This window comes from Oncorhynchus kisutch, linkage group LG13, assembly GCF_002021735.2.
Source record: "Oncorhynchus kisutch isolate 150728-3 linkage group LG13, Okis_V2, whole genome shotgun sequence".
In the NCBI taxonomy this organism is placed as follows: Eukaryota; Metazoa; Chordata; class Actinopteri; order Salmoniformes; family Salmonidae; genus Oncorhynchus; species Oncorhynchus kisutch.
In genome coordinates this window covers 20416443-20487766 of record NC_034186.2, presented here as the reverse complement: position 1 = coordinate 20487766, position 71324 = coordinate 20416443, and the positions used below count along the sequence as shown (strand labels likewise).

Sequence of the window (71324 nt, the reverse complement as noted above, 5' to 3'; positions counted from 1 at the left end):
ACGCATCAGACCTCCAGTGCGACTCCACAGTCCAGAGCTTCCGGTGACAGTTCCCAGTCCAGAGCTTCTGGCGACAGTTCCCAGTCCAGAACCTCCAACAACGTTTCACAGTCCGGAACCTCCACCGACGGTCCACAGTCCGGAACCTCCACCGACGGCCCACAGTCCGGAATCTCCCCCGACGGCCCACAGTCCGGAACCTCCACCGACGGCCCACAGTCCGGAACCTCCACCGACGGCCCACAGTCCGGAACCTCCACCGACGGCCCACAGTCCGGAACCTCCACCGACGGCCCACAGTCCGGAACCTCCACCGACGGCCCACAGTCCGGAACCTCCACCGACGGCCCACAGTCCGGAAACTCCACATAGGGTCCACAGTCCGGATCAGCGAAAAGAACCGGAGCCGCCACCGAGGGTAGATGACCGGACCCTCCCCTATAGATTCAAGTTTGCGGCCGGGAGTCCGCACCTTTGGGGTGGGGGGGGGGGGGGTGTACTGTCATGCCCTGACCTGAGAGATCTGGTTTTTAAAAAAATATTTTGGTTAAGTCAGGGTGTGATTAGGGTGGGTACGCTAGTTTTGTATTGTCTAGGGTTTTTGTATTGTCTAGGGTTTTGTAGGTCTAGGTTTTTTTTGTAATTCTATGTTGGCCTGATATGGTTCCCAATCAGACAGCAGTTTATCATTGTCTCTGATTGGGGATCATATTTAGGTAGCCATTTCCCTTTGGTGTTTGTGGGATCTTGTCTATGTGTAGTTGCCTGTCAGCACTCATTTGTATAGCTTCACAGTTCGTTTTGTTATTTTGTTTGTTCAGTGTTCATTCAGTTAATAAATAAGAATGTACGCATACCACGCTGCGCCTTGGTCCAATCCTTATAACGAACGTGACAAATACCTATTTTTTTCCTCATCTTAACCTGTAACCCTAACCTAAACCTAACTCCTAACCCTAACCACTAACCCTTACCTTAAGCCTAATTGTAACCCCAACCCTAAACCTAACCCCTAAGCTTAAAATAGCCTTTGTCCTCATGGGGATGTGTGACATGTCCCCATGTGGGAAAATGTTCCTTGTTTTACTATCCTTGTGGGGACTTTTGGGGATTTTTGGTCCCCACAAGGATAGAAGAACCAACACACACACACACCTCAAGCTACAGCACAGACACACACAACAGGCTGCAGCAGTACCTACCCTACACTGTACTCAGTGGCCCTCAACCAGCGAGACTGTGAGAAGTTCACAGATTATGGTTGCTTTACTCAGGCACCATTTTTTGGATCTACTTGCGGAGTTCACAGGTTTAGAGATATTACTTGTTTTCGGTATTATGTCACTCACCTACACCAAAATCCAAAGGGCTAGTTTCATACTCTCTCATTGACTTATATTTCCTTAAGTTCTCACACAAGAAACACTTTGTACCTATGAATGTTGTGGAAAAGGTTAGTAATTCAAACAAACACATAAAGTGCTATATAGAGAGGTCATTGCATCACCATTTCATTCACCTAGCCTCTCTTAATGTGTCTCCTTGTGTCCTGTCTCCTGTAGAGAACCCAGGTCTTGAGGGCGACGGAGAGGGCTATCCGAGCAGGTGGCAACGCTCACCTCCAGACCCAGACCCCGAACCCTCCCGTAGAGGCTCTCGCAAGAAAAGCAAAAAGCCCAAGAACAGCAGCCGGGACTGCCGCATGGAGAAGAAGGAGATGCGTGTCAGAGACCTGGGCCTGGGCTTTGACTCGGATGAGATCATCCTGTTTAAGTACTGTGTGGGGACGTGCTCGAGCTCCCGTAAGAACTACGACCTGGCCCTTAAGGCCCTGATGGAGAACGAGAGTATCCCCAGCAGGAAGGTGAGTGCCCACCCCTGCTGCCGGCCAACCCGCTACGAGACTGTCTCCTTCATGGATGCCCAGACTATATGGCAGACCATCAAGTGGCTGTCAGCGGCTAACTGTAGCTGTGTGGGGTGACGGCCAGGGAGTAAAAGGAAGTCTACCTGCAGAACACACATGCATAAAGAAACTCCAGGGTGAAGAGAGGAAGTGGCTAAGATGCCTTCACTGTGGGCGTGTTGGGCATAAATGGTGGATCAGAGCCTGGACCGAAGCCTTGGCCCAACGGCTGGGTTTCATCCTGACGTGGATCCACTTTGGATTAACCAGTCTTCTCGGGTAGGGAAAGCACGGATGCAAGATAGAGATACAGCCTATCAAATCCATATGTTTAACAGAGGAGTTACATCCTCGGTCAGAGCCCAGGATTCACGGCTCTGGAGACTGGTGAGGAATGGAGTTCCTGGGCAGGGACTGGGGTGGTTAGGACTGGTTGTCTCCCTCCCTGTGCTGACAGCAAGGTGCCTTTTGGTTATGTCAAAAAAGAGGAGATGGTGAAGCAAAAGCCTTGGACCATTGGACCTTAACTCTGAACCAGAAGAGGAGCATTTTGGGTTACATGGCACCTGACCGTAAAGAGGGCAAACAGTTTGAAGAACAAATACTTGTGAAGAAATATTAAGAAGTTAAGTTTTTTGGTTTCGAAGGCTCTCCAATAAGACCAAAATAACTATGAGATGTAATGCATTTTTATGTTTCCTTCTTCAATGGCAGCTCATCCACATAGGGATTGGTCATAGCAAGGTAGCTTTGAGCCAACCGTAGTACATCTCCCATCTCCAAGTGTTTCATCATGGCATTCAGTTGTGTGCTTAGTGATAGGAATCATCTACTCTTACTTTAGTAACTCATGCATGCTTTGAGAACAATACCAAAACGGTAACAACTGTACCTACTTAGATTAACTGTAAAGTCTAGCAGAATCTGAAGCACTTGTTTGTAGCTTGGCCCAACTTGTTTACTGTACATGTCTATAAACAGTGTGTTGTAGGATGCCATCACAGGGCCAAGGTCAGTCATGGCCCAGCCATACCTCGTGCTGCCTGACACACAGCTTTCATCACAGGGTTTATTTTCAGCTCTGAACGTGGCACTTCACCGCTGTCAATTTAACTTTTTGGATTACAAAGATAATTGAGCATATTGACAAATGTTATTCAGAATGTGCTTATCATACTTTGTACCATGATAGTATACTGTAAATATCTCATATTGCATAATTTATCTATGTTATGTTTCTTATGGACAAACAGAACTCTTCATTGACACCACTCTGTTGCATCTGTGTTGAAGGAACGTTTGAGTGGACCCCATATGTACATAATGTATTCTGATTGGCTGCCTCTCCACACCTGACCATTGAAATGGAGACATACAGCAGAGAGAATAAGACATAATGTACTGTAGATACAGTATATAAAAACAAGGGGAAAGTTTACGAACTAATGTATCCCACATATTGCATTATAGTATATTTATGTATTTATAAAGTATTGTATAAACTGTAGCTCCCTCTCTCTGTGTTCTTTAGATTGTTGATGGTTAAGCGACAGTGTAGGTGTTGAGAAACATATATTCATATCAAGTGGTGTTAAGAAAATAAAAGTGAAGCATTATTTTTGTTCAACTGTTGGAGTTTGTACAGTAGATATTCATAAAGAAATGTTCATCTGTTTGTAGTAGGCGATGTACATTGTGTACATTGTGCCTAGTTCTCAGGATCATGCTGTTATGTTTTACATTAGCTGAAAGACATATCTCCTCAATCTCTTTATAGTTAGATATCATCTGGAGAACTATTGTTTATTATAGAAATGTTATGATCAATCTTTCAAGAAGTGTTTGTATTCACAATAATCAACAATCAAGAGTCTATTGAAAGATGTATCTATACATTGTTATTATATCCATGATGTCATTCATTGTCTCAATCTGTGTTTCCTACCCAGATCCCACCACCAATGGTAGGCCTACTAACATTTAACCAAAACATGTACTGAGAGAGGTTTCTATTCCATTTTAACCATGTGCTTCAACCATAACACATAGAGATTTTGTGTTTGCTAGTTGTTCACAGAAATATGTTTAGGGACTGGCAAAGTGTGTACACAGATGATAACTGGTCTTTATTCTGCCTTCAGTATATGTACAGTTTGTGGTTATATTAAGCTGCAGCATCTGGTGTGCATTTAATCTGCAAACATGGGGCCTTCACCCATTGTTTAGGTCCAAACTTAACTTCCCTGTTAGATGCCATGCATCTCATCATCGCCGAATTGTACATTAGGGAAAGTATTTATTACATTTAAATTATTTATTTATTGTAATTTTATGTGATACACTTGTTGTTACAAATATCAGATGTTTATAATTTATGAAGTGGCCATGTATGCTTTATCTTCTTTAACTATTGTCTTCTCTGTGGAAAGAGCAAGAATGTTTCCAAGCAACAAGTCTCTGCCGACCCCCCCCCCCCCCCCCCCCCACACACACACACACACAGACAAGGAGGGATTTAACTTTCAAAACAGTGCATGTAGGTATATCCACTACATGTTTATATGAACCAGATACACTGATAGAAAACAATCTCATTTAACCTGGTGTAGACTCCTCCACTAGCTCTGTCAGTCACATTTGTTGCCAGAGAACCTTGCCAAGAGATGAGTGTCAGTCCCTGGCACCCTGGTATCAGAGACCAAACACCTCTGTTCCCTTTTTAGATGTTGCTCTAAAACCCAATTCATACCCTACACAAGTACCCATCCACAATTAGCTATGCAAAATGGCAATCCTGCATTGTTCTGTCGCAAAAATATGCAAACGTGTGCAGCCCTGCAATTTGGAACTCGACGCAAGTATGTAGGATTACCTCTTGCATAGTTAATTGCATTCTTTGATTGTTTACTTGTGTAGGTTATAAATAATGCTTAAAGGGAATCTTCACAATTTTTAAACTTCGTATTCATCATCTCCAGCATCACCCCAACATCAACATATGTGAAAATGGTGCATTTCTATGTTTTGTAGTAAAAAGATAGGGGTAGATAAGTTTTTCCAATGACCTCATCGGTGTGGATTGTGTGATTTTTGACCAATTGTGAGTAGGCATTTTCTACTAATTGTCGACGAACTGGTTGATGTCATTAGAAACACGTATCTTTCTCCATCTTTTTTTTTTTACTACAAAACATATAAACGCACCATTTTCACATATGTTGATGTTGAGGAGGTGCTGGAGATGATAAATATAAAGTAGAAAAATTTTGAATTTTCCCTTTTAAGTCAGACACAGCACTAGGCCTACTTCTGCTCATGGGACCTTGTTGTAGTTCCATACATTTACCTGTTATTAAAACAACCTTATTATCCAGTGTTTAACGAAGACAATAAATGTTGGTATTCATATTATAATGACATGGTAGTGCATTGTTATATTTGTTATTATTATTATTGTGTTACTGTCATGTCTGAAAGGTCTCATGGATGCTATTGTTGTACTTCTCTTAAAAGAATAAAGCTTCTTTACACATGAAAATGTATCTCCTGTCCTTGTTTTACATACACCCGACTTAACCATACCCCTGATACACAAAGGTCATATATGGTACATCTGCAATAGGCAGAGGTTAATCAAATAATGTTTGTGACTGTAATCATAACTATTTATAAGTAGTTGTTACTAATGGCTTTTAATTAAGGAAGAACAGTGCAGATGCAAAGTTTGGTAACAGAATGACGGCACAAACAGCACAAACCGTCATTCTGTTACCAAAATGTGCATCTGCACAGTTCTTCAAGTAAATGTTATTTTGTGAAATGTTCAGTGGAAACTGGTAAAAGTAGTCCTTGTTTGTTCAACTTTGCAATCATTGGTTTTTGTTTGACATATATTTTAAAGTGAAAAATTCAGCATCACTCTGTGACCATGGAATTGCCCAGGATTGAATGCAGATCTGAGTTCATTCATCAATAACTCTTTGGCTTCTTTGTTTCTCCCATGTATTTGTTAATGGATTGAACAGGAGGCAGGTTCTTCATTCCCAAAACACTGGACTATTTACCCCCTGCCTGAGCTCAAGTTGTTTGGCCACCTGCCCTGTGGCTGTGAGATATTGTTATTACACTGTGTTCTCTCTTCAGGGGTACAGTAACGAGATCAGAATGTAGATTTGCACCTCCTAGAGCAGGTCCTCACGCTGACTGTGTGTAATCGGTGAGTCATGCAATGTGCTGTAGCATAGACAGATGACAGCACATTGTCATACAGAGTGGGGCATTACTGGGCAACACTGGGGCCTGCCTCATGGTTTAAAAAGGCGTCTTATCTTAACAGTAAAGGTGTTCATGCAAGAGAAACGGTCTATCAAGAGTTTGATGGTGTTGGATAAGAGAACAAGACTTGCCTTGTGTGGTAGTTTACAGAGACGTGCAGAACGTGGTGTTGGCTCTGTGCTTATTGAAAAAACTCCTGTGGGAACTCCTTTTCCAATTGAGGCCCTGTCACTCAGACCATTGAAGAGCAACCATGGCAGAACGCGGGCAGTAAACTCATACACATACACGCATCAAAGGCCTTTCATATGATATAACCATTCTGATCACCATTGCATGTCTTCACAATATTGAGACTAAAATGTGTTCTAATCTCGGCCCCAGAACCAAAACAGCTACTTGATTTTGGCACTGTCACAATAGTGTGTTGTAATTAGCTACCAGGGCCAAATCTAACACATGAATTGAAATGCTGCAGACTAGCCTAGTTCAGTCCAGACTCAGTCAGTGATGCTGCAGACTAGCCTAGTTTAATCTAGACTCAGTCAGTGATGCTGCAGACTAGCCCAGTTTAGTCTAGACTCAGTCAGTGATGTTGCAGATTAGCCTAGTTTAATCTAGACTCAGTCAGTGATGCTGCAGACTAGCCTAGTTTAGACTCAGTCAGTGATGCTGCAGACTAGCCTAGTTCAGTCCTGACTCAGTCAGTGATGCTGCAGACTAGCCTAGTTTAGTTTAGACTCAGTCAGTGATGCTGCAGACTAGCCTAGTTTAATCTAGACTCAGTCAGTGATGCTGCAGATTAGCCTAGTTCAGTCTAGATTCAGTCAGTGATGCTGCAGATTAGCCTAGTTTAGTCTAGACTCAGTCAGTGATGCTGCAGATCAGCCTAGTTCAGTCAGTGATGCTGCAGATTAGCCTAGTTTAGTCTAGACTCAGTCAGTGATGTTGCAGATCAGCCTAGTTCAGTCTAGACTCAGTCAGAGATAATGATAATGACTCAGGTGTCTAAAATAGGAACCTGACCCTGGATCTTATCACCTGTTCTTTCACCTGCCCACGTCCCATATAGCCTTGCATGAGAGAAAGACAGACCACAATAAAACAGAAGCTGATTGGGAAACCCTCAACTTGTATCCCATATGGAACCCCATTCCCTACATAGTGCACTACTTTTGACCAGATCCCCATGGACCCTGGTCAAAAGTAGAGCACTAAATAGAGAATGGAGTGCCATTTGGGATGCACACACCGTGGCAGCCGGCCAGGTCAGTGGTTACCTAGACCTCACCTCACCTTACCACACCCAGCTCTGCCCTGCCCCCATGTTCCCTGATCCTGGTTTACAAGGGATAAGGGAAACCTTGCAGAGTTTATGGAAACTCTTATGTTTCTTATCAGACATGTGAATGGGAGATCTGCACTGGCTGTAGGAACATTAACTCCATGTTAACACAGGTGTGATACAGATGCCCAAACACAGAGATGAACGGTGATGATAAAGATATTTAAGCTTTTCACACTTGAAGTAGCATAATCTTTACCTAGCAATCAATTCAGTAAAAGACAGTGTTGGGGAAGCTACTCTGAAAATATAGTTTATCAAGCTACCAATCACTTCACACTGGAAGAAGTTAAGCTACACTACAGCTACCCTTAAGAAACATATTATTTACTTAAGTAAAGTTGCTCTGAAAAAGTAGTTCACTACATCCAAACTATTTAGTGAAAAATTGTCAATGACTGCAAATTGCAAGGGCAGATCACGTTTGGGTCATACGTTAACATAGTGTGTAATTTAGCCTATTAAACACCCAAAAACATGTTTCAAGTGAGATTTATGCAGGTCTTATGCAAAAAAAGGAAAAGGTTGCCTACTTCACCTGTATTTTCTTTTCAGAAAAAAGTTGTGTAGTTACAGTAGTTAGCTGACCACTACATGGCAAAAAAAGTTATTAAAACTACTGAAAACACTACCTAGATTTGAATTTAGTTCAAATACCACCAAGCTACTGCACAATATAGTTAAATTACTGCAACACTGGTAAAAGGTGAATTCAGTATTTGTTAGGGTTTCCCAGCTCTGTGAATTGTGGTCTATGAGCAGATGTCAACAACATAACATAAAGAAGACACAGCTAGACACATGCTTTTAATCATGAAAAAAAATGGATACTGATATAACTACTGAATAAAACTGCCATTCAACATTATAATCTCACATGTGTAATGTGTTGTCAACTGAGTGCTGCATAGCTTGTCTCAGTAGGTCCCCTGGTGGGCAATGATGGCCTATGAGCTTTTTCCCACACTGTATTTCCAAAACGAGAATTATTTTTTGAGCCTTAACGGTCGCCATATGATTGTGCAACCTGCGCGCGGGATATTTAACAGACGTAAACAAACCACGGAGAAACATGGGAGTCTAGCTAGCTAGCTAATCAATTGTTGTAGCAACTGTCATGTATATTTTGTCAACTTAACTATTCATCTACAGCAGTTAACATATCCTAACCACCCCATTGATCACCAGAGACGAGGAAAATGGTAAGTAGTTCGTTGCTAATACGCTTGTTGTCGAAGCAGCAGTTGCTAGCTCGCTAACGTTAGCTAGTTAGCGCAGTGCATAGCCAGAATGTTGAATACAATTCAATTTGATCTCACTCTACCCGTTTCCTTGGTGGTTGGTCCTTATGCAGCGCGGAATTTGAGACACCATATCCACAAAAATCCAAGCTGCGAACAGACTGGTTTTCTGAATGGTTCTCTATTTCCTCACCTGACAAATCCCTTTTGTCTCTACTTCACCTCATGTCAACAACAAAAATCCTACATGTGCGCCATATATATGCATGAGGCTTGTGGGGGAACATTTATTTTGACATAAGGAGGAGCAGAGAGAAAATGATTTGTGACATTAAATGGTCTACTCAAATGTGTATTATGTCATGACAGAGGAGAAGCCTAGCACCAAGCCAGGTTGCCAAAAGGAAGCATGGAGGAGATTCGTCCGAGGATGAGGATTGGAATCCAGAAGAAGATGTAAGTTATGTTTGGGTTGATTAGATACTCATCCGTTTTGACTATGATGTCCTACTTATATTTCACTGTCAAGCAGATCGGATAACACATGTTGTTTCAGACCAAAATAAGGAAGGGAGGAAATGAAAGCAGAGAAAGCTATATCTCTCCCTTCAGAAAGCCTTTGTCACAGTTGACCAACCAGCCTGTATGTGTGGACAGCAATGCACATGTGAGTATGGTCATTTTGACGCATAAATGAATTTGACAAGTGTGTGGCATGTGCTTACACAAACAATCCGTATAATGCTGCTATAGACATGCCAATTATTGTGAAGTACTTTGTTCATGGATGTATTGTCTTTACAGGAAGCCTTAATTAGAAGTATTCTCTCAAAACCTTTTAAAATCCCCATCCCCAATTACACAGGTAAGTAAATATGTCAAATCAATGTTGCTACCCTAGGTCTTCTCCACATATCTCTATATGACTATCTTTAGGAACAGTCTCAGTATATTATGCTAAGTAATGGATCTATCTATTACAATGGTATTGTGTTTGTTCTATAGGCTCTCTGGGGATAAGAGCACTAGGACTGAAGCGTGCGGGGGTAAGGAAGTCTCTTCACGACCCATTTGAAAACGGTGCACTGGTCCTCTATGAGCCTCCAGTGCTGAGCGCTCATGAGCTGATAAAAGCAGAGAAGTGAGTTAATCTCAATATTTAGGGAGGGATTAGAAAATGTTGACGTGAAGTCCGTAGCACAATTATGGTAGGGAGAGATTAGGAAAAACATTGTGATGGGAAGTCAATAGCTCAGCTACTGTCTCAGATCGTTATAAAGATCAGACTTTTGGTGATAACTTTGCACAAAATGACATGTTGTAGTAGAAGTTTATTAATATGTCTCTCTGTGTGCAGAGATAAACTGCCTGTACATGTTGTCGTGGATCCAGTCCTTGGAAAGGTCCTCAGACCCCATCAGAGAGAGGTACAGTCTCTTTGTAAATCTTGATACTTTTCTGTGTCCCAAATGGCACTTTTTTCCCTATATAGTGCACTAGTTTTGACCAGGGCCCAGAGCACACTTAATTGTATTTGTGTATACATTTGTTTCTAATAACCAGATTTTGTTGTATTCTGTCAGGGAGTGAAATTCCTGTGGGACTGTGTGACCGGGAGACGTATTGCCGACTCGTATGGCTGCATCATGGCTGATGAGATGGGGCTGGGGAAAACCCTGCAGTGTATTGCCCTAATGTGGACCCTGCTGCGCCAGAGTCCTGATGCCAAGCCTGAGATAGACAAGGCCATTGTTGTTTCACCCTCCAGTTTGGTTCGTAACTGGTACAATGAGGTGGGAAAGTGGCTGGGTGGACGCATCACACCGGTGGCCATCGATGGTGGATCCAAGGAGGAGATAGACAAAAAACTAGGTAGGTTTGTTTTGACCATTAAGCATTATTCCTGTTGTGGCAATACTTTTAGCAGTGGCACGGTTGTTCCCAGGACTCCCTTGGGAAACGGTGACAATTGTTACTTAGTGGACTATTCAGGCTAAATAAATAAGAATAACGTAAACCCTGTTCAATGTTAACATTTTATGTGCTTGACAGTGAACTTCATGACCCAGCATGGCTTGAGGGTTCCTACTCCAATCCTGATAATTTCATACGAGACGTTCCGGCTTCATGCTGAAGTTCTACACAAAGGAAAAGTGGGACTTATCATCTGTGATGAGGTACCGTGACGAGGAGATGTAGGCCAATATTCACAATGTGGTGCTGATCTAGGATCAGGTCCCCACTTATTAATTACCGATCCTAGATCAGCACTCCTACTCTATGTTTTATGAACACATGTCCTGGTTCTTAGGCTTCTGCTTAGGTTTTGGATTGATGTTATCCTCAAATGGACCATATACAAGTAGTAATAGTTGTAATATATTGTGTTCATTTCCAGATTTGATTTAACGTGGTTATGCCAATAGCACCTTGTTCCTTGTGCACCCTGTAGGGTCATCGGCTGAAGAACTCGGACAACCAGACGTACCAGGCTCTGAATGCTATGAGTGCCCAGAGGAGGGTGCTTATCTCAGGCACTCCCATTCAGAATGACCTGCTGGAATACTTCAGTCTGGTGCACTTTGTCAACGCTGGCATCCTGGGTAAGCTGACACTACATGGAGGCAAATGGACAAAATTCTATAAAAAGTTGATGTGAAAATTTCTAAGGTATATATGCTTTTCTGAATAGACGGAGAGACATGTTAAATGAGGTCGGTTAGATCTCCCCTTCTCTGCCTTCTAACTGTCCTCCTGTGGTTTTTCTTTCCCTTCTCAGGAACAGCCCAGGAGTTTAAGAAGCGTTTTGAGCTCCCCATCCTGAAGGGTCGTGATGCAGACGCCAGCGACAAAGACAGGCAGTCTGGAGAGGAGAAACTCAAGGAGCTGATCAGCATTGTCAATGGGTAAACCTCACACTTTGCTGAAGACTTAATAGTTTACCTACAACACAATGGACATCTTTATGGTCATGTGTATTTTCAGACTATCTGCCTAATATATCTTAGCTTGGCTGAAGCGCAGAACCACATGGTACACAGTGAGCAAGTCGGTCGCTTTAGTCAGGCAAAACATAACTACTTAATATGTCCGGGACAATACCAGTTCGTGATACTCGTTAGTATCGTGGCAAGGAAGCAAAACATGAAACTTTAGGAAAACCAAAATCCTTATGTTGTCATCCAGACTCTCATTTGATTTATTTTCTATAGCACACTATATTTGACATACAGTAGGTTTTTAAAGGGCCAGAGAGTTTGGTCTGCTTCGTGTTTTCATTTTTACCATGGAAAAACTTCTGTGATACTGGTATCGTCACAGCCCTATACTTAATATTTTTCTCTCCTTGGTGGTTTTAGATGCTTGATTCGGAGAACCTCAGACATCCTCTCAAAGTATCTTCCTGTTAAGATCGAGCAGGTCGTCTGTTGCAGGTCACTCTTCCATTTTCATGTATTTTTACATTTTAAGATTTTATTATATGTATTGATTGCAACTGACCACTGATAATGGTATTTCTGATGGTAATTAACAGGTGTGTTTAGTGTCACAAATAATGGTGTCGTGGTTCAACTAATTGCAAATGTATACTATAAAAATAAGTTGATGTTGGATAGTAAACCAATACCAAAAAAGTCTTTGTGCAACCAAACTTCCAGAAGTAATCAAGGCACTCTCATTTAGTGGAAAGATTTAAAAGCCTGTATTGTTCACAGCTTAATATTTGCGTGTTCTCTTCAGGCTGACCCCCCTCCAGTCAGAGCTGTATAAACTGTTCCTGAGGCAGGCTAAGCCCTTACAGACACTGCAGCAGCAGGGCAAGATCAGTGTCTCCTCTCTGTCCTCCATCACCTCTCTCAAGAAGCTCTGTAACCGTAAGTGTCCAAACGACAAATCAACTGGTGCTTTCTTATATGTATTGTCTTTATTGTATTATTAGTGAAGTCCTCCCATGTACATTTCTGTCCTGACACAACTTGTTTTTGTTGTTGTGTGTGTGTGGATATCCATTTGTTAGCTGTTTGGTTTTGCGTCAGTGTTTGTTGGTCTGTTGTATTGTGACTTATTTCTCCTTTGCCTCCCAGACCCGGCTCTCATCTATGATAAGTGTGTGGAGCGAGATGAGGGCTTCGATGGGGCCCTGAATCTCTTCCCTACAGGATACTCCACCAAGGCTGTGGAGCCACAGCTTTCTGGTAAGAACACCATATTTCCATTTTGGAAGGATTAGGGACAGGTAACACTTTTAGAACTCGCAGATATAATTCATTACATTATCCCCTTATAAATAAGCAATAAGGCCTGAGGAGTGTGGTATATGGCTAATATTCCACAGCTAAGGGCTGTTCTTATGCACAATGTAACGCGGAGTGCTTGGACACAACCCTTAGCCATGGTACATTGGCCATATAAAACATACCCCAGAGGTGGCTTATTGCTATTATAAACTGGTTACAAACAAAAAAAGTGTCATACCAATGGTATACAGTCTGATACACCACAGCTTTCAGCCAATCAGCATTCAGGGCTTGAACCACCTGATTTTATAATGAATTATAATCACTCCATTGTTAATATGGGATCTATAATGACGTTGATCTTTCCTCCAGGTAAAATGCTGGTTCTGGACTATATCCTGGCCATGACCAGAAGCACCACCAGTGACAAAGTGGTGTTGGTCTCCAACTACACACAAACACTGGACCTCTTTGAGAAGCTCTGTCGAACTCGAAGGTAAGAAAGGAACTAACACAGGAGCTGTCACATCCATTGTTTTCAGTTATTCTTGAAAATGAACTTTGAGAATGGAAAGAAACCACTTTCTTCTTTTGATCAGATACCTCTACGTTCGGCTTGATGGCACAATGTCCATCAAGAAGAGAGCAAAGATAGTGGAGAGGTTCAACAGCCCATCTGTAGGTAGTGAACATGTTGTAAATGGCATCTTGCTATAAGTGTTTGTTTGATCACAAGTATTTACATGACATCTCTCTCACTCAGAGCCCAGAGTTCATATTTATGCTGAGCAGCAAAGCTGGGGGGTGTGGCCTGAATCTGATTGGTGCTAATCGCCTGGTGATGTTTGACCCTGACTGGAACCCAGCCAATGACGAGCAGGCCATGGCTCGAGTCTGGAGAGACGGACAGAAAAAGACCTGCTACATCTACAGACTGCTTTCAGTGAGTAGAACAGAGAATGACTAGAGGATCATACTGAAAAGTGGTGTCAATTCATTCATTTGATTTATATCGCTTTTCCAAGTGCTTGGGGAGGGAGGGGAGACTCGCCTCGGGAATGGAGCATGGTGGTATTTGCAATTGAACTATCAAAATGGTGTTTTGACTTAAAACACCATTTTGATAGTTCAATTGCAAATACCACCATGCTCCATTCCCGAGGAATGTGTATGACTGACAGTTGCTCTGTGTGAATGTGTGTTCCTGCAGACAGGGACAATTGAGGAGAAGATCCTTCAGAGGCAGGCCCATAAGAAGGCTCTGAGCAGCTGTGTGGTGGACGAAGAGCAGGATGTGGAGAGACACTTCTCTCTGGGGGAGCTACGAGAACTCTTTCATCTCAATGAGGAGACCACCAGTGACACGCATGACAGGTACACACACACACACGACCGGTACAAATACAGTTCGCAGCAGCCCATTGGCAGTAATTTAAAGATGGTTGCGGTCAATTCTTGGATGTCGTTACATCCTCCCTCTTTGGAAGAGTTCACTAATGTCAGCTATTCTGTCTCCTGTGCCCCTGCCAGGTTCCGCTGTCGGCGCTGTGTGAATGGGCGACAGGTGCGGCCCCCTCCTGAGGACTCTGATTGTACCTGTGACCTGTCCCAGTGGCAACACTGCTCTGACAAGAGGGGCCTGAGAGACCCCATACTGCAGGCCTCCTGGGACGCTGCCATCTCCTTTGTCTTCCACCAGCGCTCCCACGAGGACCAGAGAGGGGTCGTGTGACAGACAGGCGGTCTGAGACAACCAGGAGTCATGGTATTTGACGAGAGGACCTAGCCCTGAACCAAGGGCGGCCAACCAGCACATAGGAGCAACGTTACTGGACAAGAGGGCCCAGGAAAAAACTGTCTGTGCTGTCTGGAATCCTTGGGATGTCCGTACCCTAAACCGCTACCCCTTTTAAATTTCAATGTGGTAGGGATGTCCCAAGGACCCAGGATTGCACGGACCCTAGGAAAACAGACATGCTATCTTATGATGGGAATACTACTTATCGTGATGGCTTCACGGCTGAATTCCCCCATACTCTTTATAAGGGTGTGTAACAGAGTAATAACCATATTGAAGACCATTTTCTTCTTATGAAAGACAATCCTACCTGCAATTGTCCACACATCTCTCTTTACAGTCTTTTGGGTTGTACCCACAGTGTAAATGTTATTGTTTTCTGTTAAATCGTATACTTTTTGTTTTGTAAAGAACTGACAATTTCACTAATGTCAGGATTTATTGAACCAGGACAAGTGTTCACAATTCAACAAACAAGACATTAACAAAACAATTATTTAAGGGCTGCAGATGCTGCATTAAAAATAGATGCTGAGTAAAGGGTAACAAACAAACATTGGTGAGCTGAACAATATAAAGGAAATGGTGCATTTTTGTTATTTTTCACACAATTAGGATAAAGTTCATTATTATTTCACAATTTGAAATGCCAAATAAGGCCACTTATTATTAGTTTTTTTTGGCTTTAGGCATGCAACAGTCTTGACTAGGGTTGTAAAGGAAGGGTATACTACTGGATGTATTTCCAGTTTACCAGTGAACTACCAGAATGTTAGATTAGATTATGTAGAATCCTCCATCAAGACAGCTAGTGGCACTTTTGCGTATTTAAGACTTGTACAGGTGCATAATAACCTCTGGCCCTTTGTGTGGCCTTACCACATGTAAAATATTTTATAGAGTGACAGTTGTAAAACATTACCCTAAATATAAACCATTGGTGTTTAATATGAGGGTTTCAGCATGAAATATATATTTCTATATTTACAGTATTTCTTGCCAATGTTTTGGAGTCTAACTGGCGGCAGTTGTGAAGAAAATCAGTGGGAAGAGTTGCAGAGTTAACTGAAAATAATGCCATTGATGATTAGATGCTTCCCCATCCCCCATTAATTGGGCTATTTTCTCTTGAACCATGTGGTCTCTGTACTAGAAACTCATGGGCACATTAATATATATATCAGCAAACTTAATGTGTAGATATTTGTATGAACATAAGATTCAACAACTGAGGCAAACTGAACAAGTTCCACAGACATGTGACTAAAAGAAATTGAATAATATGTCCCTGAACAAAGGGGAGGTCAAAATCAAAAGTAACAGTATCTGGTGTGGCCACCAGCTGCATTAAGTACTGCAGTGCATCTCCTCATGGACTGCACCAGATTTGCCAGTTCTTGCTGTGAGATGTTACCCCATTCTTCCACCAAGGCACCTGCAAGTTCTCTGACATTTCTGGGGGGAATGGCCCTAGCCCTCAGCCTCCGATCCAACAGGTCCCAGACGTGCTCTGATCCGGGCTCTTTGCTGGGCATGGCAGAACACTGAAATTCCTGTCTTGCAGGAAATCATGCACAGAAAGAGCAGTATGGCTGATGGCATTGTCATGCTGGAGGGTCATGTTAGGATGAGCCTGCAAGTAGGGTAACACATGAAGGAGGAGGATGTCTTCCCTGTAACGCACAGCGCTGAGATTGCCTGCAATGACAACAAGCTCAGTTCGATGATGCTGTGACACACCTCCCCAGACCATGACGGACCCTCCACCTCCAAATCAATCCCGTTCCAGAGTACAAGCCCTCAGTGTAACGCTCATTCCTTCGACGATAAACGCGAATCCGACCATCATCCCTGGTGAGACAAAACCACAACTTGTCAGTGAAGAGCACTTTTTGCCAGTCCTGTCTGGTCCAGCATCGGTGGGTTTGTGCCCATAGGTGACGTTGTTGCCGGTGATGTCTGGTGAGGACCTGCCTTACAACAGGCCTACAAGCCCTCAGTTCAGCCTCTCTCAGGCTTTGCGGACAGTCTGAGCACTGATGAAGGGATTGTGCGTTCCTGTTGTAACTCGTGCAGTTGTTGCCATCCTGTACCTGTCCCGCAGGTGTGATGTTCGGATGTACCGATCCTGTGCAGGTGTTACACGTGGTCTGCCACTGCGAGGACGATCTGCTGTCCGCCCTGTCTCCCTGTAGCGCTGTCTTAGGCATCTCACAGTACGGACATTGCAATTCATTGCCCTGGCCACATCTGCAGTCCTCATGCCTCTTTGCAGCATGCCTAAGGCATGTTCACACAGATGAGCAGGGAGGGACCCTGGGCATCTTTTGGTGTTTTTCAGAGTCAGGACACAAAGAGGCCTTTCTACTAAGTTTTCATAACTGTGACCTTAATTGCCTACTGTCTGTAAACTGTTAGTGTCTTACCGACCATTCCACAGGTGCATGTTCATTAACTGTTTATGGTTCATTGAACATGCATGAGAAACAGTGTTTAAACACTTTACATTGAAGATATCTTTGAAAGACAGGGTCCTGAAAAAGGGGCGTTTCTTTTTTTGATGAGTTTATTTATATATACACATATAATCATACTAAATTTAGATTATCCATTGAAAGTAAATGTTAATCCAGGACTAGGCTTAATCTGGGTCTGGGAATCTATACTGAAATGCTAGGTTATCAGTCACCTGAGTGGTGTGGGCCGGGGGATGCTTCTCATTGGGACTTTGTGGAACTCTGCTACAGAGTGCATCTCCATGGAATGACCTGAGGGGTTAAGAGGACATTATAACATTTGGTGCCAGCTGTAATAAAATAATTTAAAAAACATAATATACACTACATGGCCAAAAGTATGTAGACAACCCCACTAGGCAGGGTAGCCTAGTGGTTAGAGCGTTGGACTAGTAACTGGAAGGTTGCAAGTTCAAACCCCCCTACCTGACAAGCTGTCGTTCTGCCTCTGAACAGGCAGTTAACCCACTGTTCCTAGGCCGTCATTGAAAATAAGAATTTGTTCTTAACTGACTTGCCTAGTTAAATAAAGGTTAAAATTAGTGCGTTCTACTATTTCAACCATGCAATCTCCATAGACAAACACTGACTTTCAACTTGGCACAGTAATTGAATGCCACCTTTCCAACAAGTCAGTTCGTCAAATGTATGCCCTGCTAGAGCTGCCCTGGTCAACTGTAAGTGCTGTTATTGTGAAGTGGAGATGTCTAGGAGCAACAGCAGCTCAGCCACAAAGTGGTAGGACACACGAGCTCACAGAACGGGATCGCTGAAGCGCGAGAGTTCCAAACTGCCTCTGGAAGCAACGTCAGCACAAGGACTGTTCGTCGGTAGCTTTATGAAATGGGTTTCCATGGCCAAGCAGCCGCACAAAAGCCAAAGACCACCATACGCAATGTCAAGTGTCGGCTGGAGTTGTGTAAAGCTCGGTGCAGTGGCACTCCTCTCTGGAGTGATGAATCTGGCAGTCTGACGGACGAATCTGGGATTAGTGGATGCCAGGAGAACGCTACCTGCCCGAATGCATAGTGCCAACTGTAAAGTTTGGTGAAGGAGGAATAATGGTCTGGGGCTGTTTTTCATGGTTCGAGTGAAGGGGAAATTGTAACGCTACAGCATACAATGACATCAGATGATTCTGTGCTTCCAACTTTGTGGCAACAGTTTGGGGAAGGCGCTTTTTCCTGTTTCAGGATGACGATGCCCCCGTGCACAAAGCGAGGTCCATACAGAAATGGTTTGTTGAGATCGGTGTGGAAGAACTTGACTGGCCTGCACAGAGCCCTGACCTCAACCCCATTAACACCTTTGGGATGTTCGGCTGCGAGCCAGGTCAAATCGCACATCAGTGCCCGACCTCACTAATGTTCTTGTGGCTGAATGGAAGCAAGTCCCCGTGACAATATTCCAACATCTAGTAGAAAGCCTTCCCAGAAGAGGAGGCTGTTATAGCAGAAAAGGGGGACCAACTCCATATTAATTCCTATGATTTTGGAATGAGATGTTTGACGAGCAGGTGTCCACATACTTTATAATAATAACAAATTGTTCATTAAGATATTTAGACTTTTAGAATTGTATCCTCTTAAGGGATAGTCACTGAGGCTCAGTAAATCTGAATTTCTTCACTGGACCAAGTACAATTAATTGACTAATTAGGGTTGGGTACTAGCCAATTCATGTATTTTAAATGCATTTACAAACACACCACAATTAGCTAAAATAGCTGAGAGACACTTACCAAGAGTTAAATAAAGTTTAAAAAAAATAAAAAGCTTTCTTGTCCAGTACATCATGTGATGACTGACAGTTGAGGCATATCTTCTTCAAGCATAGGTTGGTAGCACCTTATTAAATGGAAAAGTGACCAATTCGGGAACATTTTGGCGAACTCCTGGCAGACTTGATACAAGCTATTGTGTAATGATGTAATTCTTCACTGGATTGGTCTGAACCTTTGCACACACTGCTGTCATCTTGTGGACAACACCTAGATTACACCTATAATCCTTTCTCAATGTATGGCTTTTCTCTTGCTTTCTCTAGCAAGATGATGGAACAAAAAAAATAAACATTTTTGTTTGTTTGTATTATCTTTAACCAGGTCTAATGTGTTATTCTCCTACATTAATTTCACATCTCCACAAACTTCAAAGTGTTTCCTTTCAAACGGTATCAAGAATATACATATCCTGGCTTCAGGTCATGAGCTACAGGCAGTTCGATTTGGGTATGTCATTTTAGGAGAAAATTGAAAAAAAGGTGTCTAGTCCTTGGCAAGGACAGGCTCGTGGTAATGGCTGGAGCAGAGTAGTGGAATGATATCAAACACATGGGTTCGATTAATTTCACCACTGAAATACCTCAAAATAGCTAACTAGTTTGCCATTTAATTGTAAAATATCTCTTCTTCAAATTGATGTTTTGTGGACGTCCGGTTAGTCCTTTCTGTCCAACCGCCGGTGTGTAGCTTGAACCGCATGCGCAGATTTGTACCAGTCAAAATCCTCAGCGGTTTATTTGGCTAACAAGTGAATACTTCTTCGTATTTTAACTTTTCTTATTGGTTAGAGATGGCCGCTAGATATGATAGAGCTATAACAGTATTTTCCCCCGATGGACACCTGTTTCAAGTGGAATATGCACAAGAGGCTGTGAAAAAAGGCTCTACTGCGGTGAGTGTTATTACTACTAGCTAAGTTAGCTAGCTAGCCAATTTAGCAAGGCTAACGTTATCTTTAGTTACTTTTCACTCTCTTGCATTTGTCATAACGTTACTTCATTTGCTTTGTGAATTTGAGCTTACAATTGATAGCTGAATTAGCTAGATAAGATGATTATTCGATATAGCTAACTTGCTAACAACGAGATACACATTCAGCGGGGACAGCATGACTTGCATGTAATTGCTAACCCTCCAACTAGCCCAGCTAGCTAGCAAACAGGTTTTGTTCAACGTTGTCTTTATTGCAGTTGCAATGCGCATTTCAGAACATGGTAATATACTGACTAATCATTGTTATTTTGTGCAGGTGGGCATCAGAGGGAAAGACATTGTCGTTTTGGGTGTTGAGAAAAAGTCTGTAGCTAAACTCCAAGAGGAGAGGACTGTACGCAAAATATGTGCACTTGATGATCATGTCTGTATGGCATTTGCAGGTAAGACCATCCATTTACTCACACACCCAGTCCTAACCACCTGTTATCAGTCTGATTCGCCTAGTTAGCTAGTTTTTATTGAGCCTTGCTGTAGTTCTCACTGGTTTTCAATAAACTTTGATTTGATTTCAGATGCAGAACTGGTTTTGTTAGTCGAAAAGCAGGTATTTTGTGTCAGTTTTGAGTAAAAGGCCTGAAATGTAGAATGTTGTGACTCAGACATTGTCCCTCTCTTCTGTCCTTCCAGGTCTGACGGCCGATGCTCGTATCGTTATCAACAGAGCCAGGGTGGAGTGTCAGAGCCACCGGCTTACTGTAGAGGACCCTGTTACTGTGGAGTATATCACACGCCACATTGCCACACTCAAACAGGTAGACTGCATGCAAAACACACTGGTATGAACATGCTTCACTGCCATAGAAATGAATGTTTCTTGGTAGTGGTAGTCATCCTGGTTTCATTCAGTTTTCTTCCATTGGGTGCCTAATGAACATGATCCAGGCAGTCTCTCACACAGTCAAACCCATTGAGTAAGTGTGTGAGTCTCTCTTTATCCCCCCCTTCAGCGCTACACACAGAGTAATGGACGCAGACCCTTCGGTATCTCTGCTCTGATCGTGGGCTTTGACAACGATGGAACCCCACGACTCTACCAAACGGACCCATCTGGAACATATCATGCCTGGAAGGTGTGTAACACTGTCCTCTCTCTTATGTATAGTAGATCACAATCTGCTATCCTGCTAAATGGGTAGAAAACAACACAAAGGCCCGCACACTAATGCTGGCATTATCCAATCTGTTTGGTGAATTTTTCACTTTGGGGGTGTGGTTTATTCTTAGTGTTCCATTTTCTATGTGTAACCTCTCTCTTGTCCTTCTCCCCTGCAGGCCAATTCTATCGGTCGCAGTGCAAAGACTGTCCGGGAGTTTCTGGAGAAGAACTACACAGACGAGGCCATCGCTACTGACAACGAGGCTATAAAGCTGGCCATCAAAGCCCTGCTGGAGGTAGGCTAACATAAGGCACTAATATTTGCTTGATTCACACTAGAAGGCCAACAAGGCAAGCTGTACTAGGCTGGCCTGATTACCCATCTACCATAGTTTCTGGAAATGAAAATATCTGAGCCGGGAACAATATGGTTCATGTTGACCCTATAATGTGAATTGGGCAACTAAGTCACTAATGGGTGTTGATGGTAATGAACATGCTTACCTCCTGACCCTATGCTTTACAGGTTGTTCAGTCAGGAGGAAAGAACATTGAGCTGGCAGTGATCAGGAGGAATCAGCCACTGAAGGTACACACACAAACACTAAAAGCAGTTAACTGAACAATTAATTATCATTTGAAATCATTACTAATTCCCTGTTTTGTACATCTTTATCAGCTTTTGGAGTCTAAAGAAATTGAAACCCTTGTGGCTGAAATCGAGAAGGAGAAAGAGGAGGAGGCAGAGAAAAAGAAGCCGAAAAAATCGACATAAATCAAACTAGTCTGTCACATTACCTGTTTTCAGTTTGTGTGAGGATAGGCTTCAATAAGGGTGAACACAAACACCCCCTTTATCCTAGACACAGACTCGTCTCCATTTTATATATTTTGTTCTGTAGTGTGGCTACTACTGTTGTTATCACATTATTCTGACCCTGAACTGAAGCATTGGACTCAAGTAATGCTTTTATAAATTGAACCTTGAATAATAAAGATTGTGATTTTATTTTTGACTGCTCAAAGGGGTATCATTACCATGTTGTAAAATAACTGTTACTCTTGGGCATTGTTGACCTGATGGGATAATGAGATGTGAGTGCAGTGCATTCTTATTTGCTTACATAGGAAATAGAATAGAACCAAGAGATGCAAATTTTCATTATGGATGATTGCAAATAGTACTGCATTGGGCAATTTAGTTTTGTATTGGGCCAGTAACCGAAAGCAAGGCACTTAGCCCTAATTGCTCTGGATAAGAGCATCTTAAATTACTCAAATGTAAATGTGCTGTAGCCTAACTTTTGTGTGCAAATAATGGGTGTACACAGTATTTCCAGAACTGATGTAGTGAAATTGAGTATAGTTCAACCTTTGGGGACGCTTGGCTTCCAGGCAGCATTTATTCTCCGGGAAACACCAGTATCGCGTGCAGGTGGCTCATATTTATGCGTCATCGCGTAAACCAGCCAATGAGAGTACAGTATAACAGAATCCCTCGCGCTTTCAGAGCAGATTCCGCATGCACGCTCCACATGGCTACAAATTCATGGTCACTTGCTGGGCGCGTGGGTTTGAAGATGAATGAACACGACTAAGGTTAAACCTGCTGTTTTTCTGTGATTCCTAGACTGGCATTTCCAACAATTCACTAGACCTGTTCCACTTGCTGTTTATTGGTGGTGCTAGTCAGTTGCCCGCTAACTAGCGACAAAAAGCAACTACCAAAGGATTGCTATGGTGAGGTCATCTGAGAGATATTATTGCAAACTAAGTTATTGTATGTTTCAATTTAGATTTCAAAGTCATGCCAACCACCGAAAACTCCGCAAATGAAACTCCAAATCAGGCAGAGAAAAGTGCCTCCCCGGCAAACAGTGGCAGTGGAACCGCGAATATCTCGGACACTATTGTGCAGGTGGGAGCGACAGTCAAAGCCCCGACACCTTCTGCCAGTTGCCCTGCAATACCCGCCTTCATTTCGAAAGGTACGACGAAAGACCCCGACCCTGCCCAAACCCAGCCACAGAACGCAAATAATGGATCCAGTGCCACCCAGCTTCCCTTGTCCGTGATGCATGTTGCACCTACTACCGCAACCGTGACTGTCACACCTGTCCAGGCGAGCACTCAACCGGTCACGTCATCCACAACCATAAAGTCAGTCGTGAGCAACCTGCCTCCAACGGTGGTCATGATAACCACGGGACTGAGACCCATTTCTCCAATGGTTGCGGGACCGAGAGTGAGCTCTCCAACGGTGACCATGAGCTCTCCTTTGGGACCAGCGGTGACTCGAGTTGCCACCGCGACCCAGGCACCGGGGAAGGCTGCAGTGATAGCCATACCAAGACCAACAACTTTTCAGCAACCAGCTGCATCGATCAGACCCCCACAGACCACGTCTGTCCAGCTTCCAGCCAACTTTCATATCCCGCCAGGTGAGTGCCTGACCAGGCATCACCTGGAACTGATTGAAAGCAAAATGGAGGGAGGTAGGAGTAGTGATAAAAGTGCAAATGAGGTAGTGGATCTTGATTCATCTTTCCTCAATTCCTCACAACCACTCATCTCCTTCTCAAACCTTATTGGAGAAGTTCCAAGGTCCCCCCCCCCATGGACCTTCTCCTCCAATGCATTTTGAGGAGGAGAGATGACACAATGAATCAATAAAAGATTAGCTGGCAAAGTGTGTAGAGGTCGTCTTAAGGGGCACTTTTTAACATAGACACTGTTCTGTCGACAGGCATGGTGCTCATCCGTAGTGACAGTGGCCAACTGATGCTGGTGTCCCAACAAGCTTTGGCTGCAGCCCAGGGCCTCGCAGCCAGAACTCCTGGCACTGGGACCTCTCCTAGCCCTAGGCCACCAACCACACAGGTGTGTGTGGGGGGTGGCTGTGTGTGTGTTAACCTGTGACAGGTGTCTTATCATACTATGTACCTACCTGGAAGATGAATGTGTGTATTAGGGCTGTAACTGTGTGTTAGGGCTGTAACTCTGTCTGTGTGTGTGTGTTAACCTGTGACAGGGGTCTTATCATACTATGTACCTACCTGGAAGATGAATGTGTGTGTTAGGGCTGTAACTGTGTGTGTGTGTGTTAGGGCTGTAAATGTGTGTGTGTTAGGGCTGTGCACTGGATTTCCGCCTTACTGTGGATACAGATTCAGCTGTTATGTCATTAAAGGTGTCTGCAGCGACTGTCGTGAGAAAAGCTGAGAATCCAGGTGTGATCAGAGTGCCTCCTCCTCCTAGCCCCCTTGTGACCACAGCACAGAGTACACCCATGGTTAAGGTACGCTGGTCTCAACCAATGGTCAAGGTCTGGTTTAGTGTGTTATTTAACTACAGGTATGGTTTGATTTGTGGATAAAGAGTGGTTAATTTAGTGGGATAACATTGGACATTACTACTATGACTTTTCAGTTACCATTTTCTGTCTGCATGCATGTTTTTCTCTGCCTCACTCCAGGTCGTAGGGGCTGCTCCGACCCCTCCTGCAGGCCAGATCCAGATCCCCAGGCCGATGATCCGCCCAGTGGCCCCTGTCACAGTCACCCGTTCTCCTGGCCCTGGTCCTCTCATCGTCCCAACCAAACCCACCAACACCCCCAGGGCCACACACCCCACCATCACACCTGTGAGTCAGACCGCTGACTGGGATTGGCTAAAGCTATTGTTTAGCATATCTCTGGGTCATGTTCATTAGGGTGTAATGCTACAGAAAGTTCAAATAGAAATGTATAGTGTAAAAAAAATAAGTAGGTGGGTAGGTGGGGAATTTTATCAGCTCTATTCATTGCATTTCTATTGTCACATTTCACTTACCTGGATACACCCAAGGTTAGTATGTCTTTCTGTTGCTCAGTGTGACCTCTGACATCTCCCATTATGCTCTCTGTTCAGGAGGTCCTGGAGAATGTGAAGAAGTGTAAGAACTTCCTAGTGACGCTGATCAAGCTGGCCTCTAGTGGAACCCACTCTGCTGACATGGCCAAGAACGTCAGAGAACTCGTCAAGAGCCTGCTGGTACACACACACACACACACACACACACACACACACACACAATAAAATAAATAATACAAATACCGAGCTATAATGTGCACTACCATTCAAAAGTTTGGCGTCAACTAGAAATGTCCTTGTTTTTGAAAGAAAAGCATTTTTTTGTCCATTTAAAATAACATCAAATTTATTAGAAATACAGTGTAGACATTGTTAATGTGGTAAACTTTTGAAAGGTAGTGTATGCTCAAATCTTTTGGGAAAATGTATTATAAAATAATTGAAATGTCAGAAAGTAAAGGTAAAATGAATGTTATGTCCTTAAATAATTTGGGCACTGTGTGCTTAGGGTCATTGTCCTGTTGGAAGGTGAACCGTCAAACCAGTCTGAGGTCCTGAGGGTTTTGGAGCAGGTTTTCATCAAGGATCTCTCTGTACTTTGCTCCGATTCTGACTAGTCTCCCAGTCCCTGCCGCTGAAAAACATCCCCACCGCATGATGCTGCCACCACCATGCTTCACCGTAGGGATGGTGCCAGGTTTCCTCCAGATGTGACGCTTAGCATTGAGTTCCATCTTGGTTTCATCAGACCAGAGAATCTTGTTTTTCATGGTCTGAGTCACCTGTTTAGGTACCTTTTGGCTAACTCCAGCGGGATGTCGTGCCTTTTACTGAGGAGTGGTTTCCGTCCGACCACTACCATAAATGCCTGATTGGTAGAGTACTGCAGTTACGGTTGTCCTTCTGGAAGGTTCTCCCATCTCTACAAAAGGAACTCTGAAGCTCTTTCATATGTGGCACTCAGGTTCTTGCTCACCTCCCTGACCAAGGCCCTTCTCCCCCAATTGCTCAGTTTGGCCGGGCGGCCAGCTCTGGGAAGAGTCTTGGTGGTTCCAAACTTCTTTGATTTAAGAATGGAGGCGGCAACTGTGTTCTTGGCAACCTTCAATGCTACAGAAATGTTTTGGTACCCTTCCCCAGATCTGTGCCATGACACAATCCCGTCTCGGAGCTCTAGGGACAATTGGCTTGGTGTTTGCTCTGACATGCACTGTCAATTGTGGGACCTTTTTTATATAGACAGGTATGTGCCTTTCCAAATGATGTCCAATCAATTGAATTTACCACAGGTGGACTCCAATCAAGTGGTAGAAAAATATCAAGGATGATCAATGGGAACAGGATGCACCTGAGCTCAATTTCTAGTCTCATAACAAAGGGTCTGAATACTTATGTAAATAAGGTATTTTATTAAAAAATTTACATATACGTTTTCACTTTGTCATTATGGGGGTATTGTGTGTAGATTGATGAGGGAAAACATTTATTTAATCCATTTTAGAAAAAGGTTTTAACGTAACAAAATGTGGAAAAAGGGAAGGTGTCTGAGTACTTTCCAAATGCACTGTATTTACCTATTAGAAACTATTTGAATATCAAACTCACAATTATAATTACACAACCACACATTTACCAAAAAATGTGCTAATTGTGATGGTAGACATTTTGAAGAAGCAGAACTAAAAAAGGATGAAGGTGACAACCCCAAATGTGATCTCATTGAAAAGCCCAACATGTCCTCTAAGGTACAACAGGACCTAACTCGGTGGGCTTAGAAATACGGACCAAAAACGGCGTACTGGGTCTCAGGAGGATATACTGTAACATTTTAGAGTAAGACTAAAATACATAAACCATGCCTTCCAATAATGAGAAAGTAAAGTGTGCCGTGGCCTTCCTGTGAAGAAAATGTTTAAGGAGGGAGTCAAACCTGTGGCCCAGGATTATAGAGTAAAGAAAAATAGAAGGGAAATTTGAAACACTTATAGGATAACAGCTCAGCATCGTGTACTTAAAATGTAATATGGTCTGTTTGTTAATCGTGAAGTGTGAATGTACAAATATGATATTTAATAGGGGTTTAACTGGGTTGGTAACCAGGGAAAAGCACACTCACATGCTCACACTACTTAAATAATCACACATTCGAATGCTTTCTCATACACACTTTTTCCTGTCTCTCTCTTTTCTCCTCCAGGATGGGAGACTTGAACCTGAGGAGTTCACTGACCAACTCTACCGTGAGCTCAAGTCTTCTCCCCAGCCCTACCTGGTACCCTTTCTCAAGGTGATGTGATCAGAGAGAAACACCAACACACAAACAGGACATTCTCTTCCTTATTCACCTCCCTCTCATTCTCTCTGTTCTTCACTCACTCTCTCTTTCCTCTTCACTCCTAACTCCATACCTCCAGAAAAGTCTCCCAGCTGTGCGGCAGCTCACCCCCAACCCACAGCTCTTCATCCAGGAGGTTGACCAACCGAAGCCACAGGCTCCAGCCACCTCCAAGGCCCCGGCCTCCAAAGCCCCAGCCCCCACTGCAGGCCGCACCCCTACCCTCCTCTCCACCAACTCTAGGCCTGCCCACCTCAGCGCTGCTAGTGGCCAGTCAATCAAATCCACCCAGCTAGTAAGCCAGACTCTCAATGATTACCCAAGCATCAGGCAGAGGTTTCCGTCAGGATATAAGTTATCAATTTTATTCAACACAAATGCCAATCATGCCTATCCTACTGATCACACATATACCTATCACACAAACGCCAAGCATGATCCCAGGTCAGGGTCCTATATTCTCCGGTCTATATCCATTCAAAAGTTCTGGGCTTGGCGACTCCAACCCTGTATAATGTACCGGTACCTGAGGTTTACATAGTAATCCAGTTAAAGTGTAATATAGATGTAGAGTCCCTGTTGTGTAGCAGGCAGCTCACTTCTCAAAGTTCTTCTCTGCACTTTGTCTTCATTCTCTCTCTCTTAACACACAGAGCCCTGAGGTTAGGCCTAATTCCGTTAAGAGCCTAGGCTCAGGACTAACTAGGTTACAGCTACTGCTCCCAAAATGAGGATTCTCATCAGTTCTCTTCTGCACACAGACAGACTTCCCTCTGCAGACAGACACACACAGCTCTCTCACCTTCAGAGGGAAAACTTGTGGCAATATTTATTCAGATTTCCTGTAATGTTGATTAAGTAATTAACAGTGTGACGAACAGCTCTGTATGAGTGGATGTAGTTGTGTTTGTTTGGAGTTTTAGGAGCATCACACTCAGCATTATTCTTCAATCCCTGAGTAGATCATATACATGTCCAGATGGTCTGGTTTGTGAATGGTTTGTGTAATTGTGTTCGAGGCTCAGCCTGAGGTGTGTTTGCCCCACCACAGGTGATCCAGCGGCCTAGAGGTGTGGTGTATAAGCCTGCTGTGACAAACCCCGCCCCGGCCCGTACATACCTGTCTGTTCAGAACAGGAGCCTGGCCAAACCTATGGTCATACAGTCAGGACAGTACTACAACACAGGTAGAACCACACTCACCTGACAGTCTCTCTCACACACACACACACACACACACACACACACACACACACACACACACACACACACACACACACACACACACACACACAGGTAGAACAACACAGGTAGACACACACACACACACAGGTAGAACCACACACACACACACAGCAACACAGGTAGAACCACACACACACACACACAGCACTACAACACAGGTAGAACCACACTCGCCTGACAGTCTCACACACACACAGCACCACAACACAGGTCAACCACACCTTACACGTCAACTGACTAAGGCCTTTTTCTCCTCACTACTTTGTGTTCTCATCTTCCTTGTTGTTCCCCTAGGTGCTGTTGTCAGGCGGACTCCTTTCCTTGTCCCGCCGCCTCCAGCCCAGAGACACGCCTTCAAGGACAGTGTTGGTTCTTTCAGGTAACACATACATTTGTGACCAGAGCCTGTTGTACTGCACCAGAATGTATGGAGGGTCCAAATATTTTATAGCTATTCACTGAACGCTAATTCACTCTAAGCCAGACCCGAGTTATCTTGTTTGTCTGAGGTAGATTTTTTTCTGTTAACTCTGTTTACTTGCTTACCTCAGGGAGGAGGATGACATCAACGATGTGGCCTCCATGGCTGGGGTCAACGTGAGCGAGGAGAATGCTCGTATCCTAGCAACCAACTCTATGCTCGTGGGCTCTGTGGAGCGATCCTGTCAGGACAAACCCTTCCTGTCCCCAGCCCCGCTGCTCACACACATCCTCCACACTGGTACCCACAATCCTTCTCTCTACCCACAATCCACCTTGCTGCTACTCTCACACATCCTCCACACTGGTACCCACAATCCTTCTCTCTACCCACAATCCACCTCGCTGCTACTCTCACACATCCTCTACACCAGTATCCACAATCCCTCTCTTTTCCCACAATCCTCTACTGCTCACACGCATCCGCTACACCAGTATCCACAATCCCTCTCTTTTCCCACAATCCTCTACTGCTCACACGCATCCGCTACACCAGTATCCACAATCCCTCTCTTTTCCCACAATCCTCTACTGCTCACACACATCCTCCACACTGGTACCCACAATCCCTCTCTTTTCCCACAATCCTCTACTGCTCACACACATCCTCCACACTGGTACCCACAATCCCTCTCTTTTCCCACAATCCTCTACTGCTCACACACATCCTCCACACTGGTACCCACAATCCCTCTCTTTTCCCACAATCCTCTACTGCTCACACACATCCTCCACACTGGTACCCACAATCCCTCTCTTTTCCCACAATCCTCTACTGCTCACACACATCCTCCACACTGGTACCCACAATCCCTCTCTTTTCCCACAATCCTCTACTGCTCACACACATCCTCCACACTGGTACCCACAATCCCTCTCTTTTCCCACAATCCTCTACTGCTCACACACATCCTCCACACTGGTACCCAGTAAAGATGTACAACTTCTGCACTCCTTCTGTGCTTTAGATAGGCGTCATGCCTCTGGTCACCTGCAGGGAGCAATGTTGACTAGAAATGGACCTTTCTTAACCTCAGATACAGAAAACAATGAATCTCTCCCTGTCGCCTCAGTGTTTCAGAATTGTAGGAGAAATGAGGAGACTGGAATTAGTGTGGCATAGTGGCGATGTCAAAATGTTCCGAATTAAAGGTTTATATGACTGTAAGGCGTTACAGAGGGTAGTGCGTATGGCCCAGTGTATCACTGAGGCCAAGCTTCCTGCCATACAGGACCTAGATACTAGATGGTGTCAGAGGAAGTCTCAAGTCATAGACTGTTCTCTCTGCTACCGCACGGCATGTGGGACCGGAGCACCAGGTCTAGGTCCAAAAGGCTCATTAACAGCTTCTATCCCCAAGACATAAGACTGCTGAACAATTAATCAAATGGTCACCCGGACTCTCTCGCCTTCTCTCTCCATCGCTCTCTCTCTCAGGTGAGAAGTTTGGAGTGTCCGAGGTGGGGTCAGACGTGGTCAGTCTGGTGTCTCATGCCACACAGGAGCGTCTCAGAGACCTACTGGAGAAAGTCACAGTGGTGGCACAGCATCGCAAGATTGCCCTCAAGGTGTCCTACCCTGGCATCACTATATTATACACACTACAACAGCCCTACCCTGGCATCACTATATTATACACACTACAACAGCCCTACCCTGGCATCACTATATTATACACAAGCAATACAACAGGGGTCTCCAACTCTGCTTCTGGAGAGCTACTTGGAGTACAGGCTTTTGTTCCAGCCCAGCAGTAACACACCCGATTGGAAAATTCAACTTATCAAGCACTTCTCTCTGCTGGACCGTGATTAGGTGAATCGGGTATGTTAGTGAAGGGCCGGAGTAAAGTCCTGCACACCCAGAAGCTCTCCAGGAGTTTAGAAACCCTGCACTACACCATTATTATCAGTATGATGCCCTCATAATACACATACAACTGTAACAGCATTTCACAACTTGTACTACAGCTCTTGTAGAATCCTCATGGTCTCTCTGTGTAGGAGGACTACAGTCACGTTCAGACCAGTGATGTGCGTTCCCAGCTCCACTTCCTGGAAGAGCTGGAACGTCTGGAGAAGCAGAGGAGAGACGACGAGGAGAGGGAGACACTGCTCCGCGTCGCCAGGGTACATGTTGCAGACTAATAGGGTTTCAGTTTTGACAAGGGGTCACGAAGCTACTCAGACATGATTTTGAGTATTTAGCATTTTGTGGTGAATGAGTGCGAGTGATGGGTGCTACATTATTCATATTAGCTACTGTGTATTAAGTTCTTGGAATGAAAAACAAATATTGACTGTATGATTATAGTATGCTGAGGACATGGCTGCTCATGATTACTTAAGTTGTCTGGTCTAGATGAACCATTGTAGAACCCTGCTGCCTCCAGACGGTCAACATCTGTCTGTTTCTTTTCTGCCTCACAGAGTCGCTGTAACACCGATGACCCAGACCAGCAACTACTGAAACAACGGGCCAAAGAGGTTTGTGTGTTATGTCATTGTGTGTGCGCTTGCTTTACTTGAAATTGCGTCACGTCAGCTTTAACTATTCAATCAGACTGTCATTTCCAAACAGTTTGAGGGAAGCCTGTCCCCAGGGAAGGACAAGTAGAACACACACATATCAGCTCATTAAGGCTCTGTGCTGTTACTGGTAGCTGCAAAATGAGCTTCATTTTTTAGATTCTTTCTCCTCTTCAAAGTTATAGCACAGTGGTGGAGCATTTTCAAAAAGTTTTACCACATCTAACCTAATATATACTTTTTATTAGTAATGTTTGGGAATTCTATAATGCCTGCTATTTCTTAGACTAATTGTTCATTTAGTAAATCAGATTGTGTGTGATGGCTGAGGGGGTTGTAGGGGCTGAGGCTGTAGCTAGATGAGACAGAGCCAGCGGTAGGGTACTGGTAATAAAGAGGGAGGAGAGACTGAGGTTGTTTTCTCTCCGTTGGTGGATCGCTCACGGCAACCATGTTCCCAGAGGTCTCTCCACGGCAACAGCAGAAATCAACAAAATAGTTTCATTTGCATACCCAGTCTGTGTGGGTGTTCAGACTCACCCTACACACCAACGCGCACACACACACACATCCAAGCCCCAGAGAAGGTACAGCTGTAATTGGAGCTAATTTTAATGGAGCCTGTTTCTGGGACTGGAGTTGAGGCCTGCGGCAGGCACAAAGTGGAATCAAATTAGAACACCTACGGTGTGTGTGTGTGAGGTTGTCTCTCTGTGACCTTGACAACATTATACATTAATTGGTTGAGATTTGGCTAGTGTGATTCTTTATTGGCTCACTGTATATCTCACTGTATATCGTTTTATGGAAATTACCCTAGCTTCAGTGTTTCAGTTATTACTTTATGGGCATTCAACTTCCCATCCTATAGAGCAGCGTTTCTTTAACTCTGTCTTGGGACCCCAAGGGGTGCACATTTTTTAGATTAGCACTACATAGCCAACTCAAATATACAAAGATGGATAATGAGTTGGGGGGGGGAGTTTGGGAAACCCTGCTTTATAACACCCCCCCTCCCTCCCTCTGTAGCTCCAGCAGTTGGAGCAGGCTCAGCTGCAGCACAGAGAAGCCAACCTCACTGCCCTGGCTGCCATCGGACCTCGCAGGAAGAGACCACTGGACTCCAATGGAAACCAGGTATGTACAGTATGCGTGTGCGTTATTATACTGAAGAGAGTGGATGGGGGTTCTTGGTTAGCAGTGTTTTTATGGTATCTGTGGCAGATTTTCAATCTTTGAAATCAGGTGGGCAGGGGGTGTACCAGGTGGGCAGGGGGTGTACCAGGTGGGCAGGGGGTGTACCAGGTGGGCAGGGGGTGCGTATATGAGGAACACCTGTGTTAGTGTCACTGATAAGAAACAACATTCAGGGGAGACTAGACCTGTGACGCGAAGGAGCAGACATGCGCAGGACTGTTAGTTTAGGTTAAAGTGTCTAATTGAACGGAGTTGATTTAATTCCCTGGCCCTGCAGGCGATGGGTTTAGAGATGAAGCTCTGTAAACTGAACACATTAACCACTGCCTTTGAACTGCATTACCCAGAGGACCCTGCAGCCTGAGGAGCTTTCCTCTCCTGCCTCCTCCCCCTTTCCTTTGTAGCGCTACAGGGCCTTCCTTTCTGCTCTCTAAGGCATCACCTCTGTGTGCCAGAATTTGAAGGAGAAATGGCGGGGGGAGAAGGGAAGCTGTTTGGCATAATGGTCATGTTGAAAAGTTTAGGATGAAAGCTTTATCTGTTGGGCCGTTCATCTTTCTTTTTCTCTCTCTCTTTGTTGGTGTTCACCCCCCCCCCCCCCCCCCCCCCCTTTCTCTCAGGTGGGGCCAGGTGGCATTATGTCAGTAGTACAGAGGGTTGGGGTTCAGAGAGTGACTGGGGTCTCTCTGAGGGACCTACTCTTCTGTCTGGAACAGGACCCTCCTCTACGACACTCTCTCACTCTCTACAAGGGCCTGTTCAGATAGTATCTCTCACACACAAATGATCAGTCTCTCCCCCACCATGTGTGCCAGATTCTGTGTGCCTTACCACTCTTTCAGATGTATATTATATTTATTTTGATATTTTTATTTTGTTCATGTTTTTGTTATGTATTTTATTTTCTAACCATTTGTAGCACAGTCAGCAATGTAACTGAATTCTGCTGATTCATGCTGAGAGAGAAAAGATTGTAGTCAGGTTGGCAGGACCAAACATTTGTATATTACACTTTTTGAGAAGGGCAACTCTGTGAGAGAAGAGGTCATAACAGTAGAAGTCAGCTCTGTGTTACAGCCTAAAGCAGTGACCCTCTGCGCTTAGTGTGATTCAGAGTGTTCTGTGGTGAGGTCATTGACTCTTCCTTGTTTTTCAGTTTCATGCTAATAATATCATTCTTTACTTTGATGTTTACATGGTTGACCTGATGATTGTAAACCTGTGACAATTTAAAATAAGTTAATAGCAAACCCTAGTTGAGTGTCGTACGGTGTACTTTTACATTCTATCAGGGATTCTTTGTTTATTTCCACATTACTCACACATTTTCATGAAAATGTTATGCTTCATAATTGATACCTTTTTTAGGTTGTCACTTGGAGGGAAAAATAGTGATCCTTCACGGCGTGTTTGGAAATGTGTGTCAGAGTTGTGGATGTGTTTGAGATTCATTATTCCGCTATCTCTGAATACAGAAGAGAGGAGCTTTAAGGCACAGAACTAACTTTTGGCAATGAAATACAGAGGGTGGAAAGAATGAAGTGGATCAGAATTCTTTCAGCTGAAAAGGCTGCTGACCAATAACTTAACACTAAGCTAGGCAAACTGACCGTGTGCCAATTAAAGAAGGATCTGATAGTGGAACTGAATGCTGACCCTTAATGTGGAGGTTAGCTACGTAGACTGTTTCATATAACTGTTCCAGTTATAGCAAATGGTTAGGGAGTATTTTAATTCATGTGATTACTGATTGATTAGGTGCTGAATTATTGATCATCGTCGGCAACGTTAACAAGCTCATCATATGTCCCACTGCTTCCTGTTCCTGTCTCAGATCAAAGACAAGCCCCTCCCTCTGACAGCTTGTCAAATCCAGGAAGACAAAGGCACTTTAGTGTACTTAATATTCATGCATTGCTTAGACATATTCATTAACTACTTTCTGCTAAACTCTGAAGCAGGTGGAATATTTACCATGCCACCTAAAATGAATGCAAACATCTCCCTTAACTTTCCTGTTTCAATTATACGGTGATGGTAGGTTTGTCATCTGATCTGTGATTGCTAGCCTAACTAAAATGAACATTTAGTGAATATTCTCATCATTTACAGTTTCCTGAATAACTAATAGACACACACATGCAGACTTTTGTTTGTATGAAACACGTTTTTACATCCTTTTGGTACATTCGTTTATGAAATCAAATTTCCTTTAGTGTGACAGAGTTTTGATACAGATCTCAAGTCCTCTGCTGCTCAAATGCTCAGCATAAAACATGCAACAATTCAATCTCTGACAAGACAAATCTCTCTTATCAATGTGATGAATATAAAGTGTAGAAGAACCTCTTCAGAATTCCATTGTCATAAGATTAAGACTTAACATGTGAAAACCATATTTTTGGTTTATAAAAATGTCCTTAAAAAAAAACATCCATGAGTTCCTCGTAATAACTTTAGCTTCACAGAACCATATTTTATCTATTTAGTTTAGGCTGGGTTAGATTTCCCAGACACTTGTGCTTTTTAACATTCAGCTGCATATATTCCATGTTCATTAGTGTCGTCTCTCCATTTCAGAGTTTCAGTCATGACCTCATCCCATTCTATGATTATTTACATTATTGTAAGAATCTTAATGAATCCACATACTATTCTTATGACACTATAAAACAGAATAATCCTACACAGTAACATGAGTAGTATGATGATAGTGCTAATGTTGCTTCTCTCTATGCTATAGGTCCCTGCTTATGGGGAGAGGGGTCCGTCACTATCTGCGTACCGCCTGGTTAGTGACTTCCATAGTTCATTGCGGTGAGGTCATAGTTCTATTGCTCTCCTTTGGTGTAGGTACAATCACCATTTCATAATGGCAATACCTATGTCCCCAAAACTCTAAAACAACTATTGGCGTTCCCTTGGAGATGGAGGCGTGGCTTTCTGGTTTCTCCTGACCAATTATCCACTGAACCTTGACTTCTGACCTGGGTCGGGCTTAGTCCAGTGCTTCCTGTTTGATGCGGATGAGGGTGTGGCCACGCTGTCCGTTGCTACTTCCCTCCCTGCGTAGGACGTACTCGCTGAACTGGGAGGAGTCTACTCCCCCGCCACACGCCCCTGCTATCTCGAATCCTCTCTGTTGCAACCTCTCCAACACCTGTCAATCAAACACACACATACATTACAGACACCGTACACACACACTTGTGGTCAGAATAACCACTCGGGTAGACACAGACTCAGATCTCAAGTTTTAATCACATTCACAACAATTATTTGGGGTTTGACAAAAAGAGAATAGACGATGAATCAGGTAATTGGTGGTCTGATACAGTATGTATGGAAGGTCAGTTGACCGTGGGGCAGAGAAGTGATTTCAGAGAGGGGCTGATTCAGGGTCGAGTCATACCACAGTCATACAGGACTCCAGTTTGTGGAAGAGAACCAATGTGTGAATATGTGCAAATGTGCTACTAACAATAGCACAGACAGTGCCCATAGGGCCCAAGTTCACTCATCTCTCTCTTTAGCAAGACTCAGTCTGACTAAAGAAGAGCCAGCCATCTCACCCTGTCCTTCCCTGACCTAAAAACCAAGTGACAGACAGGCAGATCCTCTCTATCACAACTCACACATACAAACACAGACGCAAACCCTTTTTCTAATGCAATATTATGTGCATCCCAAATGGCACCATATAGTGCACTATGGGCCCTAGTTAAAAGTAGTGCACTAAATTGTGAATACGGTGACATTTTGTATGCAGACATTCTCTCTAGCTGCAAGATGGCATTCCATTAGTATACACTGAAGGAGCATCTGTACCTCTATCCTGCTCTGTCGCCCTCTCCTCTCTTTGTTTGTCGCAGGCAGTAGGCTAAATTAGAAACCTCTGTCTGCCTCCATCCCTCTCTCTCTGCCTTGAAGGCTCTGCATGGTCAAACCGACATCTGCAGTGGCCGTACAGCATTTAATGTGATGACGCCTCCGCAGAGATCAGAGCATTCATACTTCTTGTGCTTCACAGAGCAGGCCAGAGCTGTTTTAAAGAAAGTTGTCAAGGAAGTGAGTTTGTGATTATACAGGACCTCCCGCCCCCACCTACCATCAACCAATCATGTCAGTGCAGTGCTATAAGGAGCTACTCTACATGACGAAAGGTATGAGGACACCTGCTTGTTAATCATCTCATTCCAAAATCATGGCCATTAATATGGAGTTGGTCCCACATTTGCTGCTTTAACAGCCTCCACTCTTCTGGGAATGCTTTCTACTAGATGTTGGAATATTTCTGTGGGGACTTGTTTCCATTTAGCCACGAGCATTAGTGGGGTTAGGCACTGATGCTGGGTGATTAGGCCTGGCTCGCAGTCGGTGTTCCAATTCATCCCAAAGGTGTTCGATGGGGTTGGGGTCAGGGCTTTGTGCAGGCCAATCAAGTTCTTCCACACCGATCTTGACAAACCATTTCTGTATGGACCTTGCTTTGTGCACAGGTGCATTGTCATGCTGAAACAGGAAAGAGCCTTCCCCAAACTGTTGCCACAAGTTGGAAGCACAGAATCATTTATAATGTAATTGTATGCTGTAGTGTTATGGTTTCCCTTCACTGGAACTAAGGGGCCTAGCCCGAACTATGAAAAACAGCCCCAAACCATTATTCCTCCTCCATCAAACTTTACAGTTGGCACTATGCATTTGGGCAGGTAGCGTTCTCCTGGCATCCACCAAACCCAGATTCATCTTTCGGACTGCCAAATGGTGAAACGTGATTATCACTCCAGAGAATGTTTCCACTGCTCCAGAGTCCAATGGCTGCGAGATTTACACCACTACAGCCGACGCTTGGCATTGCACATGGTGATCTTAGGCTTGTGTGCGTGCGGCTGCTCGGCCATGGAAACCCATTTCATGAAGATCCCGATGAACAGTTCTTGTGCTGACGTTCCTTCCAGAGGCAGTTTGGAGTGTTGCAACCAGCAGACGCAGTAGCCGATGGCCATGTTTCATATCTAACCAGGATTAGTCTCTCTTTCTCTGGCTGGTCTGGCCCTCTGAGGTTATACTATGCTTGTGCCATGGGTACTAGTTAGTGGGATGTTACCTATACAGAGTTGAGGTGGGTTAATGTGATGTTATGAGTTGAGGTGACCTTATCTGTTAACTTAGTATTTTGGGTTGTTGTAGGGTATTGTTATGGTTATTCTATGCAGTGTAAGGGTAGTGTCTGTCATGTTACCTGTACAGAGTTGAGGTGACAGTATCCGTTGAGTGGGAAGCGTATGACGTGAGTAGAGTCATGATTCCAGCCAGCGTTCAGGGAGTTACACATGACATCCCCGACCTCTGGAAACACCTCCTCGATCAGAGCCCTGTCCCCACTTAGAGTGATCCTCTCCCCCAGCTCTGGAGCTACACGCACCACCACACACTCACACACACGCCACACCTTCCTGGCCTCGCGCTCACTCCTCCAGCGTTCTAATTCTGCTTGTAGTGGAGATAGCTGGAAGAACCTGGCCTCCTCATAGAGTAGAGAGTACTCCTGTAACACACACACACACACACACACAAATGTACACAGACATGCACACACAAACACAATGATCATCAGATTCTTAAAAAGAAAATGTATCCCACAAAGCTTCACACTATATGTTATAAGTGTGCAATTACAGACAAGGTTTTCCAGGCCTGAGTGCAGGGTCAGATAAACTCACTTTGAAGTCGTCAGGGACGAGCAGTTTTGCCGTCCGCAGGAAGTTGAGGATGTAGCGGAACATGTGACCGTCTCGGTCTATGAAGTAGTGCTGCTTCAGACTGTCCAACACTATGGGCTCTGTCCCGTTGAACAGACGACCAATCCTGGGGGGAAGGGGATATCATTGAGATCATCATCAGAGTGTACATGTTTGAGGGGATCAGTTTGAGCAAGGCCAAGTGTAGAATTGCTAATCTTGATCACATAATGAGTATGTATTTGGGATGCAAGGTCATTTGTAGATCAGTGATTGCATTCCACTTCAATGTAGTCAATCTTAAACACCCTATGTGTGTGCGAGTTTTACCGTGACTCTGGGTACTTGGTCAGTGTCGCCAGGCTGCTGGTGTACATGTGACCTCCTACGTCTATGTGTACAGGGGCGTTGGTTTTGGTGAGCTGGGCGGGGGTGGGGATGCCCCCTATACCCCCTGAGCCCAGCGGAGAGGCAGGGGACTGGGAGACCAGTGGCCGGCTGGCCATGCTGCAATTACGGCTATCCTGGGAGAGAAGAAGAAGAAGATACACAAATGTCCAACTGAAATTTGTCACAGGTATTGTGTGTGAACATAGCACACAGTCATTCCCTGAGTGACTAAGTAGAGACAGGACACTAGTAAAGAGTTGTAGACTGGGACTTCATTCATACTCCGTCAATGTTTTTAGTACAATTAACTCATGATGCACTGAACTATATGAAGCAGAGTGGTTTTTGCCCTTTTCAGTGTCTGTCTGTCAGGGCTAACTAAGGACAGTGAAGTGGGCTGAGTGTTGTTAAAGAAACTCAGAGACAGATATGAGTCTGTCTCCTCCTCTGCTATACAGGTTCCAGGTGAGACAGGTGAGGACATTCCTGTAGAGGAAGGTTTTAAACACGTTAGAAATGCTTCAAGTAAGTTTTCACTGCTGAAAAACTGACAAGCTATAAAGTCTACTGGTCAGCATTCACTGTGGTAAGTGCAGTGAGGGAGAAAGACAGCCATGGCCGAAGGCAGTCTGCCTCTTAAAGCTGAGAAAACGGTAAATAGTGAGATAGATGGATGTATAGCTGATGAAGCAGAAAACAGATGAGCAGAGCTGTTAGTGCTGCAGCAGACATGTGCATGTCTCTAGGGTCACGACAGGCAGGCTCTTCTGAGAGGAACGACGCAAAAACATTAAACTCATTATGATACTGGATATACACACACAGACACACACATTCACACACACTCACACACATTCACACACACACACACACACACATTCACACACACTCACCCACACAAACACCTTTTTTTTTTCATTAGGGGAAAGAGGCTTGAGACAGCCTGTCGTACTATTGTTCATTATAGTGCCTGTGTCTCAGGAAAATGTGAGCTTTAGGCAAATTGGTATAAAATAAGTGTGTGAGTGAGTAAGAGCTTGCACGCTCTGGCACTCCCCCTGCGGGCTCCACTGTGGTGCATGGTGGGTAATTGTGGGCCTGGGGCGCCATCACCCATAGCAACAAACAAAGTCCCAGAGAGAACTCACTCTTGTGTCCTCTACTCTGCACTCACAGGCTTGTCCCAAATGGTACCCTAACCTCTATACATACAATAAACTGCTTTTGACCAGTGTCCATAGGGCTCTGGTAAACAAATTGTGCACTATATAAGGGAATAAGGTGCCATTTGGGACTCTAACACAATGTTCATGACCTCTTTACTAAAGAACCTAGAACACCCAATGACAGAACTCACTCCTAAACAGTACAAACACACACATCTTACTGGTCAATACTTCCACAGTAAATGGAAAATTATATAAATCATTACATTTATGCATCATCTGTGGATGCTTTGGAGACTAGTAAAGTTATTCTACATTAAATTTAGAAGACTGCTGATCAATTAAAAACCTGTGTTGGTGCAGAGTGTGAAACCGTGTTACCTGCGCTGCTACCACGCCAGCTGGTAAAGGAGCGGGCGGCTGACGGTGGGGCTCCGGGGATCGGGTGTCCACGGGCTCGGTACCGTTCACTATGACCACCGGGGACTCTCCGCGTTCCTTGGAACGCACACAGAGCTTCTTAGGTGATGGAGGTCCAGAGACGTCGCCGGGGCAGTGAGAACGAGATTTCCTTGTTCTCTGCGGCTTCAGTTCCACTGCGTCCGTGACCTGTCGGCTATATGGGATCACGAGCTGGAGATAAGACTGTGCGCCACCATTGACCGTTTCCGAGGCAACGTGAAGCGATGCTGACTTTGACCCGATACCAGCGATGCTGTTGAGCGTTGCTATGGAGACTGCGCCGATGCAGTGGTTGGTGTAGGTCTTTGAAAGCTTGGCAGCACGCGACAGCATCTGCATCCTCGTGCCCAGCAGGTTTTTACCGATTGCTTTGTTCTCGTACCATGTCATGTCGCTTAAGCAGCAGTGGTCTCGCGGGCGCTGGAAGAACGCTTTGCACAGCGGGTTCCGTTTCGAGACATACTTCACAAAGCTGGCATACGGACAAAACTCCGTGGCCGTCTCATACATGCGCGGCAGAGTATCATCATCCGTGTCTGGTCTTTTTTTAGTCCAGGACGCGGAGCGAGACTTGTGATACGGCCCCAGCGCTTTGAAATAGATAAACTTTCTCCCATCCTCGTCTATGGCTAGCCCGAATGAATCCTCCTCCAGCTCGCGCTGATTCTCTCTCCCTCTCGTGCAGAAATACATACATGTCTCGAACCACACTTTGTTGAGAAGCCCGAACGGCGTATCGGTGTTAAACACACTAGAGGTGTAGAGTTTTCTCAGATCCGCCCGCGTAATAGCCTGTTTTTGCACAACGGGACCGGCACCTTGCTCCTCCAGCTTTCTGATGACTGCGGCCAGGGTCAGGTTGGCGCTGCGCAGTTCTGGGTCCTTGGTGAGGTCCAGGGTGCGACAGTAAGGCGGCTCATTCAGGTAGCGGTTCAGAGAACTCCGGATGCTGATGAGAGAGGACTTGCTGTAGAGCTGACCGCTCTTCGATCGCGCCTCCGCGTAGAAGGAGCGCAGGACCGCGCACAGCGCTTCCTTGTCCAGAGTTTCAAAGTCAGGACTTTGGGCTTTCTCACTCAGGTACTCCCGGAAGATCCTGACTGCGTACCTAGTAGCCAAGCGAGTGTTCTCGCTCAGTCTGGAGCGGTCAGACCGCTGCAGGTCTCCCTCCGGATCAGAGTCCAGTCCGGGGATGTGGAAAAGTCTGGGGTCCGCCCCTGCTCCCGGTCCCATCCCGCTGCACTGGTCCGTACTGCCCATACGGACCGCTTCTGTCTCCATAACCGAGCAGCTGCCGGGGTCCACACATTCTGCCTCCCACTCCAGCTCGACATCCTCCCCGTACTCCCCCTCCTCCTCGCCGGTGATCTGCACCTCCTGGATCTCATCCTCTTCCGCCTCGTCTCCGCTCCTCTCAGTCTCTGGGCAGCTCATGTGCTCCTCCCGCTCTGTCCCCGCCGTGTCGCTAGAGCAGTCTGCGCTGCCAGGCATTCTCGCCATATTGCAGTCTGTGTAGCAGTCCTCAGGCAGAGCGCATGCGCTATATTGGACCGCAGAGCTAAGAGAGCTTTGTGTTACTGTTTAGTGACCTTCAGCTAGGCACGCGCTCTTAAAGGTGCAGGGAGCGAGTGGGTAAATGGAGCGCGCTCACAAAAAAGGCTGCAGTATTGGACTGCATATTGGACCACTCACATGCAGCACGAATATGTAACGGTTTCATGTCTCTCTTTAATTGAAGTAACTGCTGCATTTGATAAGGCAATACCTGACACACACACACACACACACACACACACACACACACACACAAAAACCTTTCCCTGCACATGACACAGGCCAGGGTCAGCGAGGTTTCTAGGGAAAAATGAGAAACTAGGGCTGTCAGAATGAATCAGTCAATTTTTTAATTTTTTTTAATCACAATTAATCCCATTATCTGGAAGTGTTCAAAATACACATTTTATACAGCTTTACTACAATACAACGTAAAAAAAACAAGTTATTGATGTTAAAGAGAGTGTGCTTTAGAAATGTACCAGATTTTGCTTACCGTTGGACAAAATCAATATTCTTGTCATGCTTTTTGAATAAAAAAAATCTTAAATTACAGCTCAATTTGAGCAAATAAGGCGATTTACTCTGACATTTTTTCATTGTTTGACAGTCCTAATATAAACTCTTTAGTGAACATTCAGTACTTTCCTGGTTATCATACACTGTACTCTATCTGAGCGCTACAGTGCCTTGCAAAACTATTCATCCCCCTTGGCATTTTTCCTATTTTATTGCATTACAACTTGTAATTAGATTTTTATTTGGATTTCATGTGATGGACATACACAAAATAATCTAAATTGTTGAATTGAAATGAAAAAACAACTTGTTTTAAAAAATTCCATAATTTTTCAAAAGGAAAAGTGGTGTGTGTATATGTGTTCACCCCTTTGCTATGAAGAGCCCCTAAATAAGATCTGGTGCAACCAATTACCTTCAGAAGTCACGTAATTAGTTAGATTGCACACAGGTGGAGTTTAAGTGTCACACAATCTCAGTACATATACACCTGTTCCGAAAGGCCCCAGAGTCTGCAACACCACTAAGCAAGTGGCACCACCAAGCAAGTGGCACCATGAAGGCCAAGGATCTCTCCAAACAGGTCACGGACAAAGTTGTGGAGAAGTACAGATCCCAGGGGTGGGTTCTAAAAAAATATCTGAAACTTTGAACATCCCACTGAGCACCATTTAAATCCATTATAAAAAATGGAAAGAATATGGCACCACAAATCTGCCAAGAGAGGGCCGCTCACCAAAACTCACGGACCAGGCAAGGAGGACAATAATCGGAGAGGCAACAAAGACACCAAAGATAACCCTGAAAGAGCTGCAAAGCTCCACAGCAGAGATTGGAGTATCTGTCCATAGGACCACTTTAAGCCGTACATTCCACAGAGCTGGGCTTTACGGAACAGTGGCCAGAAAAAAAGCCATTGCTTAAAGAAAAAAATAAGTAAACATGTTTGGTGTTTGCCAAAAGGCATGTGGGAGACTCCCCAAACATATGTAAGAAGGTACTCTGGTCAGATGAGACTAAAATTGAGCTTTTTGGCCATCAAGGAAAACGCTATGTCTGTCACAGACCCAACAGCTCTCATCACCCCGAGAATATCATCCCCACAGTGAGGCATGGTGGTGGCAGCATCATGCTGTGGGGATTGTTTTCATTGGCAGGGACTGGGTAACTGGTCAGATTTGAAGGAATGGTGGATGGTGCCAAATACAGGGAAATTCTTGAGGGAAACCTGTTTTCAGTCTTCCAGAGATTTCAGACTGGGACAGAGGTTCATCTTCCAGCAGGACAATGACCCTAAGCAGTCTGCTAAAGCAACACTCGAGTGGTTTAAGGGAATCATTTAAATGTCTTGGAATGGGCTAGTCAAAGCACAGACCTCAATTCAATGGAGAATCAATGGTATGACTTAAAGATTGCTGTACACCAGCAGAACCCATCCAACTTGAAGGAGCTGGAGCAGTTTTTCCTTGAAGAATGGGCAAAAATCCCAGTGTCTAGATGTGCCAAGCTTATAGAGACATACCCCAAGAGACTTGCAGCTGTAATTGCTGCAAAAGGTGGCTCTACAAAGTATTGACTTTGTGGGGGGTGAATAGTTATGCACGCTCAAGTTTTTTTTGTGTGTGTGTGTTATTTCTTGTTTGTTTTGCAATAAAACTATTTTGCATCTTCAAAATAGTAGGCCTGTTGTGTATATCAAATGATACAAACTCCCCAAAATGTTATTTAATTCCAGGTGGTAAGGCAACAAAATAGGAAAAATGCCAAGGGGGGTGAATACTTTCGCAAGCCACTGTGTGTGAAGTCTGTTGTTAGATTTGATTTGAGCATACATGCCAATGCCTCAGAAGTACAAAGCAATGATATTATATTCCTCTTAATATAGAACCTCATCACCCTGCTGTACCTCCAGGCTAAGAGTTCTGCTCCTCCCCTGGGCATCCGTGACCTTGATGCAGCCTTATACAACCTGATAGGCTACAGGGTGTCCTCCATACGATGCACTGCTCCCATTACAGCTTATAGGGACTGTATGAGCTCTTATAAAGGCTCCTAGGTTAGCTATGTTTCCCTTGTGAGGGTTCATATACTTCTTATGCTGCTCTTGTGTAGGTTCATAGTTATGCTGCCACCTTAGCTTAGGTTAATTATGTCCTCCATACTATTCTACAATTACAGCTTCTAAGGACTCTACAAACTAAAAACAAGTGGTTCTATATTGTGCCAAATATCAGCATACTTTTCCAACCTTTTTGAGGATAATAAAAACAATCACAAATAAATGTTTTGATCCTGTAGCAAAGCTAACTAAAAATCAGTATTCCCCAAGTAAAGATGGTCTTCACTTCAGCAGTGGTGAATTCATGAACTTCTTTGATGAAAAGATCATGATCATTAGAAAACAAATTACGGACACCTCTTTGAATATGCATATTTCTCCAAAACTCAGTTGTTCTGATTCTGCACAGAACTACGAGGACCTTGGCTCAATGTAGACACTCAAGTTTTTTATTTTACTTGTATCGCTCAACACATTCACTAAAATAGTTATGGCATCTAAACTTTTCTACTGGACCCTATTCCAACTAAACTACTGAAAGAGCTACACTATACATTGGGGCAAAAAAGTATGTAGTCAGCCACCAATTGTGCAAGTTCTCCCACTTAAAAAGATGAGAGGCCTGTAATTTTCATCATAGGTACACTTCAACTATACTTATTTTCCACCATAATTTGCAAATAAATTCATAAAAAATCCTACAATGTGATTTTCTGTTTTTTTTCTTTCTCATTTTGTCTGTCATAGTTGATGTGTACCTATGATGAAAATTACGGTCCTCTCATCTTTTTAAGTGGGAGAACTTGCACAATTGGTGGCTGACTAAATCATTTTTTGTATATACAAAAGTATGTGGGCACCCCTTCAAATGAGTGAATTTGGCTAATTCAGCCACACCCGTTGCTGACAGGTGTATACAATTGAGCGCATAGCCATGCAATCTCCATAGACAAACATTGGCAGTAGAAGGGCCTTACTTCTACTGCCTTATGAGCTCAGTGACTTTCAACGTGGCACTGTCATAGAATGCCACCTTTCCAACTAGTCAGTTTGTCAAATTTCTGCCCTGCTAGAGCTGCCCTGGTCAACTGTAAGTGCTGTTATTGTGAAGTGAAAACATCTAGGACCAACATCGGCTTAGCCGCAAAGTGGTAGGCCACATAAGCTCACAGAACGGGCCCGCTGAAGCGTGTAGTGTGTAAAAATCATCTGCCCTCTGTTGCAGCACTCACTACCGAGTTCCAAACTGCCTCTGGAAGCAACGTCAGCACAATAACTGTTTGTTGGGAGTATCATGAAATGGGTTTTCATGGCCGAGAAGCTGCACACATGCCTAAGATCTGCATGAGCAATGCCAAGCGTCTGCTGGAGTGGTGTAAAGCTTGCCACCATTGGACACTGGAGAAGTGGAAATGCATTCTCTGGAATGATGAATCATGCATCACCATGTGGCAGTCCGATGGACGAATCTGGGTTTTGCGGATGCCAGGCGAACGCTACCTGCCCCAATGCATAGCGCCAACTGTAAAGTTTGGTGGAGGAGGAATAATGGTCTGGGGCTGTTTTTCTTGGTTTGGACTAGGCCTCTTATTTCCAGTGAAGGGAAGTCTTAACGCTACAGTATACAATGGCATTCTAGACAATTCTGTGCTAATAGGTCTACGCAGACAAGTTCTTGCCTGGTTTAGATCTCATCTGTTGAAAAGATATCTGTTCGTCTCTGTGGATGGATTGTCCTCTGACAAATCGATGGTAAGTTTCACTGGTCCTCAAGGTTCTGTTCTCACCCTATATGCTACCTCTTGGTGAAGTCATTCGGAAACACAATGTTTCCGAATGACTCATCTCTTCAGTTGGTCCTATGATTGAGTGTAGTTTGGCCCAGGGGTGCGAAGGTGAATGTCAAGGCACTGGAATGACGAACCCCCGTTGCGGTCTCTGCCTGGCCGGCTCCCCTCTCTCCACTGTGATTCTCTGCCTCTGACCCTGTTATGGGGGCCGAGTCACCGGCTTACTCGCGCTCCCCCATGCCATCCTTAGGAAGGGTGCATCACGTCATGCCAGGCTTTTTTCCACTATACTTGACTTGAGTGGGTTGAGTCACTGACGTGATCTTTCTGTCTGGTTTTGCACCCCTTCCGGCTCGTGCAGTGAGGGTGATCTTCGTGGGCTATACTCAACCTTGTCTCAGGGTAGTAAGTTAGTGGTCTGTTGATATCCCTTTGGTGGTGTGGGTGCTGTGATTGGGGTTATATCCTGCCTGTTTGGCCCTGTCCGGGTGTTCTCCAACCCCCCCTGTCTCAGTCTCTCGTATCTATACTGCAATAGTGTATGTGCCAGGTGGCTAGGACCTTTCCTATCTGGTGTAATTATCCTGTCTTATCTGGCATCCTATGTGATCTCTCTCTTTCTCTCTTTCTTTTGCTCCTGCAGTCTCAACCTCTGAATGCTCGGCTATGAAACGCCAGCTGACATTAACTACTGTGGTGCTGACCTGTTGTACCCCATATAACCACTGTGATTACTATTTGGTCTGCTGGTCGTATGTGAACGTTTTCAATATCTTGAAGAATGATCTGGCCTTAATGGCTATGTACCCTTACAATCTCCACCCGGCACAGCCAGAAAGAGGACTGGCAACCCCTCGGAGCCTGGTTCCTCTCTAGTTTTCTTCCTAGGTTCCTGCCTTTCTAGGGAGTTTTTCAGAGCTACCTTGCTTCTATATCTGCATTGCTTGCTCTTTGGTGTCTTTGGAGTTTTAGGCTGGGCTTCTGTATAAGCACTTTGTGACATCTGCTGATATAGAAAGAGCTTTATAAATACATTTGATTGCTTGATTGAGCGATTGATTGATTGAAATAAGGATTCTTTGGCTTGTAACCATAGCGGAACCCTTTTTAGTGCTATTGGAACCTTTTTTTGAAGATTCTATAAAGAATCATGTTCATCAGGTTCTAAATGGAACCTGTATGGTGTTATAAAGAACCCTTTCCTAAGGTTCTATAAAAGAAAAACATGAAGCAAGAGTGTGCAAAGCTGTCATTAAGGCAAAAGGTGGCTACTTTGAAGAATCTAAAATCTAAAATCTATTTTGATTTGCTTAACACTTTTTTTGCTTACTACATGATTCCATATGTGTTATTTCATAGTTTTGATGTCTTCACTATTATTCTGCAATGTAGAAAATAGTAAAAATTAAGAAAAACCCTGGAATAACTTTTCACTGTTACTGGAAATACGGTATATATTTTTAATTGTGATTTATCAGGGGTTGATGCAGCACCCTTAGCACCCCTACTTCCCGCGGCTATGATAACCAGGGAATTTAGCATTTTTGGGGGGTATAATATTTCTGCCTCTGTAACTTTCTCACTCATCTTTATTCACTATTCACTCAGGATTACCTGTAATCATGGTAGCGTCCACATTAATGGAGAAGTGTTGAGAAACATATATTTTATTCTTATTTACAATTAAAACAACTCCAAAATGACACAATACATAATTTACCATTAATTTCTATTGGGCACAAAATAATCAGAAACAACGAAAACAAACAGCAAATACATCCAACAAGCTTGATGTAATCATTGCATGCTATGAATATGGGACCAAATACTCAACTTTTGATTACTTTAATACACATTTAAGTGAATTTGTCCCAATACTTTTGGTCCCCTAAAATGGGGGGACTATGTACAAAAAGTGTTGTAATTTCTAAACGGTTTACCCGATAGGGATGAAAATACCCTCAAATGAACAGGCTGCACGTTAACCTCATAGTCATTGTATCATTTCAAGTCCAAAGTGCTGGAGTACAGAGCCAAAACAACAAGAAAAACGTGTCCCTCTCCCAATGCTTTTGGAGCTCACTGTACTGTATGTTGCCCTTGTGGAAGTTCATAGACTTCTTATGCTGCCAACTTCGGATTCATATAGACATACAGTGAACATTTCCCTGACTTTAGGAGATAGATGTAGAGAGTTGTAATGTTGAAGACCCTCTTCTCTAACTTTACTCAGAGTAACAAAACGGGAAGACCTGTGAGAAGCCAAGTGCCTAACAGAGCTGTCATTTAAATTCAAATGTAATATGATGGTGAACTAATCTCAGGCAGTCTGTTTATCTTTGCTGCTATATAGCAGTGCTGGATGTCGTGGGTAATGTCGTGGGTAATGTTGTGGGTAATGTCGTGGGGGTAATGTCTTGGGTAATTAGGTGTTGTGTGGCAGTAATGGAAATCGTCTGATAGACAGACCCGACAGTGTGTATCTATGGGGAGTGTGTTAATGACATTTATTACAATGGAAAAAGCAGTGTGATCCACTTCAATCCATCACAGCAGTGCAGAGAGTAGAACATAGCAATATAACCATATTTTCTGAGTGAGTGTGATGTGAATGTGTCAGAATGTTACATATGTGAGGAAATGAATATGAAATACCTTGATCCTAAACCTGCACACATTGAGGGACTGAAAATCACTTTAAATTGACTTTTTCCTTTGAAAATGTGTTGTTTTTGGTGGAAGATGAATCTAGGTCCAGTACAGGAGAGAGCAACCAACAAGCAAACACAGACCTACAGAAACAGCCAACGTGAAACGTTCCTTTCTGAAACCTCTTTTCTTAACTGAAGCAGTGTCTTTTGTCTCTGACCGTGTCTCAGCCTCCAAGGCATATCACCAGTAAGGAAGGCTGAGACATTTGGAAAAAACACCCACGCTGCGTTTTGCACCTCCGTACCCAATTAGCAATTAGCCAGGCCTTTTAAGTTGAGACCTTTGCTGTGGCGTCTGATCCCAGCCTGATTTATATGCCGCTTGTGCAGTTGCTGATAAGAGAAGGGCCCCAGAATACATATTAGAGTTTTACATTTAATTTTATGATGATTTGCATGTCAGGAGAGCCTTGGGGGCTCCGGGAATAACGTAGCCGCTCTTCAAAAGGATATCTGTGTGCCGCGTGGAAGTAAAGTGTGTAGGATTGCGCTTTTTTTTGTGTGCAGGTAGGTAATTTACTCCCTGACTAATCTGCAGAGATAGGGAGAAGTTGTAGTAGAAAAATCACTTACACAAAGAACAAAGCTCTCTCTCACTCTCTGAGGCACCTTGTCAAAACCTACGAAATGAACACCATGCATTAGATAGAGATGCTCCCTCAGAATATGGCTGGCATGAAAGAGGGATGTTTGTGTTGACATGTTTGTGTGTGAAAGAGTGTGTGAGTATATAAAGTGTGTGTGTGTGTGTGTTTGCATGTTCTTATATAAACAGAAAGTGCTCACATTACACCTGCCCTTCACACTCACTATTGACTACAACCAGTCTTCCCAGCAGTAGTCTCTAATGAGATCACAGTCAGGGACAAACACTCTGTTTAACTGTCTGTCTTCGCGGGAGAGACCTGTAACACCATGTAAACATGCCCACTATATCAAACACACTAATTCAGAAACTCTATTTGCATACATACAAAGCCTATCAGAGCAATGCTTGTCACAAGAAAGAATGTAGGAAAACCTAGAAGACTAGATTACACAGCCAGTTGTACACCATCCCTTACATACACAATATAAATATCATTATAACAAAAAATACCTACACAACTGCACAATCATTCGCAGTGTAAAGACTTTACAATAGTGTAATAACCACATATGAGGTAGGCCTACACCATAACACCTTTGATCAGATCCCCTGGTACTTTGGTATACTTTTTTAGCCAGTAGTTCTGGAAGCGCTCACAAGCCAAAAGTGATCCCCGGAAATTGCTTATTTAAAGTCACAGGTGCAGATATGTTCACCACACATTGATCTCTCTCTCTCGCTCTGCTGTGTGTGCATCAGGAGGTTTAAAAAATACTTAGTCGCCAAAGTTCCGGAGCATGTCTTTAATGTCTTACCTACTCTATCAAACCCATATATACTTTCTGATCATATATTTGGTATTTTATCCTCCTAAAACATGTAATTATCCTGAAAAGGTATGAACAGCAGGAGAACAGACATGCTTTGGAATGTACATCTATAAGCATGTTTCTCTCCCTACCAGCCAGCGTAAATAGCAAGCTGTCACTTCAGCTTTAATGAGTTCTAGGATCCATTATTAATGACATGCCAAACAACTGGATGGCTCAGGGCTGACTGCATTCTATACACTGTGTCTGCTCTACACACACTCACACATGCAAGCTGCACACAAGTAAGCACAACAACACACACACACACACACACACAGTGTCCCAGAGTGTGGGGAAATATGAAACATGTAAGTATGATGAGATTCTTACGGTGAACAATAGAACTGCAGTATAACAACAGAATATTGTCATTAATTTATTTCCATATTTAACTTTGTAATTGAATAAGGTGCATCACCATGAGAGGGCATTCCCGCATGGTGAACACCTGGGAGCTGTCCATTCAGCACTGCCCTGGTCAGCTACTCCTGACAAGCCATCAACACACTCTACATGTGCAGGACCATGGACAGCGACAACTTCCAAAACTAACAGAGATCAGTATTTCCTCACCACAAGTGATGATTCATTTTAGCAGCAAACTGTAGGCTTGTCCACTATCCTACCCCATGGGCAAAACAGTGCTGCTCCCCTCGCCCATATAAGTTGCACCAACCACCTCCACAATCTTTACGAGGAAATTAAAAATGAACCACATTTCAGACAGTTCTTACCTGAAACATCAATTATCGGCTTTTCTCTCTGAAAAACGGCGGTATGCTGCTTTCCCGGCACGCTACAGAGAAATGCATTAGCCTGGCGAGGGACGGAAGACAGAACAGTCGCTCCAAGGCTCCACTAGTCCCTCAGGCTAAGATCAGGAGACAATTATCGTATTCCTGCATCATATCAAATGAAAATTATTCTGGATTCCGTTTATACCTTTTCTAATGATCAACTCTATACAATAATTATTATTATATTATACAGCTGGTTTGTTTGGAAAGCCCCCTCGCAATAGAGTTGTGGCTCTCGCACTCCCACCTTTAGCTCGCCTGCGCTACTCCACTCGGCGGGAGAGGCTGATGTTATTCGTGATGATTAGTTTTGATGGAGACCTTCCGCGGGCACTTTTCTTGGATAGAGAGACACTGCTGTGTGCCAGGCAGGGAAACAGCAGATGATGGTGGTTAAATAAACTGTAGCTTGTGTCAACTGCCACTATCTATCGAAATCAAATATGTATCTTACTATACATTAGAGAAAGTACACCTCTTGGACACTGGACCAATGGACCAATCAACAGTGTGAATCTCAATCAAGAGGAAGAGATAGGAGTCAGACTGTGTTGACTATTCAGAAAGAAATGGATAAAGTGTGTCTACATGTCTAATTTCATTATTGTGTATGTTTTTTTATTCCCATAAAAACTATGTATCTCTCTTTCTATCTTGCTCTCTCTGTCAGGTAAATGTTTCAGTTTTAATGCAGCCCAATAAGTCATGCAGCTCATATATCCACAGTAGGTGCTGATCAAAGGGCTTAGAACACAATAGTGACACCATGCCCGTAAGCCACCATTAATTACTTTCTCGTCCTGAATTTGGGAGTCTACTTGGGCTCAGAGAGATGTAAAGGAAGGGCAAACAACAGACACAGGAAAGTGGAGGGAGAGGAAGGGTGAACAACAGACAGGAAAGTGGAGGGAGAGAGAATGGAGAGGAAGGGTGAACAACAGACACAGGAAAGTGGAAGGAGAAAGAATGGAGAGGAAGGGTGAACAACAGACACAGGAAAGTGGATGGAGAGGAAGGGTGAACAACTGACACAGGGAAGTGGAAGGAGAGAGAATGGAGAGGAAGGGTGAACAACAGACACGGGAAAGTGGAAGGAGAGAGAATGGAGAGGAAGGGTGAACAACAGCAGGAAAGTGGAGGGAGAGGAAGGGTGAACAACTGACACAGGGAAGTGGAAGGAGAGAGAATGGAGAGGAAGGGTGAACAACAGACACAGGGAAGTGGAAGGAGAGAGAATGGAGAGGAAGGGTGAACAACAGACATAGGGAAGTGGAAGGAGAGGAGAATGGAGAGGAAGGGTGAACAACAGACACAGGGAAGTGGAAGGAGAGAGAATGGAGAGGAAGGGTGAACAACAGACACAGGGAAGTGGAAGGAGTGAGAATGGTGAACAACAGACACAGGGAAGTGGAAGGAGCGAGAATGGAGAGGCAGGTTGAACAACAGACACAGGGAAGTGGAAGGAGTGAGAATGGTGAACAACAGACACAGGGAAGTGGAAGGAGAGAGAATGGAGAGGAAGGGTGAACAACAGACATGGGAAAGTGGAAGGAGAGAGAATGGAGAGGAAGGGTGAACAACAGCAGGAAAGTGGAGGGAGAGGAAGGGTGAACAACTGACACAGGGAAGTGGAAGGAGAGAGAATGGAGAGGAAGGGTGAACAACAGACACAGGAAAGTGGAAGGAGAGAGAATGGAGAGGAAGGGTGAACAACAGACACAGGCAAGTGGAAGGAGAGAGAATGGAGAGGAAGGGTGAACAACAGACACAGGGAAGTGGAAGGAGAGAGAATGGAGAGGAAGGGTGCACAACAGACACAGGGAAGTGGAAGGAGTGAGAATGGTGAACAACAGACACAGGGAAGTGGAAGGAGAGAGAATGGAGAGGAAGGGTGAACAACAGACACAGGGAAGTGGAAGGAGTGAGAATGGTGAACAACAGACACAGGGAAGTGGAAGGAGAGAGAATGGAGAACAACAGACACAGGGAAGTGGAAGGAGAGAGAATGGTGAACAACAGACACAGGGAAGTGGAAGGAGAGAATGGAGAGGAAGGGTGAACAACAGACACAGGGAAGTGGAAGGAGAGAGAATGGTGAACAACAGACACAGGGAAGTGGAAGGAGAGAGAATGGTGAACAACAGACACAGGGAAGTGGAAGGAGGGAGAATGGTGAACAACAGACACAGGGAAGTGGAAGGAGTGAGAATGGTGAACAACAGACACAGGAAAGTGGAAGGAGAGAGAATGGAGAGGAAGGGTGAACAACAGACACAGGGAAGTGGAAGGAGAGAGAATGGAGAGGAAGTCAAAGAGCGATAGAGATTGGGAAAGAGCGCCATAATGAGCTATTATCAGCAACTCTATTCTGACTGGGTTGTTTTCTTACAGTTGTGTGGTAACAATTCTCTGAGTGAGTTAGCGTCACCTTGGTCACAGCCCTATAGTAGTGGTTACTGTCCTGACAACGGTGCACCACCTGTGGATCATTTGGTCCCTGTTGCCACTGAGGGGAGGATATGGTCCCTAACTACCAGCACACTGATGAGTATGATTGTGTCAACTTTGAGGATCTCTCAATGGTTGTGGTAACTTTGTGTTAGTATTGCAGTGGTTTGGTGATCTGATCTGTTGATGATGAGAAGCCACATACAGGGAGACAGTAGGCTGGGCACACCTTCAGGCATGTCTTGTTTGATTGGTCTCCTATGATATTCCACCACAAATTGGTAAATATTAAACACCAGTCAGTCAGTCAGACATCGATAATACTTTATATTTCAACTTCCTCAGTGGAGGTACTCATCAGAACAAGGGGAGCTCATGGCTGTGTGTAATCAGCCTGCCCTGTTTTATTCTCATTCAGGCTTGTCATCTGACTCCTCCCATTCACAGTACAATGAGGCTGTGTGATGTCCTTCACATTCTGAGGCTAAACATCTCCCTCATTGCCAGAATGTCCAGCAACAGAACAAGGTATTGACATAGCTAGCACTTTCTATGTCCCTGTCTCTATGTCCTTGTGGTATTTGTGGACAACTACAGCATGTCTGTGTCTTGCTATTCTGGTCAATTAATTTAAATGGGAAGAATTGTGTTTTTTCTCCCTCCAGTTAATTTAAATGGAGCAATTATGCTTAAAATTGTAATAGATAGCCACAGGATGAACACAGAGCTCTCTGAGGAGAGAGGGACTCCACTGTACCAACAGTTTACAAAGCACGGTCCTGGGACTGGCCTACCGTACACTCACATAAATGCACGCACAACACGTGTGCTCACAAACACACAGAAAACACTCAGGCATGCACATGCTTGTGCTTTCCCAAAAACTTGAAAACCTGTCAAGCCTTTCCTGAGGTCTTTGGTGCCCTCTGCTGTTAGAAAGTGGTAAGTACACCTTAACATTGATCAAACTTCAGTTCCACTTAGGAGCCTCAAACGCAGGGGATTTGTTTTGTAAAACACTGTATCCGATAGTGGTGGGTTAGGGAAAGCATACTCTAGATTATGAATCATGTTGCTAAACCAATCAATCAATCAATGAATCAATCAACAAACCAACCAATCCATCGGCCAGTTCACTGTATTAGTGATGAGGTACCTCAGTATACTGCAGCACAGCTCAGTGGAAAGACAACTGATATAAAATTCAAGAGATCTGTCCAACATGAGGTCTTATCCATTACAACAATATTAACTGTATAAAAACAGCACAAAACTGCTTAATCCTTCTGGCTGAGCAATAATCATTATGTGCTCTTTAAATAATCATTTTATCAATTATAGTATTCACTTAAAACAGAGGAAGATCAGTGTGTGTGTGATTAAATATGTTTGTGAGAGAGGGATAGGAGGGGAGGACAATAGCAATCATCTAAAGGAAGGGAAACAGTAAAACAGTTGAAATAAACACAGTAGTATGAAGGTAGAATAAATCTCTCTAAGCCACTCTGTCACATCCCTGTCTTATTATACACATATTACATATAACGGTAGTGACTCAATATCAATAAATGTTATCTAGTGGAGAACCGTTCAGGCCAATAACAATATAAAGATAAAGAGAGACGCACTCAGCAGAGAGGGTAGAGACTTCACCATGTGCACTGAAAGAAGGACTGGTGCTGTGAGTCTTAGGTCTGTGTCGGTTTCTACAGTGAGCTCCAAAAGTATTGGGTCAGTGACACACGGTATTCCAGCACTTTGGATTTGAAATGATACAATGACTATGAGCTAAAAGTGCAGACTGTCAGCTTTAATTTGAGGGTGTTTTGGGTAAACCGTTTAGAAATTACAGCACCTTTTGTACATAGTCCCCTCATTTTAGGGGCCAAAAGTATTCGGGAAAATTCACTTCTATAAATTGGAGTATTTTGTCCCATATTCCAAGCGTGTGACTCTACAAACTTGTTAGATGCATTTGCTGTTTGTTTTGGTTGTGTTTCAGATGATTTTGTTCCCAATAGAAATGTATGGTACATCATGTATTGTGCCACTTTTACTGTGACTCCAAAATAATACAATACATTATTTACCATACAGTTGTATTAACACAATGCATGAAACCACTAAATGATCTGCTTGAGCTCTCTCTTTGTGTGTGTAAACACAGGGTGCGCAGTTTATACAGCTTTTGTGTGGTTGTGCATTGCGTCAATGTTTTTGTGGTTGTGGTTGTATGCTGGTTGGGTTTGAGGGACTTCATCAAATCAAATCAAATGTATTTATATAGCCCTTCGTACATCAGCTGATATCTCAAAGTGCTGTACAGAAACCCAGCCTAAAACCCCAAACAGCAAGCAATGCAGGTGTAGAAGTTGACGAAGTTGATGATTTCATGTGGTTGTGTATGGTTGTATATGGTTGTATGTGGTTCTGTGTGTTGTGTTTCATTTGTTCACTCTTACTCAGTGGTTCTCCCAGCTCCAGGTGACCATGGCAGGTCCGAATGATCGAGCAAGATTCACACTGGCACCAGTGTAGGGAAGCTAAACAGAGGAGAGATATTACACACACATACTAATTGGGACATTCCAACCAGAGGGCTTAGGGTAGTGTAGTGATACCTACGGCTAGGGTTAGGTTTAGGGTTAGGTTTAGGGGCTAGAAATAGTGCTAGGGTTAGGTTTAGGGGCTAGAGTTAGTGCTAGGGTTAGGTTTAGGGGCTAGAGTTAGTGCTAGGGTTAGTTTTAGGGGCTAGAGTTAGTGCTAGAGTTAGGTTTAGGGGCTAGAGTTGGTGCTAGGGTTAGGTTTAGGGGCTAGAGTTAGTGCTTGGGTTAGGTTTAGGGGCTAGAGTTAGTGCTAGGGTTAGGTTTAGGGGCTAGAGTTAGTGCTAGGGTTAGTTTTAGGGGCTAGAGTTAGTGCTAGGGTTGGGTTTAGGGGCTAGAGTTAGTGCTAGGGTTGGGTTTAGGGGCTAGAGTTAGTGCTAGGGTTAGGTTTAGGGGCTAGAGTTAGTGCTAGGGTTAGGTTTAGGGGCTAGAGTTAGTGCTAGGGTTAGGTTTAGGGGCTAGAGTTAGTGCTAGGGTTAGGTTTAGGGGCTAGAGTTAGTGCTAGGGTTAGGTTTAGGGGCTAGAGTTAGTGCTAGGGTTAGGTTTAGGGGCTAGAGTGGGTGCTAGGGTTAGGTTTAGGGGCTAGAGTTAGTGCTAGGGTTAGGTTTAGTGGCTAGAGTTAGTGCTAGGGTTAGGTTTAGGGGCTAGAGTTAGTACTAGGGTTGGGTTTAGGGGCTAGAGTTAGTACTAGGGTTGGGTTTAGGGGCTAGAGTTAGTACTAGGGTTAGGTTTAGGGGCTAGAGTTAGTGCTAGGGTTAGGTTTAGGGGATAGAGTTAGTGCTAGGGTTAGGTTTAGGGGCTAGAGTTAGTACTAGGGTTAGGTTTAGGGGCTAGAGTTAGTGCTAGGGTTAGATTTAGGGGCTAGAGTTAGTGCTAGGGTTAGGTTTAGGGGCTAGAGTTAGTGCTAGGGTTAGGTTTAGGGGCTAGAGTTAGTACTAGGGTTGGGGTTTGTTGACTGATGAAGAGTGGCAAACTCTGTTGGCTATCTGAGGTAGTACTCAGATCGAACAGGTGTCCGATGCAGACAGAGAAGCCGATTGCCAGGGCAGCTGAGCCCTTCAGGTCTCTGCATTTGGGGTCACAGGTGGCTAACATGGTGAAGATGAGTTCGAAGGTGATGGCCCACAGAGATACTGGTGTTCACCTGGGGAGAGTCACATGACCTTGGTTAGCAAACAAGACAGGATGTAAGGCACGTGCAGTAGACTTGATGACAAGGGCTAAATCCCAAATGCCACCCCTTTCCCTATGTAGTGCACTACTTTTGACTAAATGAAAAAACTCGTTGGTCCTTTAAAAACCTGCTGTATGTAAAATATAGTATGCTATAGCTGGGAAAATAAATACATGTGACTCTGGATGACAACATAATGATGTTTGTTTCCAACATTAGGGCTGTTTTCCTAAAGAAATTAAATCTGCTTTGTGTTTTTGTTTTGTTTCCTTGCCACGATACTAACATGTATCGTGATACTGGTTTTATCCCGGGTCAACTTTTGACCAGGGCCCATAGAGCTCTGATTAAAAATAGTTCACTATGTAGGGAATAGTGTGCCATTTTAGACTCGGACAATGACTACCCATAACAACTTCAACTTTGAGTTCCTCTTCAGTGATGATGACAGCTAATATGACAACTAATCAAGGTTAATGTTCAGACTCTGTCTCCCTTATGTGTCCAAAACACTTGACCAGGGTGGCAATGCTGATTCCGAAGCAGAGGGAGATGAGGACTAGGTCAGGAGGACTAGGTCAGGGTGGGTGCTAGGTCAGGAGGACTAGGTCAGGGTGGGTGCTAGGTCAGGAGGACTAGGTCAGAGTGGGTGCTAGGTCAGGAGGACTAGGTCAGGGTGGGTGCTAGGTCAGGAGGACTAGGTCAGAGTGGGTGCTAGGTCAGGAGGACTAGGTCAGGAGGACTAGGTCAGGGTGGGTGCTAGGTCAGGAGGACTAGGTCAGGAGGACTAGGTCAGGGTGGGTGCTAGGTCAGGAGGACTAGGTCAGGAGGACTAGGTCAGAGTGGGTGCTAGGTCAGGAGGACTAGGTCAGGAGGACTAGGTCAGGGTGGGTGCTAGGTCAGGAGGACTAGGTCAGAGTGGGTGCTAGGTCAGGAGGACTAGGTCAGAGTGGGTGCTAGGTCAGGAGGACTAGGTCAGGGTGGGTGCTAGGTCAGGAGGACTAGGTCAGGGTGGGTGCTAGGTCAGGAGGACTAGGTCAGGGTGGGTGCTAGGTCAGGAGGACTAGGTCAGGGTGGGTGCTAGGTCAGGAGGACTAGGTCAGGGTGGGACAAAGATTATCATGGCTAGGAACTCTGCCCCCATGCAACGCCAGAACTCCTGCGTCAAGATCCCCTTGAAGGTGGCCATGACCCTGTCTCTATGACAACATGCAGGCCAGGAGGGAGAGGAGATGGGTCGGGACTGGTTGGTACAGCAAGGACACAGACACCGGGACCAATACGTCCTAATAAGAAGAGAGTGAGGGAGGGAGGGAGGGATCCAGCTTCACTCAGTGGTAGTTTAGAAATATCTGTTTAATTTACACCAAACAACAAATGTGACCCTGCATTTCCCTGTTTATGAAGGTGATGCCTCTGATTCTGAGGATGTTTCTGGTGTATCCATCAACATCCCCTCACTGCTGATATCCTGCTCAGTTTGGACAGAGAACAGGCAGATCATTGCTGATTATAATAGACTCTATTTATCCATAATGATGCATTTCGAGTTTCGCTGCCGTTCTAGTTCTAATCCTCTTTTTTATGGACATATTTTCCATTTGCAAAACGATATACAATCTCTTAATTCTGCTGGGGAAGGTTTTCATTTGAAATCTCAGAAAACAAATATGTTAGTATTGGATGCTTTCAAAATAACACTATTATTCAAACACTATTATACACTAGAAGGATTGATTGCAAAATAAAGTGTGAGGTCTCAAGATTTGACTAATAAGTGGGACCACAGAACATGTCAAGAGGGATGGTCTGATTTCATAGACAAAGGAAAGGTGCTCCTGAACACCAGACACATTCTAGTAGTTGTTTTGTTTTGTTTGTTGAGTTGTATTTATTGTTTTGTTTGTTGAGTTGTATTTATTGTTTTGTTTGTTGAGTTGTATTTATTGTTTTTTTGTGTGTGTGTTTATATATGTAATACCTGTTTATTGTCCTTTTGTAGTTTGTTAGGGTCATTTCTTGTTTGTTAGCTTTTGTGTGTCCACCAGGGTGGGGTGTTTTGGGGGAGGTGTATTTTTAAATACAAATTATAATAACATATGTTATATACACTGAGTGTAAACAACACTTGTTAAATCCACTTCAAATCAGTGTCTCTTAAATTGATCTGAGGGCGGGAACAGCCAATCCAGATTCAAATCCCCTAAAATGACCAACTCCGAGGATTAAAGAAAGGCGTTAAAAGACTTGGATTTGGCACCAATAGCATCCACAATGGCAGCAGGGGGCGGTAAATACCAGCAACAAATAAACATGTATTCTGGTTTATGGACACATCTACAACCAGGAGCTCAAATGTCTTGGGAACAAAAATATTTAAAGATTGGGACTCCATGAAATTAGATTTGACATATATGACCACTTCTCCCCCTTTATGTAATCTGTCCCATCTACATTATAATAATTTACTTCAATGTCTTTATCAGATACTTAACCATTTAACCATGTTTCCTGTACCCAAATGTCAATTGTGTCCATTTTTTAAATCATATTTTGCACATTTAGGTTAATTATCCAAAGCCCCCTACGAGATTTAAAAGCAGATCATTCCCATAAGAGCTAACAGGCACAGGATCATCTGCAGCTATTTGTTGAGTGAGCTAAGACTTTGCCAAGGTCTCTGGCCAACCACATGAGAGCAGAGCAGACTGAGCATTTGACAGACCTCCCTCCAGTCGCTGGATGCAGGGACTGGGGGGGAACTGGAAGAGCAGTGTTGGCAGAGCTCAGTCCACCCTGATGAAGCTCCCGCCAAAGGAGTGGAGTTGCTGCAGGGGATCGGAGTGGCTGCCAATGCGCCATTCTGAGTATGCACAGCCTTGGTGTGGCTCCTGTTGCACGGTTGGGGCTGCCATGGTGGGCAGGAGTGTACGGCCTGTCCCGGGGATGGGAGTATGGAGGGTAACCAAAACAAGCCTAGGAGGGAGGTTGTGAGGAATTAAGGAGGGTGGCATCATGTGGTGCCCTACCCTCAACAGTGTTCTGCCAGGCCCTAGGGTAGTGGTCGGTGCTGTGTAGAGCTGGGCTGAGTTGAGATGGGCCTGGTCTGGTAGAGCTGTGCTGTGATGGGCCAAGTCTGGTAGAGCTGTGCTGTGATGGGCCGAGTCTGGTAGAGCTGTGCTGTGATGGGCCGGGTCTGGTAGAGCTGTGCTGTGATGGGCAGGGTCTGGTAGAGCTGTGCTGTGATGGGCCGAGTCTGGTAGAGCTGTGCTGTGATGGGCCGAGTCTGGTAGAGCTGTGCTGTGATGGGCCGGGTCTGGTTGAGCTGTGCTGTGATGGGCCGGGTCTGGTAGAGCTGTGCTGTGATGGGCCGAGTCTGGTAGAGCTGTGCTGTGATGGGCCGAGTCTGGTAGACCTGTGCTGTGATGGTCTGGGTCTGGTAGAGCTGTGCTGTGATTGGCCGAGTCTGGTAGAGCTGTGCTGTGATGGGCAGGGTCTGGTAGAGCTGTGCTGTGATGGGCCGAGTCTGGTAGAGCTGTGCTGTGATGGGCCGGGTCTGGTTGAGCTGTGCTGTGATGGGCCGGGTCTGGTAGAGCTGTGCTGTGATGGGCCGAGTCTGGTAGAGCTGTGCTGTGATGGGCCGAGTCTGGTAGACCTGTGCTGTGATGGTCTGGGTCTGGTAGAGCTGTGCTGTGATTGGCCGAGTCTGGTAGAGCTGTGCTGTGATGGGCAGGGTCTGGTAGAGCTGTGCTGTGATGGGCCGAGTCTGGTTGTGCTATGCTGTGATGGGCCGGGTCTGGTTGTGCTGTGTTGTGATGGGCCGGGTCTGGTTGTGCTATGCTGTGATGGGCCGGCTCTGGTTGTGCTAAGCTGTGATGGGCCACCTCTGGTTGTGCTATGCTGTGATGGGTCTGGTTGTGCTATGCTGTGATGGGCCGGGTCTGGTTGAACTCTGCTGTGATGGGCCGGGTCTGGTTGAGCTGTGCTGTGATGGGCCTGGTGTGCTGTGATGGGCCGGGTCTGGTTGAGCTGTGCTGAGGCGGGCCTGGTTTGGTAGCATGGGAGGGAGGTTATTGGAGGAATTGAAGAGGGTGGTGTGGCCGGCGATGTTCCAAACTCTGCATGGGGTCTCTTTGACTGCTTATGGCTTGGGCAATGCCCCATGCATCTGCATGCAGTTCCTGCGAGAGAAGAGGTGGAGGGTGTTATGGGGGACAGTGTTGCTGGCTGTTCTCCAGTCTCTGTGAGGCACCACCGGATGCAGGTATCTGATTTGTCTCAGGGAGTTGGTGGCTGGTCTGCTGCTCCTGTGGGGTGAGGTGGTCTGGCCACCCAGAACATCCTTTAACGTCCTGGCGAAGGTTGGGACTGCCTCTTTGTATAGGTGTACATTGTCGTAAAGGCAGTCCAGGCTGAGGCTGGGATGGTGGGCCAGGTGTACTTTGGGCCATAGGACACAGCCCCAAGAGAGGCTGGCATTTAGCCCCTGGATGGTGGCAGGGTGGAAATCTCTCCTCTGGAGCAGGGTGAAGATGGTGGAGGCCCTCTCTTTCACTCCCTTTAGTGATGTGGCCATCCTCTCCTGTTGGGCACACAGGTCATTGTCCCTGTTTGAATTGATTGATTGGAGAGCCAAGCTGGGCCAGAGTCATCTCCATGGTGACCTCTTTAAATGATGCACTCTGCTCTAGAAGGATGTGCATGTGCCTCTTGATGAAAGACATCAAAACTATGAAATAACATATATGGAATCATGTAGTAACCAAAAAAGTGTTTAACAAATCAAAATATATATATTTTTTTAGATTCTTCAAAAATTCTTCAACACATTGCCTAGATGACAGCTTTGCACACTCTGGGCATTCTCTCAACCAGCTTCACCTGGAATTCTTTTCCAACAGTCTTGAAGGTGTTCCCACATATGCTGAGCACTAGTTGGCAGCTTTTCCTTCACTCTGCAGTCCAATTCATCCCAAACCTTCTCAATTGGGTTGAGGTCGAGTGATTGTGGAGGTAGGTCATTATCCAATTGACAAACAAATTATAGTCCCACTAAGTGCAAACCAGATGAAATGGCGTATCGCTACAGAATGCTGTGGTAGCCATGTTGGTTAAGTGTGCCTTGAATTCGAAGGAAATCACAGACAGTGTCATCAGCAAAGCACCATCATACCTCTTCCTCCATGCTTCCATCGGTCTAATGTTCATTGCTTGTGTTTCTTGGCCCAAGCAAGTCTCTTCATTTTATTGGTGTCCTTTGCAACAATTAGACCACAAAGGCCTGATTCACGCAGGCTCCTCTGAACAGTTGATGTTGAGATGTGTCTGTTACTTGAACTCTGTGAAGCTTTTGTTTGGGCTGCAATCTGAGGTGCAGTTAACTCTAATGAACTTATACTCTGCAGCAAAGGTAACTCTGTGTCTTCCTTTCCTGTGGCGGTCCTCATGAGAGCCAGTTTCTGTGACTGCACTTGAAGAAACTTTAAAAGTTGAAATTTCCCGGATTGACTGACTCAAAGTAATGATGGACTGTTGTTTCTCTTTGCTTATTTGAGCTGTTCTTGCTATAATATGGACTTGGTCTTTTACCGAATAGGGATATTGTCATGCCCTGATCTGTTTCCCCTGTCCTTGCATTTGTCTCCACCCCCTCCAGGTGTCGCTCATCATCCCCAGTGTATTTATCCCTGTGTTTTCTGTCTCTCTGTGCCAGTTCGTCTTGTTTGCCAAAGCAACCAGTCTTCTAGCTCCTATTTTTCCCAGTCTCTGTTTTTCCTAGTCCTGGTTTTGACCCTTGCCTGTCCTGACCTCGAGACTGTCTAACTCCCTGTACTGTTTGGACCCTGACCTGGTTTATGAACTCTCGGCTGTACCCGACCTGCCTTTTGCCTACCCCTTGTGTTATAATAAATATTGGAGCTCAACTGTCTGCATATGGGTCTCGCCTTGTGACCTTATAGCTATCTTCTGTATAACAACCCTACCTTGTCACAACACAACTGATTCGCTTAATCACATTAAGAAGGAAAGAAATTCCACAAATGAACTTTTATCAGGTTACTACATTTTCCAATATGTGTTATTTCATAGTTTTGATAGCATGTAAAACAGACAACAAAAATTAGCAGTACCAGTCAAAAGTTGACACACCTACTCATTTTCTACATTGTAGAATAATAATGAAGATATTTTGGCATTAATACATGTCACATATCAGTTTGAAAACAATGTAAAAAATGATATACAGTTGAAGTCGGACATTTACATACACTTAGGTTGGAGTCATTAAAACTCATTTTTCAACCACCACCAACTATAGTTTTGGCAAGTCAGTTAGGACATCTACTTTGTGCATGACACATGTAATTTTCCAACAATTGTTTACAGACAGATTATTTCACTTATAATTCACTGTATCACAATTCCAGTGGGTCAGAAGTTCACACACACTAAGTTGTCTGTGCCTTTAAACAGCTTGGAAAATTCCAGAAAATTATGTCATGGCTTTAGAAGCTTCTGATAGGCACCTGTGGATACCTGTGGATGTATTTCAAGGCCTACCTTCAAACTCAGTGCGTCTTTGCTTGACATCATGGGAAATCTAAAGAAATCAGCCAAGACCTCAGGGGAAAATTATAGACCTCCACAAGTCTGGTCCATCCTTGGGAGCAATTTCCAAATGCCTGAAGGTACCATGTTCATCTGAACAAACAATAGTGCACAAGTATAAACACCATGGGACCATGCAGCCGTCATACTGCTCAGGAAGGAGAAGTGTAATGTCTCCTAGAGATGAACGTACTTTGGTGCGACAAGTGCAATTTTGATCTAACTAGGCAAGTCAGTTAAGAACAAATTCTTATTTTCAATGACAGGAACAGTGGGTTAACTGCCTGTTCAGGGGCAAAATGACAGATTTGTACCTTGTCAGCTCGGTGATTTGAACTTGCAACCTTCCGGATACTAGTCCAACGATCTAACCACTAGGCTACCGTGCTACCCCAGTCCCAGAACAACAGCAAAGAACCTTGTGAAGATGGTGGAGGAAACGGGTCCAAAAGCATCTATATCCACAGTAAAATGAGTCCTATATTGATATAACCTGGAAGGCCACTCAGCAAGGAAGAGGCCACTGCTCCAAAACCGCCATAAAAAAGCCAGACTACAGTTTGCGAACGGCACATGGGGACAAAAATCATACTTTATAGAACTGTTTGGCCATGATGACCATCGTCACACAAATAATCAATGAACCTACCAGGTACCTCCCCAAAACCTTAAACACGGGCACCCTCATAGATATCATCCTAACCAACTTCCCCTCTAAATACACCTCTGCTGTCTTCAACCAAGATCTCAGCGATCACTGCCTCATTGCCTGCATCCGTAATGGGTCAGCGGTCAAACGACCTCCACTCATCACTGTAAAACGTTCCCTGAAACACTTCTGCGAACAGGCCTTTCTAATCGACCTGGCCGGGGTATCCTGGAAGGATATTGATCTCATCCCGTCAGTAGAGGATGCCTGGATATTTTTTTTAAATGCCTTCCTAACCATCTTAAATAAACATGCCCCACTCAAGAAATTTAGAACCAGGAACAGATATAGCCCTTGGTTCTCCCCAGACCTGACTGCCCTTAACCAACACAAAAACATCCTATGGCGTTCTGCATTAGCATCGAACAGCCCCCGTGATATGCAGCTGTTCAGGGAAGCTAGAAATCATTATACACAGGCAGTTAGAAAAGCTAAGGCTAGCTTTTTCAAGCAGAAATTTGCTTCCTGCAACACTAACTCAAAAAAGTTCTGGGACACTGTAAAGTCCATGGAGAATAAGAACACCTCCTCCCAGCTGCCCACTGCACTGAAGATAGGAAACACTGTCACCACTGATAAATCCACCATAATTGAGAATTTCAATAAGCATTTTTCTACGGCTGGCCATGCTTTCCACCTGGCTACTCCTACCCCGGACAACAGCACTGCACCCCCAACAGCAACTCGCCCAAGCCTTCCCCATTTCTCCTTCTCCCAAATCCATTCAGCTGATGTTCTGAAAGAGCTGCAAAATCTGGACCCCTACAAATCAGCCGGGCTAGACAATCTGGACCCTTTCTTTCTAAAATTATCTGCCGAAATTGTTGCCACCCCTATTACTAGCCTGTTCAACCTCTCTTTCGTGTCGTCTGAGATTCCCAAAGATTGGAAAGCAGCTGCGGTCATCCCCCTCTTCAAAGGGGGGGACACTCTTGACCCAAACTGCTACAGACCTATATCTATCCTACCGTGCCTTTCTAAGGTCTTCGAAAGCCAAGTCAACAAACAGATCACCGACCATTTCGAATCTCACCATACCTTCTCTGCTATGCAATCTGGTTTCAGAGCTGGTCATGGGTGCACCTCAGCCACGCTCAAGGTCCTAAACGATATCTTAACCGCCATCGATAAGAAACATTACTGTGCAGCGGTATTCATTGATCTGGCCAAGGCTTTCGACTCTGTCAATCACCATATCCTCATCGGCAGACTCGACAGCCTTGGTTTCTCAAATGATTGCCTCGCCTGGTTCACCAACTACTTCTCTGATAGAGTTCAGTGTGTCAAATCGGAGGGTCTGCTGTCCGGACCTCTGGCAGTCTCTATGGGGGTGCCACAGGGTTCAATTCTTGGACCGACTCTCTTCTCTGTATACATCAATGAGGTCGCTCTTGCTGCTGGTGAGTCCCTGATCCACCTCTACGCAGACGACACCATTCTGTATATTTCCGGCCCTTCTTTGGACACTGTGTTAACAACCCTCCAGGCAAGCTTCAATGCCATACAACTCTCCTTCCGTGGCCTCCAATTGCTCTTAAATACAAGTAAAACTAAATGCATGCTCTTCAACCGATCGCTACCTGCACCTACCCGCCTGTCCAACATCACTACTCTGGACGGCTCTGACTTAGAATACGTGGACAACTACAAATACTTAGGTGTCTGGTTAGACTGTAAACTCTCCTTCCAGACCCATATCAAACATCTCCAATCCAAAGTTAAATCTAGAATTGGCTTCCTATTTCGCAACAAAGCATCCTTCACTCATGCTGCCAAACATACCCTTGTAAAACTGACCATCCTACCAATCCTCGACTTTGGCGATGTCATTTACAAAATAGCCTCCAATACCCTACTCAACAAATTGGATGCAGTCTATCACAGTGCAATCCGTTTTATCACCAAAGCCCCATATACTACCCACCATTGCGACCTGTACGCTCTCGTTGGCTGGCCCTCGCTTCATACTCGTCGCCAAACCCACTGGCTCCATGTCATCTACAAGACCCTGCTAGGTAAAGTCCCCCCTTATCTCAGCTCGCTGGTCACCATAGCATCTCCCACCTGTAGCACACGCTCCAGCAGGTATATCTCTCTAGTCACCCCCAAAACCAATTCTTTCTTTGGCCGCCTCTCCTTCCAGTTCTCTGCTGCCAATGACTGGAACGAACTACAAAAATCTCTGAAACTGGAAACACTTATCTCCCTCACTAGCTTTAAGCACCAACTGTCAGAGCAGCTCACAGATTACTGCACCTGTACATAGCACACCTATAATTTAGCCCAAACAACTACCTCTTTCCCAACTGTATTTAATTTTTATTTATTTATTTATTTTGCTCCTTTGCACCCCATTTTTTTTTTTTTTTTTTTCTACTTTGCACATTCTTCCATTGCAAAACTACCATTCCAGTATTTTACTTGCTATATTGTATTTACTTTGCCATCATGGCCTTTTTTGCCTTTACCTCCCTTCTCACCTCATTTGCTCACATTGTATATAGACTTGTTTATACTGCATTATTGACTGTATGTTTGTTTTTACTCCATGTGTAACTCTGTGTCGTTTTATCTGTCGAACTGCTTTGCTTTATCTTGGCCAGGTCGCAATTGTAAATGAGAACTTGTTCTCAACTTGCCTACCTGGTTAAATAAAGGTAAAATAAATAAATAAATAAAATCGTTATGTTTGGAGGAAAAAGGGGGAGGCTTGCAAGCTGAAGAACACCATCCCAACTGTGAAGCATGGGGGTGGCAGGATGTTGTGGGGGTGCTTTGCTGCAGGAGGGACTGGTGCACTTCACAAAATAGATAGAATCATGAGGGAGGAAAATGATGTGGATATATTGAGGCAACATCTCAAGACATCAGTCAGGAAGTTAAAGCTTAGTCTCAAATGGTCTTCCAAATGGACAATAACCCCAAGCATACTTCCAAAGTTGTGGCAAAATGGCTTAAGGACAACAAAGTCAAGGTATTGGAGTGGCCATCACAAGCTCTGACCTCAATCCTATAGAAAATTTATGGGCAGAACTGAAAAAGCGTGTGTGAGCAAGAAGGCCTTACAAACCTGACTCCGTTACACCAGCTCTGCCAGGAGGAATGGGCCAAAATTCACCCAACTTATTGTGGGAAGCTTGTGGAAGGCTAACCGAAATGTTTGACCCAAGTTAAACAATTTAAAGGCAATGCTAGCAAATATTAATTGAGTGTATGTAAACTTCTGACCCACTGGGAATGTGTATTTCACATTCTTAAAATAAAGTGGTGATCCTAATTGACTTAAGACAGGGAATTTCTACTCTGATTAAATGTCAGGAATTATGAAAAACTGAGTTTAAAGATATTTGGCTAAGGTGTATGTAAACTTCCGACTTCACCTGTCAATGAGTTAATTCAGCCGCATACAAACATGGTCTCTTTTTTTATTTCTTGATTAAGGCATCTCCAAAATGCAGGTGTTTCAGCCTTGCTCAGTTCAGTGTGCGGTGTGGCTATATTGACGAAAAGCAGATTCCATATGGGATCAAATAGTGGGCTTTTGCACAGATGGGGCTCCATCTATGGCAGGACAGCGGGCAAGCCTCTGCAATCTAGTTATGAATGTGTCTCACTCTGCAATTTTCATTGAGACTGTCAGATTTCATTACAGTATGATTTGGCCAATTTTGTATATTTGCCCTACATTTTTATTAAAAAATATATTTCTTACAAATACATTTGTAAGAATAGAATATATTTTACTAAACATTTCCAAATACATATAAAAATATATTGACCAAATGTATTGATTAAAACATTTGAAAATATATATTTTTAATGTTTTTCAGAATGTATTTTGAAATACATTAAATACTTTCCCTGATATATTTAACATATATTGTGATATACAGTGCCTTTGGACCCCTTGTCTTTTTCCACATTTTGTTACATTACAGCCTTATTCTAAAATATATTAAATAGTTTTTTTCCCTAATCACACAATACCCCATAATGACAAAGCAAAAACAAGTTTGGATTTTTTTTGCAAATGTATTAAAAATGTAAAACTGAAATATCATATTTACATAAGTATTCAGACCCTTTACTCAGTACTTTGTTAAAGCACCTTTGGCAGCGATTACAGCATCGAGTCTTCTTGGGAATGACGTTACAAGCTTGGCACACCAGTATTTTGGGAACTTCTCCCATTCTTCTCTGCAGATCCTCTAAACCTCTGTCAGGTTGGATGGGGAGTGTTGCTGCTCAGCTATTTTCAGGTCTCTCCAGAGAGATGATCGAACAGGTTCTAGTCCGCACTCTGGCTGGGCCACTCAATGACATTCAGAGACTTGTCCCAAAGCTACTCCTGCGTTGTCTTGGCTGTGTGCTTAGTGTCGTTGTCCTGTTGGAAGGTGAACCTTCACCCAGTCTGTAGTCCTAAGTGCTCGATCCTGACTAATATACCAGGCCCTGCCGCTGAAAAACATCCCCACAGCATGATGCTGCCACCACCATGCTTTACTGTAAGGATGGTGCCAGGTTTCCTCCAGACGTGACATTTCGCATTCAGGCCAAAGAGTTCAATCTTGGTTTCATCAGACCAAAGGATCTTGAAAACTTATGTAAATAAGGTATTTCAGTTTTTTTATATTTTATACATATGCAACCATTTCTAAAAACCTGTTTTCACTTTGTCATTATGGGGTATTGTGTGTGGTGTGGATTTACAATTTAAAAAACAAACAAGAATTAGAATAAGACTGTAACGTAACAAAATATGGAAAAAGTCAAGGGGTCTGAAAACTTTCCGAAGGCACAGTAATTTTGTAATATATGCTGGAATGTATTTCAAATGTATTAAATATAATTATTTGGGCAGTTTTTTATATTTCACATGTATCCCCAAACATTTATCTAAAACTATATTTTGTATGTATTTTTTTCCTGTATTCGTTTAAAATAAGGCATTTTTGATGAATTATAAGAAGTGTGCCTTGGTCCTTGTTGTTTTACTGACTCAGTTGTATTGATGAGGGCACACTGCAGCATAAGATAAAGTCAAACAAAAACAAGTGTTTCATATTGGACAAGTTTGGTTTGTCCCTCCTTTTCCAGTCTATTTTCTTCCATTCGTGACAAATGAATATGACCCTGATGTTTGACACCCGGACCAAAATTGTTTGTCTGTTTACATCATGATCAGAGTAACAGCACAGTCTTTACCTATTCTCCTGTGGACATGTCTAGGTATTTAGACTGGAGCTGATGATGAAAGGACAGGACAGGCAGTCTCATCTGAGGGACAGGGGAGATAGGGAGGACAGAAAAAGTAATTGATAAACCTATCTTGATTACACCAGAATCTTTTGTAGCAGGATAAATATGATTATGTGAAGTGGTGTGTCACATTCTTGTCCAGGCTGGTAGAAAGGAACGTAGGAGCAACAGGCTGTGGTGTTGTTGGCACTGCCCTCCTCTGTGGTGCTGTTGGCACTGCCCTCCTCTGTGGTGTTGTTGGCACTGCCCTCCTCTGTGGTGTTGTTGGCACTGCCCTCCTCTGTGGTGTTGTTGGAACTGCCCTCCTCTGTGGTGTTGTTGGCACTGCCCTCCTCTGTGGTGTTGTTGGCACTGCCCTCATCTGTGGTGTTGTTGGCACTGCCCTCATCTGTGGTGTTGTTGGCACTGCCCTCATCTGTGGTGTTGTTGGCACTGCCCTCCTCTGTGGTGTTGTTGGCACTGGCCTCCTCTGTGGTGTTGTTGGCACTGGCCTCCTCTGTGGTGTTGTTGGCACTGCCCTCCTCTGTGGTGTTGTTGGCACTGCCCTCCTCTGTGGTGATGTTGGCACTGCCCTCATCTGTGGTGTTGTTGGCACTGCCCTCCTCTCTGGTGTTGTTGGAACTGCCCTCCTCTGTGGTGTTGTTGGCACTGCCCTCCTCTGTGGTGTTGTTGGCACTGCCCTCCTCTGTGGTGTTGTTGGCACTGCCCTCCTCTGTGGTGTTGTTGGAACTGCCCTCCTCTGTGGTGTTGTTGGCACTGCCCTCCTCTCTGGTGTTGTTGGAATTGCCCTCCTCTGTGGTGTTGTTGGCACTGCCCTCCTCTCTGGTGTTGTTGGCACTGCCCTCCTCTGTGGTGTTGTTGGAACTGCCCTCCTCTGTGGTGTTGTTGGCACTTCCCTCCTCTGTGGTGTTGTTGGAACTGCCCTCCTCTCTGGTGTTGTTGGAACTGCCCTCCTCTCTGGTGTTGTTGGCACTGCCCTCCTCTGTGGTGTTGTTGGCACTGCCCTCATCTGTGGTGTTGTTGGCACTGCCCTCCTCTGT

General features: G+C 44.3%; 5 protein-coding genes across 5 annotated transcripts in view; 3 read left to right on the top strand and 2 right to left on the bottom strand.

Annotated features, from left to right (window-relative positions):
* Window positions 1-4375, top strand: part of artn (artemin) — a 39132-nt gene extending 34757 nt beyond the window's left edge. The window contains exon 4 of the mRNA XM_020499687.2: window positions 1563-4375. Coding sequence (XP_020355276.2) covers window positions 1563-1984 — 422 coding nt within the window. The 3' untranslated portion in view covers window positions 1985-4375. The remainder of the gene's footprint in view (window positions 1-1562) is intronic.
* Window positions 4376-8553: 4178 nt separating this feature from the next.
* rad54l (RAD54 like) lies at window positions 8554-15795 on the top strand. The gene is made up of 18 exons (XM_020499413.2): window positions 8554-8728; window positions 9137-9223; window positions 9324-9434; window positions 9572-9632; window positions 9773-9908; window positions 10125-10194; window positions 10351-10639; window positions 10820-10944; window positions 11220-11370; window positions 11547-11673; window positions 12127-12201; window positions 12509-12642; window positions 12853-12963; window positions 13378-13501; window positions 13605-13683; window positions 13769-13948; window positions 14216-14379; window positions 14536-15795. The coding sequence occupies exons 1-18, from the start codon at window positions 8726-8728 to the stop codon at window positions 14735-14737; spliced, it is 2229 nt and encodes a 742-aa protein (XP_020355002.1). The 5' UTR covers window positions 8554-8725; the 3' UTR covers window positions 14738-15795.
* Window positions 15796-19519: 3724 nt separating this feature from the next.
* LOC109902778 (proteasome subunit alpha type-7) lies at window positions 19520-22203 on the top strand. Its single transcript, XM_020499414.2, has 7 exons — window positions 19520-19994; window positions 20352-20478; window positions 20726-20850; window positions 21046-21168; window positions 21371-21490; window positions 21721-21783; window positions 21874-22203. Exons 1-7 carry the CDS (start codon window positions 19893-19895, stop codon window positions 21967-21969), a joined length of 756 nt encoding a protein of 251 aa, XP_020355003.1. The 5' UTR covers window positions 19520-19892; the 3' UTR covers window positions 21970-22203.
* Window positions 22204-34979: 12776 nt separating this feature from the next.
* LOC109903020 (uncharacterized) lies at window positions 34980-42195 on the bottom strand. Its single transcript, XM_020499689.2, has 5 exons — window positions 40511-42195; window positions 38904-39097; window positions 38556-38700; window positions 38075-38380; window positions 34980-35992 (listed from the first exon to the last, which is right to left on the bottom strand). Exons 1-5 carry the CDS (start codon window positions 42089-42091, stop codon window positions 35831-35833), a joined length of 2388 nt encoding a protein of 795 aa, XP_020355278.1. The 5' UTR covers window positions 42092-42195; the 3' UTR covers window positions 34980-35830.
* Window positions 42196-70358: 28163 nt separating this feature from the next.
* Window positions 70359-71324, bottom strand: part of LOC116376692 (stress protein DDR48-like) — a 1413-nt gene continuing 447 nt past the window's right edge. Inside the window, exon 1 of the mRNA XM_031838046.1 lies at window positions 70359-71324. This exon is cut by the window's right edge and continues 447 nt beyond it. Within this exon, the coding sequence (XP_031693906.1) occupies window positions 70359-71324 (966 nt within the window).

Bases quoted from the DNA above. Each gene is read 5' to 3' on its own strand.
- rad54l (XM_020499413.2), top strand. The intron at 10,195-10,350 runs GTACAGTCTCTT...GTATTCTGTCAG, and splicing joins TCAGACCCCATCAGAGAGAG to GGAGTGAAATTCCTGTGGGA. The intron at 11,674-12,126 runs GTAAACCTCACA...TGGTGGTTTTAG, and splicing joins CTGATCAGCATTGTCAATGG to ATGCTTGATTCGGAGAACCT.
- LOC109902778 (XM_020499414.2), top strand. From the start codon at position 19,893: ATGGCCGCTAGATATGATAGAGCTATAACAGTATTTTCCCCCGATGGA. The intron at 20,479-20,725 runs GTAAGACCATCC...CTGTCCTTCCAG, and splicing joins TGTCTGTATGGCATTTGCAG to GTCTGACGGCCGATGCTCGT. The intron at 20,851-21,045 runs GTAGACTGCATG...CCCCCCCTTCAG, and splicing joins ACATTGCCACACTCAAACAG to CGCTACACACAGAGTAATGG.
- LOC109903020 (XM_020499689.2), bottom strand. From the start codon at position 42,091: ATGGCGAGAATGCCTGGCAGCGCAGACTGCTCTAGCGACACGGCGGGG. The intron at 39,098-40,510 runs GTAACACGGTTT...CTTCTCTCCCAG, and splicing joins CTGGCGTGGTAGCAGCGCAG to GATAGCCGTAATTGCAGCAT. The intron at 38,381-38,555 runs GTGAGTTTATCT...TGTGTGTTACAG, and splicing joins TCGTCCCTGACGACTTCAAA to GAGTACTCTCTACTCTATGA.